This window comes from Capsicum annuum, chromosome 8, assembly GCF_002878395.1.
Source record: "Capsicum annuum cultivar UCD-10X-F1 chromosome 8, UCD10Xv1.1, whole genome shotgun sequence".
NCBI lineage: Eukaryota > Viridiplantae > Streptophyta > Magnoliopsida > Solanales > Solanaceae > Capsicum > Capsicum annuum.
The window spans coordinates 15,026,143-15,098,231 of record NC_061118.1 but is presented as its reverse complement, the minus strand read 5'-3'; the positions used below and the strand labels follow the sequence as shown (position 1 = coordinate 15,098,231).

Sequence of the window (72,089 nt, the reverse complement as noted above, 5' to 3'; positions counted from 1 at the left end):
ATTTAATCTTATAAGAAGTTACTTCAACTACATTTTTAGTTATTAAGACTGACTCACTCATTTTGGTGCAGAGGAAAGAGTTGAGTAAATGATGGTTCACAAATTAGTGAAATATTTGTGTAATTGGTACAGTTTCTTCCATTTTATTAGGAGTTGAAACTGCCTCTTGATGAAATGCAGGGTAAAGCTCTGTACATTAGACCTTTGCAGTCCAGCCCTTCGTTGGACCCACACATAGTGGGAGATTAGTTCACCCTCATTTTTTTAATATTTCTTGCATGTTCTGGAAAATGTGTGTTGTTTTAGATATTTTGATGGAGCCCCAAACAACATTACTAGCGTGATATTGAGATCAATATATAGGATCTTGAATAAGAAACTAAAAATAATAGCCAGCCTATTACGTGTGCAGATCATATCAACTCAGTATACAAGAGCTATTAAGAAGGTGGGGGCAATTTGCATAAATAAGAAACTTTGTGCCATTGTTTAAGTTATGACCCCACTTAAATAAGTCCATCAAACATAGCTCATATTTTGAAGAAGTTTCTGTTGTTTGTGTCAATTCCAATAGAGTTTAGAATACTTTGACCCAGTTCTGGAAACTTGGCTCTTTCTATACCTTAATTGAAAGTGGAACAATGAACTTCATTTGTAGTGTGTCTGTATTTGTAGTGTAGAAATTTGTCTTATTTTCTATTTTTAGTTACAGTAGAGTAAGAAACTTGAATTTTCCTTATTTTTATCCTTCGTTGTTCCTATATTCTCTTTCTCATAGATTGGTGGTTCATATAGTTAACTTTATTTGCTTAGCTTTGACTTTTTAAGTGTGTACTTGTTTATAATATTTCTTATTTTGTGTGATATTACTCTTCGAATTTGTTGAATAGAGATCTCAGCCTCTAGATGTTGGAAAAGTTTGTCGTAGGACTAGTAAAAATGCATATTTTAATAATCATGTAAGGTTGAAAGGATAGACACTAGAATTTTTAAAATTATTCAGATACCAAAATACAGCCGTTTATTTCTTTTTAATATTAATTCTCTTTTTTTCGGTCTTGTTTTGACTAATCTTGCTAGTTATGATAAAGATATGCGAGCTAAGTTTTTTCCGCTCAACTTCATGTCAGCATTTCTCATCCATCCAAGTTCATCTTTAGCTTACACTGTTATTCATCTTTATTACAAATACATTGTGCACACATAGTTGCAAATAAAAAAATTAGACAGGGCATTATCTATTATACTCCTTTACCTCTAATGTTATCCTCAAAGCCTCATCATTTAATGATATTTTACTTCATATTTGAAATTGGATTGAAGCTTGTTGTTCTTTTCAGGAACACTTCAAACTCAACCTTCTTGTTTGAAGGAAGAACATTGAGAACCGTTAATTTTCTATTTTTAAAGATGGATTTAAATCATGATAGGAATCTCTTTTGTTTATGATTTTCTTGAGAAGTGCTCATACAGTAGGTAATAAGTTGTCTAGCTTACATCTTATTATCAATAGGAAGTGGTAAAGGTGAAAATGCATTTGAATGGGAAGATATTCTGCTTGTCTTGTGTTTCACCTTTCCTGATGTTCACCATCTCACCACACTGATTAGGTACTGTTACATTCTTCAATGAGAACTCAAATTCTGGTAAGTAAACTGAATAGTTTCTTATCTTGTGCTATTTATGGTGCTACTTATTGTATTGTTATCTGGATTACTTTTATATTGTTACTGTTTTCCTGTAAGGTATGTGTTACCAATAACATCTTGTTATAGAGAAAATTTTTTAACTTATAGTTCTCATATTCAACAGCCATTTTCTCATATTGTTTGTTTTAATTTTTTTACAGTCTGAACTTCAAAATCATCAAAATGTTAGGAAAACACCAGATGATGCATTCATTATAATGTTTGGAAAGGAAAAGCCTGATCGACTTAGATGTTTTGGTAGATAAGTGATAGAAACTTCTCTATAAAAAGATGAGGAAATAAAAAGGATTAAAAAAACATGCTAATGAAGTATCAAATGAAAAAGATTAAAAATTTTATGCCTGATGCTATTTCTATAAAATGTGGCAAGAACTATGAAATTTGACCCAATATTGCAATAATTTAAAAGTGTGGCTTGTTAATTAAATTGTGGCTTGTATCAAAAACATACTTACACTTTACATGTGTCATAGGCTATGCTTATGAAGAGTTCCCAATAACAAAGTAATTGAAAGACTTGAAAGTGTAACTTTAGTAGCTAGAAATGTTACGAATGAGAAGTTGCAAAGCGTAGCCTTTATACCTTAATGTCCACGGCCACCCCCTAAAAAGTGTTGCCTAAATTCTGAAAGTGTAGCCTTTGATCAAAGGACTCACTTTTTGCTACTTTAGGCTACACTTTACAAGGGTGGCCATACTACTAAAATGTTGTAGTGAAAATCCATAATATAGGCTCATAGAATATCCTCGAGAACCTGAATAGCCCTCTCTGACTGCCCATCTGTCTGATGGTGGAAAGATGTACTAAGATCCACCTAAATATCTAGATACTCCTAAAAATATCTCAAAAATCTTAAAGTGAACAGTAAACCCCAATCCGTAATTATAGATATATGCTCACCATGCAATGGACTATCTCACCAAAATAGATAAGGGTTAACCACTCAGCACTGAAGGTAGAGATATAATGTGCCTATTTATTTAACCAATATAAATAACCCAAATTCCATCAGAACAATGGGATGTGTGAGGCAAACTACTAACAAAGTCCATGGTAATCTACTCTTACTTCTACTCGAGAATGGGCAGTCTCTGAATCAAGCCACCAGATCTCTAATGCTTGTCCTTCATCTGCTGACAACATATGCAATAAATTATGAAGTTCTCTACATCTCTCTTCATCCAATCCACCAATAATGTTGCCTCAAATCTCTATACATATTAGTTTTACTTGGGTAAATAGAATATATAGAGTTGCGAGCCTCATGCATAATAGACTAGATCAAATATCCAACCTTCAAAATAAAAATATGACCATAAAATCCCAAAACACCCTTAGAATCCATGGTTGACCTCATAGAATCACCACCCAACACCTGATCATGAATAATGTAAAGTCTCATATCATAAAAATAACGACTCCAAATATGCTAAAATAAATCATACCTCGCCTCAACACTATAAAGAATACTCTTGGAGTCAAATTGGCTATAGTTTAGATATACCGCGCTAACAAACTCTAAGAAACTAATATATAATCCAAGCTATCCATACTCACTGCTTTCCGACTCAAGGAATCCACTACTTTGTTTGCCTTGCCAAGGTAATACAAAATAGAGATGTCATAAAATATAAGAAACTACATCCATCATGCTACTTAGAATTAATCACTCTCTGGGTCATAAGATGTAGAACACTATAGTGATCTATGAAAATCTCACTATCCAAATGATACAAATAATGCCTCTAAATCTGTAACACCCTGATATGCTGAACCAGAATGCTAAACGATGCTTATGACCCCGAGGGACCACAAGCTAACCCATGACTGATATCTGTACCTGTATACTGCAAATCATAATATAATAATGCGGAATACATGGAACTTTAAGGCCATAAGGTTCAACTGAATAAAATTATGTGGGCAAAAATACCCAAAATAGCTAAATCTGAATGTAAATCTGAACAGTAAATCTGAAAGCCTCTAAACTATCTGAATATGAAGTTGAAGGAACATGCCTCCAACTAACTCTGTAAGACTGAACTAAAGAAATAGATAAATGAATCAAATCATATTATCCTCGAATCACTGAGGACTCACTGTATCTCTGTGATTGAAATGCTACCGCTACTGCTGGGCTGGAGCTCGTGTCTCAGAACCTATGGTGTAACATAAAAAGAAAGAAACATAGCGTAAATGCTTCAGTACAACTAGAGTACTGAGTATACGAGGAAGGTAGGCTGAACATAAAGGGTTTCATGCATGAACAACACTAACTGACTGATATGAACGTGGGAGTGCAAACACACATATATAGAAACTGGGACCATGAATACGTGATAGCATGACTTGCAAGCTAATACATGGTTTACTGATAACTGTCCTGACTGATACTGAAACTGATAACATGGATGACTATATCTGACAGTCCTGTATATACTGAAATCTGAAGAACTATCTGAGTTCTTTTACTGAGACTGTTACTGAAACTGTGGGAAGTAGTGTTTAACCGACAAGCCCCATGTATGCCGTTATGGATAAGATGGGGTCTAATCTCTACCCCGACTGGAGGGGTGTCAATACCATACCACGGGTAAGGACAGCCTGTGAGTGACCCTTATCTGGCGGGTACTCAATGAGAACAGTGGTAACCCTAAATTGAAGGGTTATGCCACATCATCACCCTAATCTGATGGTTTAAGATATCTCAACCTACGCTGGCTACATAGTTCTAGAACACAAAGATTGCTACTAAGAATTACACCATGAACTAGCGGGTGAGTTCCCATCCTTGGGTTCACTCGGTGCTAATCTCTACTCCCATCTGGAGGGACTGGACATGAATAACTGACTGTACATGATGCAATCTTACTGAATTCCATTGACTGGCGGAATGTTACTGATATCTGACAACTGACTAAGATCATGAGGTTTTCCTGAGTCACATGACCGACTGAACTCTATGGAATCATAGCTTGAGTTCAGATATCATGAAACCTGACATGGATCTAGGCACACAGCTATAGTTTTCGGGTACAAGTACCCCCAGGACTCGATGGAAGGAAACTGACACACATGACTGACTTGATCATAAGAGTAGAGTCCATAATATATAATATCATAAGTAGGGATCTCATACTATGCATGGTTATCAACAATGTATTGCATGGAAAGGATTTCATATCACATGGAAGTACTCGCACAATCTTAATATCATGTTCGTTGCATAATCATATTGGCAACATATACTAATAGAATGGAAGTTCATATGGGTTGCATAGCTATCATACATCTTATTCATAAGTAGCATTTGCAAGTAAACATAGCATAATCTCATAATAATAGTTCATGGGTATTCTAACAACATTTACAAGGCACATTAACAACATAGAAGTCATTAGAACGTAAGGGCATATCATGAATCCTTCACTTAGTCACAATTTAGCCATATTGCATACTTTCTAGTTCTTTAGGCATTTTGTCAAACACCTTACATGCACATCTTAAGAATAGGTGAATTCATCAAATTATACATCATGAACAACCAAATTTACATGTATCCAACTCATATGATATCATGAATTCACAAAAACATATAAAGATTCCATCTTGGGAATCACTCAATATCAACACATGATCATCAACACCCAACGATATAGAAATCATACTTTATGATAAAAAAGAGGAAAAAAAACAAGAATCAACATGGGTATGATCATATCACCACAATCAACCAATCTTTTGTATTCTTAAAGATTGATTCTTGAACTCCACGGACAAAAGGAATCCGTGGATGAACACTACACATATCTTAGAAGGTAGATTCTTGATGATTGACAGAGGAATTTCCTTGAAATCGAATCTTCAAGCTTAATTCTGAAACCTTAGTTGTTTTTCTCCTTTAGTGCTCTTGGATGATGAGGTTTGAGATGAAAATAGGGTTGCAATATGTTTAGAAGATATATATTTTGTAGGATTAAGTTTAGGGATGTGTTAGGAGTATTTAAAGACTTAATTACCTTTAAAATAACTCAAGACGGAGTGTTTTTGACACCTGGAATTGACTTAGGCGGCACTCAAGTGATCGTCTATGCTTGGTTTGGGTGGCACCTAACCAATCATCTATGCTTGGGTTAGGCGGCGCCTAACCAATCGCCTATGCTTACTGTCTCTCACAAAAATAGGAATAACTTTTCGCTCAGGTATTGGATTAAGGTAAAATTGGTATTGTTGGAAAGATAATTCGATTCTATACATTTTGGTGGGTCTAAATCAGCCAAAATACCACATTAACATCGAGTTATACTCATTCAAAGATGACCCTTGCAAAATCTAACACTAAAACTTGATGGATTCAAAAACTCTTAGCTTGTATTACCTTGAGTGACTCATATGAACATTCTTAATGCATCATAAGCTTTCCTATCACTAGGATATTAATTGTAAGTCATGTACTCAAGTATGAATCATAGGATTAGAAACATGTGGGGCATTACAAAATCTTAAGTGCAGAAACTACAATTACTAACACTAAGTCATGCATGAGGTATTTATGCTCATTCACCTTTATCTTCCTTAATGCATAAAAAAATCGACATTGATGCATCAACACACAATCTATGCCAACACCAAAAGAATCACATTAGGTAGAGAAAAAATAGGAGATAAAGTGAGAAATCCCTTGAGCTTTCAAAATCATAACTAGCACTCGTTGGACAATAAAAAAGGAACCTTATTCGAGTCAATTTGGTCATCTGTGCAACAGTATTAGTGAAACCCTTGATGAACCATCTATGGTAATTGGCCAAACCAATGAATCTAAGAACTTCAAATGGATATGTAGGCCTTGATCAATCAAAAATAGCCTCAATATTTACTGGATCCACCTTAATCCAATCCTTAGACACCACATATCTAGGGAAAGTCACTGACTCGAGCAAAAATGCACACTTAGAGAATTTGGGAAAAGGCATATTACCTCTCATTGTCTTGTGCATAATCCTCAAACACTACACAGGGTCCTTTCTACTTCTCGAATACACAATGATATCAGCAGGAGACATATGGTAAGGTGCCATAGAAATAGGTCGTGTACCTGACTCAATATCAATAAATACTCAATATCATGTGCAGGAGGAATACCATGTAGATCCGTAGGGAAAATATCAAGAAATTAATAAACTATAGGAATAGAGTGAAGCAATAAACATTCCACATGAACATCAGAAATACATGAAACGTAAGACTCGCAAACCTTCAAAATAAGTCTCCTATCCTGAATATAAGAAATGATCCTTCTCTGCTCACGGTGAATAACTCACTTCCATAAAACTGGGGTACGCTAGGCATCACTAAGGTAATAGGCTTGGTAAAATAGTCGAAGATGACATGATATTAGGATAACTAGTCTATGCCCTAAATATTATCAAAATCCACTATATCTAATACAATAGGATTAGCCTGAGTATCAAATTATTGAATAGTCACAACACATAATTTATAAACCTTATCCACTAATAAAGAATAACCTATGAGAGTAGAATGATATCACCCAAAACTAACCCGCAAGGAAGTATGTTGCAGTCGATGCCAAATATAGTAACCCAAACAATGTTGGGATCAAACCCACAGGGAAAACATTGAACTGTTGCTTAACTTTGATGTAATTTACCAGCAATTCAGAAAAATAAATGGGGGATTTGGAAATCAATCTTAATTAATAATCAAATCTTGCGTTTTTGGAGTTGTTGGCAATAGAAGACAACACTAGGACTGTGTTCCCCCTAGTTTATTAACTTTGTAAGTTTCTCGTGGTCAACCTACCTATTCTGTTGCTCTATATGTAAAGTCAACAAGCTATGTATCATCAAAAATCTAGTAACCGTGATGGTAAATCACACCCTTTACCTTGTGAGTTTCAAGGTGTCACCTTATTTTTCATTTTTTGTTACTTTAATTCAACTCTTATCTTTTGATTCTTGAGTTGATTAGATGAGATGGTGGGATAATAAGATGGAAGTGAATCTCAAATTACTTTATTAACCTTATTTTCCTAATCTCAAACTCTATTGTGAGGATGTTATTGAATACATGCAATCCCTAAGCTTCTGCAGTAGCTATGGGGTCAATTATGATGAAGAATGCACAGATACAAGCAACTAATTTTGAATAAATGGATCTACTTCCCTTATGTGGTTAATACACCAGGGTTCCCACTACCCTAGTAAGGGATGTTAGCTACTCATGTTCACGCAAGAACCCATGATAATCAATCATGAATACATGTAATTATTTGCACAAAGTAAGATGAATAAAATCCCAAGTCTTCAATTGAATAAAAACTCAAAATCTTAAGAACAAAGCAAAGTTAAGTAATAGAGTATAATAGAATTCAAAAAAAATGTTAATAAATATAACATAGTAAAATATAAACCCTAGGTTATTTATAGTATCCAAAATAACCTAGAAATCCTAATAACATACTGAAAAGAAAAAGTTATGTCGGCATATGGCACAACTCGATCATTAACTCAGATGCTCTTCTAATAAGTCTCACTGTGCCTCTCTTATCTACTCCAGTGTTTGATTTGTCGAGGGTTCAACATTTTTTCTTCTTATGATTAATACTCAGGAGTCGTACCTTGACCATAAGACTCATGGCCTTCACTCATATCTACCTGGGACTTTTATCTTTCAAAGCTTGGACACTAGTCTGCTTATGGTTTAATCATAAAAGATGTACTAAGACTTCTGACTGATATTCTTCTTATACATCAATTCTAATTTGCTTCCTTGGGTTTTGTTCTTTGTATGACTTTATGATACAACTCATACCATCATCTTACGGCTTATACCCTTAGTCGTACCTTCTCTACAAATAGTTTTTCTTCCTGGCTTTGGTTTATGTTGTGCTTACAAGTAAGCCTCCGAGTCTTATAAGGTGTTGAAAAGTTGTGTAGTGACTTTTATCATATTCAGATTTTATCTAAATAGGTCTTTTTCTATATCTTTCATCCCAACACTATCATCGACCTATTTCACCTGCAATAGGTAAAAAAGCACATCATATCTCAAAAAATAACCTAAGTCCAGGTATAAATTCATGGTTTTAAGCATCAAAAGAGTCGTGTTTCCATGGCATATCAATAGCCTCAACTTAGAATTTTGAATGTCCTCAGGCAAACAAAAATCAAACTATCACAAAAAATAGCTTAAATAGGAAGATCCTAAGATACTTATGGTAGTGACCTTTCAATTTAGTTTTCAACTATTTTGCTCACCCTCCTAATTTAAACTTTTCAATAACCAACTACTTATACAATATGATATATGGCATGACAAATAAGAATTTGATGATGGAATTACATTTGTAACCAGCAACTAAGCACATCCAAATCAAATTTGTCGAATAGTCTAGCAACCTAACAACATACCCATGTGTGCTCACAATTGAAGAAATCCCATTAACTATTAGCCAAGATAAAGTAATTTATTTAGGGATATAACAAACAATGCACTTGCACACAAAGATGTGTCAACCGGTGCATACAGAATACCATCTGCTTTCCTATATGTAATTTTCCTAGGTTTTCACCTTTATGCCTCCCTTTTTATTTTAAAGCGCATACAACTTGAACTAGGTGCAGTTTTATTTTTCTCACTTTCATTTTCTTTTCATGAAATATTCATCTTCTTATTTTGATTTCTTTTATTTTCACCGCACCTGTCCTTTTTCATTCTTTTCTTGCACATTTCTTTCTTCAGACTCATTTTTTCTATGCACCCCTATAATAGTTACCCTTAGCTTAGGAAATTTGCCTGAGAAGAGATGCACAATTTCTATGGAGGATGCAGGACAAAATAGGTTCATTGTTGAAATGGGCAGGTGAATAGGTGTAAATAACAAAATTGGTCAATTAAAGCTCAAATATTAAGATCAAAGTGATTCATTCATTTGGTTTGGGAATTTAGGCTCGGGTGGACTTACAAAAAAATGGCCTATGATCATCTCTTTTTTGATTATCCTAGACCTAGTTAAAAGAAACTGGGCAAGTTCTATATTCCAATATAACACGTACTCAGTAATAATTCACACATACTTGCACCGAGTTATACTGCTAAACACTACCTATCCAGCTATTATAAAAATTTGCCTTATTTTTCTATTCCTAATCCTAATACCATTATCAGATTCGTAGACATCTCACACACATAAATGATCATACTTTACACAAAAATTTAGGAGGGGAATAAATTTTTCAACACAAAATTTCCAATCATAGTCATTAAAAACACTCAACTGCAATAAATACTTATTCTCCTCTTATTTCAGCTATTTCCAGCATACAATACACAACAAAAATACTAACAACACAAAAACATAAATAAAATATGCCAATTCTTTAAATTTTTTGGATTGTAGCCACGAGCTTTTAAATATGGCAAGTATATCCTGTGGTGTGACATGATAAACTCCCACCCTAACTTAAAACTCAGGCACTGTCCATAGTTCATATAAAATTAAAAGTGTAAGGGTTCGGGAAAATACCTAGGTGCTTAATGATCCAGCTCATACATCATCAACATATGGGCCCTCAGGTTAAGTCACATTAGCATCATCATGTGTCCCTTTAACTGCCAGGACTGAGTGAGTAATAGTAGCACCGGTTGTGGGCGCTGCGCTTAAGGGTCTATCACTTGGAGGGTATACATTACTACCTCCATCAACATCATTACTTGATGGTACTGAACCACTGGTCCTATCATGCATCTCATAAATTCTAACTTACTGTTCTAACCCATTCAGTATTCTATCTACCTTAGCCTTATTCTTAGCGCCTTTCTCCTCATACTTCCTCTTCTTTCTTTCTTTCTTTCTTTCTTTGCATTAATCTTAGGTCCCCTTTATAGGGTCTGGAATAGCTTAAGTATTATAAACATGTACCTCGAGTATGACATTTGCAACCTCGAGCTTTAAGATAACAGGTCTGGCATACAATTTATCCACCATTCTCTTTATCTCAGCCACTTCAGTTTTCACCTCAGTAATATCTAGTGTTTAGACACTACTTAGTTATCGGGCCATCTTTATCTCAAATATATCCAGTCTCGGCTACACCCGTCTATCCTGTTTTTCCAACTAAGTATTAACCCAGTGCTTCACACCCTATTCAATGTTTCGTACCTTATCCTCGAATGTGTGAATCTCTTTATTATCTCGGTCTACTTGGCCTGTGATATCATAATAAGCCTTGATGGAATACCCCTCAGGAAAGGTGGAACCAATTCCACTAGAGGTGTGGTACTATATGTAACTACTGCATTCGAAGTCTGTGCGGTCTTAGTATGTCCACCTTTCTTGGTAGCATTAGTAGTCTCAGACAGATCACTCTGTCTATATATCACTATAAGAATATCTCCTCCTTGCCTTTCCTACTTAGCCAATTGGTTGGTTGCATCTCGGATTAGCCCTAAATCGGTGGTGTTCACAACATCTATCATATCATCAATGTCGGGGACTTTCTGCACCATTGTAGCAAAATATATCTGCATAACCATGTATTGGTATGCCATCAATGACTTCTCACCATATATAACTCGGTCCTTTATCTATGAGGTAAAAACTATCCTCTATTAAACTTATAGTCGGCTATAAATCCGCCTATCAAGCCGCTCAAAGTACACTCAACACGTTGTTCTTAATAGTGGGAAAAAACCAATGTCGGACCAGTGTCCACCATGCCTTGGCCTTAAAGTTGAATATGTTCTTCTATATTTTCTTATAATTGACACCCGACTACCAATTACCCTCACTACACCCTCACTATTAAATGTTATATGCCCAAAAATCCACTTAAATAGACTTATCTTTTCATCCAACCCCATCTGTTTTCAAGTAATATTTTGTATCTTCTCCAGACGGCAATCCATTTCACTCATGTTTTCCAGAGATTTATAGTCCGGTCCATAAAAAATTTCTAGAAATAGTAAGTGGGGAGATGTTGACCCAGACTCCTCAAATTAATAATAAGGCAATATGGTCACCACCTCTCCATTACTGGCCCTGTTCATACTGTCTCTACAACTCTCCCTTGTACGCTGCATAATACTCCTGCACTAGTGTAGGACTACATTTTCTAGGAACTATAGTCATCCATTTAAAATCGTACTATTTGAACTACTTCTCAAACAAGGGTAACTTTGCCATCCCAGTAGTAATCAAGAGTCTCTTGAGGTATAGGTTCCTTTTAATTTATCTATTCCTTAGTCTGCTTAGGGCATCATTATATGTGTTATGCATTTCGGGGTACCCCCACAAATCAATGGTGGGAACCAAAGAAGATGTAAGGGCTAGTGAAGGGTATTGCACATCAATCGGTGGTAAATACACATCTTCTGCAACATTAGCATTTTCTATACTCTCTTATTCAGAGACGGATTCTACAAGTTCTTCCTCTGAATATTAAGGTGAATGTAGAGGTAAGGTACCCAGGTTCATTCTCCTTGGTCCCCATAGAGGTATGTCCTCCGGGTTTGCTATATTCTTTCCCCGAGTGGGTCTTTTGCCCCTTTGGTCAGCAAGTCCTATCACTAGGAATTCAACTACATCACCACTATACTCGATGACTCAGTGGATTAAGAATTTGAGGATGGTGCATATTTCTTTCCCTTCTTGGAAAATTTCTTAGAAGAAGAAACACCTTTTGGAGGCATTATACCTGAAACTACACACATATTAGTAATTAACCAAGGAAAAGAAAGCAAAAGAAAGAAAACAAATATTAGTGTGCATGATCTGTACATGGTACGACTAGGGGGTAAGAGTTGTACCACCTGGGTATGATTCGTATGACCGATTCGTATGCTAAATAGTGTATAGATGATTCTTCACTGGACTACTTATGATTCCTCCTAACGAGTCATACAGACAATGTATGACTTATTACTAACAGTTGTAGGTGGTCAAGAAACAATTCTCTAATATATTATATCTTCAAAACTCCTTATGACATAAGTGTATGAGTCATATGGTTTTGATACGATTCATTTAGGGAAGTCATATTAATACCAGATTCTACACTAAGTTAGACTTTTATGTTTTCAGTGGGTAGGAGTCTCATTATAACCCCGTTACTTTTTTGTATGAGTTGTAAGAAGTCTTGTATCCATTACAACATAAAATTTAAACTTTAGAGTTGACTCTAATTAAAAATATTCCAAACTACCCTCTACTTTATGCATCAATATCACCCAATTTAATCAAAACAACACACAATATCAACACCCAAAATCATGTTTACCCCTAATTTTCATTTTCAACTAAAAACCTGTAAACTAGGTTTACAATTTTCAACATATAAGACAAATAAACACAAACCAATTTCAAACTATCTCACATTTGTATTTTTAACTCAAAAAATAGAGAAATTAAGATTAAACACTTACTTAAGCAGTTGATAGTGTAGGTTTCTCGACGTTTTACTTCTCTTGCCCAAATTAGAGCTTAGTTAGTGTAGAGGAATTCGAGCAAGTTGGTATCTAATTCAAAGTGATTTTGATTGATCTAGTGTGATGGAAGCTCAAGAATCAACCAAAAATAGAGTTTTCTATATTTTTGAATATTGGATACCCGTATCGGGTACCCTTCTAGTTTTCAAATCAAGTTTTGGGTTGGGTTGACCTTTGACCCCTTGCCTAGTAAGCTTGGGTACGAGTTATGTATATGACTCATACCTAGTCTTAGGGGTATTTTTCTCTACTCGTAAAGACCTAAAAACTAACCTATGTTTGACAGTCTATATGACTCAATGTGACGAGTAATAACTTAAGGGTATGACTCATTCTAAGAGTCGTAAAAACTCTAGAAAATTTTACCTGAAATTGCATAATATCCCAGGTCCTTATGAATATTTCTCATGAGTCATACCATTAAGATACGACTCATAAAGATTCAGTATGACGTAACTTATTTATGTTTTTTGAATCCTTTCTATAACCTTTAGCCTTACACATTGAACAAACACATTACCCTATAAATTAATATTTACAAAACATGGGTTGCCTCTCACACAACGCTTGATTTAACATCACAAAAAGACATGGCTAAGTTGGATACTCAGATTTCACCAACTAGACTCATGGGGTTCCTTCCTTGCAACACTTGATTTAACATCATAGAACGACGTCGTTATGTTGGTTACTCCAACTTCATGGATGTCTATCTGAAAAATCATATTTATTTCCTTAGTGTTACTGATGTAATGCTTTACTTTTTATCCATTCACTTTGAACGGGGATTCACCATTGTGCTTAAATTCCAAAGAACTATATGGGAACACTTTAAGAAGAGTACAGGGACCATACTATCTAGATTTGAACTTACCTAGAAACAAGTGAAGCCTTGAGTTTTAGAGTAATACCTGGTCACCTTTTTTGAAGATTCTTTTTGTAATACCCCGATTTTTTGAATCAGAATGCTACACGGTACTCATGACCCTGAAGGATCACAAGCTAATCCATGACTGATATCTGTACCTGTATACTGAATAATATAACAATAAATGCAGAAACATGAACATGAAAGGCCATAAGGTTCAAACTGAATAAACATCTGATAACAAAATGTCTAAAAAAGGTATAACAATACAAAAACAAGTCATAAATACTGAAAATAATGAGATCTAAATATCTAATCTGACATCTAGTCTGAAAGCCTCTAATCGAACTTAATAAGGAGTTGAAGGAATATGTCTCCCACTAACTCCATCTAGCAACTGAATTATAAATATAGCAATAATTATATTGTCCTCAAATGAGAAGGACTCACTGCAAAATCTGAACACTGGAATGCTATTCCTGATATGGAGCTCATGCCTCTAAACCTATGGTGAAACAGAAGAGAAAGCACCATAGCGCAAATGCGTCAGTACGTCTGAATGTACTGAGTATACAAGTGAGGTAGGCTAAATGCAAAGGTTTATATGCATGAACAACGCAAACTAATATGAACGTAAGAATACATACATGCATAAACAACTATAACTGAACTCGTGATGATGCTGACTACTGAGTCTGAATATTGACAACATGACTTTACGATTACTAAGGTACTAAATAGATAATTGACTATTTCTGATAGTTCAAATTATGAAGAACTTGTTTGAATGAATATATCTACCAGTCCTAAAACTGAATCTGGTAGCGTGAGCTATGGCAACTGATATAGCTGATATAACTATAATGATTGGACTAATCGATATAACAAATACTGAGCGACTGTACCTGATACTCTAAGTTTTGGTGGAACTATTTGAGTTTCGTTGTACTTAGAGTAACTAAATCTGAGATCAGTCCTATCTAGCGGGTGATCATGAGTATACTGATAATAAGGATGATTTGACTTAGTCTGAGATTAGTCCTATCTAGCGGGTGATCTATAAATCTAATGATTCTGATACTGATTAATCATAGTTGAGATCAGTCATAGCTAATGGGTGATCTTGATGTCTATTTACAATGACAAGTATTAACAGTATCTAACAGTACTGAATCTGTACTACTAAATTGAGTTGACTGTGTTTGAAAGCCCTAATTCTATAACTGAAACTATGGGACATGTTCATCTAATCGATATGCCCCAAGCTAAGCTAACTGGGGTCCAATCTCTGCTCTACTGGGAAAGGTGTCAGTACCGCGCCACCAGTTAAGAATCTGTTATGGAGTCAATCCTAATCTAGCGGGTGACTCCTGGGATCAGTCCTATACATATAAATGTGCTAACGGGTGCCCCCTGAGTATGTCAGTCCTATCTAATAGGTGACATCTCATATCTACACTAGCTACGTAGTTCTTGAACTTAGGGATTGCTTCTAGGGATCTCAGTCCTATTTTAGTGGGTGAGTCCTCATCCCTAGGCGCACTCGATGCTGAATTCTACTCCCATCTGAAATACACTAAACTGAATAATAGAGATGAACTGAATAACTGAACTGAACTGATTAGCTGAACTGATACTAGTGGTATTGTTTAGCGGAGCTAAACTAAGTTTACTGAATTTCCATTACTAACAAAATGTACTGAGTTCTACGGACTGATTGAGAGTACTGGAGTTACTAACATTGACTGTGAATACTGAAGTTACAGAATGAGTACGGACATCACTGAGATTACTGAACTACTGAGACTACTGAGATTTCTGAGTTCTCTGAGTAACATAACTGACTAAATTCTATAGATCATGGCTTAACTGAGAGTATCATGATAACATATCATGGCTCTAGGCACACAACGATATTTTTTGGGTACGAATACCCTCAGGACTCGATAGAAGAAAACTGATACACATGAGTGACTTGAGTACGTGACCAACATCAACAACCCATAATATCATAACTTGGGGAATTCCATGAAGTGCATGGATATCATACATTTTGTACATAAGTACAATTTGCAAGTAAGCATGGCATAATCTCATAAGACTAGTTCATGAACATCCCAACAACATTTACAAGACACAATATCAACATGAAAATCAATAGAATATGGGGACATATCATGAATCATTTACTTAGTCACAATTTAGGTATAATGCATGATGTCTAGTCTCTTAGGTATTTTATCAAACACCTTACATGCACAACTTAGGCATAGGTGTAAATCATACAATTACTCATCATAAATAATCAAATATAAATATTTTCAACTCATATGATGTCATAGATTCATAATAACACATAAAGATTCTATCTTGGCATCATTCAACAAATAAACATGATCAACAATCCATTCATAACATGAAAACCATAATATAGTTTTAGAAAAGGGTTCTTGAATTTTATGGATGAAAGGAGTCCATAAATGAACACACGCATACCTTAGAAAGGAAACCTTGATGATTTGCTAGAGAGTTCTTGGATTGGGAAACTTAATTCTTGATTATCTTGAAAAAGGCTTGAATCTTGCTTTTGAGAGATGAGTTTGATTGAAACCCTAATCTTGTGGTTTAGAGTATAAGAGAGGGTTTTTGAGATGCTTAACTAAAGAAAAATGGGAAAAATTACACTTTTTTAGGGTTATAAGTCGTGGAAGGTGAAGGAAAAGATCAAAATACCCTTATGAAATAATTTTCCAGTTGCTGAAAAATCATAACTGATGACATTGGTGATAGGGCATCAGACTTGTGATAAGTCGTCAAAAATGTTGTCAGATTTTTGATAAGTTATCACAAATGTCATCACTTAGGAGCTGATTTCTACCTAAGGCTGACGACCTTTGTGATAGGGTGTCACAAATGTGATAAGTTAACAAAAATGTCATCACTTAGGAGCTAGCTTCTACCTAAGGCAGACGACCTTTGGGATAGGGCATCACAAATATGATAAGCTATCACGAATATCGTCACACTATTTCCAGCCTGATATGATAGAGTAAAATAGGCATAGCTCTTTTCTCCGATATTCAATTTACGTAAAATTGGTATCGTTGGAAAGATAATTGAAATAGATTTCATTCGACATATAGTAAACCACCCAGTTCATCATATACAAAGAGTTATGGTTGATTAAAGTTGACCCAAGTTTTGACGCTCACTAAAACTTGAACGATAAGAAAGCTTTCAACTTGTACTTGAGTTAGGGGACCTGTATGATCTAAATTCATGCTCAAATAGATTCCTATACTACATAATTGATTAACACACTAAATTTACATAAGATTTAAGGATTTTGAAACATCCACGCATAGGAATGATGGATTTTCATTCTAGTCCAAAATGTGGGGTATTATAATATCTCCCCCTTGGGAACATTCGTCCTCGAATGATACTAGCTGAGATAAGAGAAAAGACAACTTACACAAATATATAGCATGAATGACTGATCATGATTTCATAGATAACATGACTGAAAACTGAGCATATTATACTGTACATGCATATCTGATGCATGGGTAGCTGATTTATGAATGTAGGACTGAGTGTTCGGATAAACTGATTTTCTCAAACTGAGAATGCATATATGATGCTTAAATGATAAGTTAAATCTGTGCATATCTAATGCATGATTATATGACTGACATGACACATGAATGTACGACTAAAAGTACTGATAAGCTGACCACACATATCTGATGAGTGAATACATAACTGAACTGACTCACGAACATTTGATTGAGCATGCAATAGTAAAGGCACTAAGATTGAACTGAAACATAAGAACATGACTGATTCTGCTACGTGAAATATGGACTGAACATCATGAACTAAACTTAACCTCTGAATACTTGACTTACAGCTGAGGTCTAACTTGAAGGTAAACTTATACCCTCTATTCTAGACTGAATTCGTTATGAAGGGAAAAATTAAAGGATCGAAGGTATGAGAGCATTAAGAGAAAGTGGGGTATCTCCCCCTTGGGACGTTATGTCCCTCTAAGAACCCTTACCTTATGGTGATACTGGGTGATGCACAGGGCATCTACGAACTAAATTATAACTAAACTTTGGGAGTCTAAAACTAATGCATGATGCATGAGATGAACTGAACTTGCAACTACTAGGAGGTTCTACCTTGAAATAGTTACATTCTCTGAGATTTTGTATAGCATGAATAGATGCAAGGATGAGAAAACAAGATATAAAAATCTAACTGCTCGATTGCTAAATTGACTTGCTGTCTTTACTAGCTAACTCATACTAAAACATATGCTCGAATGAGAGAAAGAGATCTAATAATTCATACTATGAACATGAAAGACTGGTAACATACCCGAATCTAAGGTAGGGAAACTTTTAGGATTAGGATGGGTCTGGAGTGCATAAAGTGTATTATGACGCTGACTACTATTGGTCCCTTACTGACGCAACTCCTTACCCCTGACACAAACTTACTCATCTTAGCTCTACCATCTGTAACCACATGAAGGGCATATCTAGCTAATTGAGTAAACTTGAGAGAATACTCCATTACCGTCACACTTCTCTGCCAGAGGTTGATGAATTCTAGTACCTTAGCTTCTTTAAGCTCGAGTAAAAAGAATCTATCAAGGAAAGCAGAGGCAAATTCCTCCCATTTTATAGGGCCTGCATCATCTAAACTTTCTGACTTCAAATGCTTGTACCAAGTATGAAAGACATCCTATAATTAGTATGCAGCTAACTCAGCACTCCAAATAGTAGTAACCCCCATAACATCTGTCACCTTCTAAACCTAATCTAAGAATTCCTGCAAGTCCTCATCTGACTTACACCTTGTGAAGGAAGGAGGATTTATTTGGGTGAAGCCCCAAAATCTAGCTGCAGCTAAATTGGCCATTGGGTTGGCCAGAACGATAGTTGGTCGTTCATTCTATGCAGTGACTGACTGAGCTAGATTGGTGAATGTGCCGTAAACTCCGCATGAGAAACATGATTGCCGAAAGGGTCTTTGGGCTGAGGGGCTGACTGATTTCCGTTTCTTCTTTTAGGAGCCATGTCTGTAGAAGAAAGGGAGAAATGGATTAGGCTGACATTATGATCACTGGCACGACATGAATACTGAAAGAAGCGAAACTGTTCCTAAAACATATCATTTCCTTCTGCACATAAGTGTGGTGCACAACACACACATGTACATGACTCTACTAGATGCGTCATTTAGACTTCCTAGGACTCTATTGAACCTTAGGCTCTGATACCAAGTTTCTAACACCCTAATTTTCTGAACCGAAATGCTACACAAATCTTATGACCCCGAAGGACTACAAGCAAACCCATGACTGATATCTGTACCTGTATACTGCATAATATATCATAAAATGTGGAAACATGAACATGAAAGGCCATAAGGTTCAAACTGAATAAACATCTGATAAAAATTATCTGAAAAATGTATAACAATAAAAAAACAAGTCATAAATACTGAAAATAATTAGATCTAAATATCTAATCTAACATCTAGTCTAAAATCCTCAAGCTGAACTGAATAAGGAGTTGAACGAAAATGGCTCCAACTAACTCCATCTAGTAACTGAATACTAAATATAGAAATAATGATATCTTCCTCGAATGAGAAGAACTCACTACAAACTCTAATCACTAAAATGCTACTGCTGATCTGGAGCTCGTGCCTCTGATCCTATGGTGTAACATAAGAGAAAGCACCATAGTACAAGTGCGTCAGTACGTCTGAATATACTTGGTATACGAGTGAGGTAGGCTAAATGTAAGGGGTTATATACATGAACAATGCTAACTAATATGAACGTGAGAATACATACATGCATAAACAACTATAACTAATCTCGTGATGATGCTGAATATTGAGTCTGAATGCTGACGACATGACTTTATGGTTATTGAGGTACTGAATAGATTATTGACTATTTTTGATAGTTCAAATTATGAAGAACCGGTTTGAATAACTATTTCTAACAATCCTAAAACTAAATACTGGTAACGTGAGCTATGACAACTGATATAGCTCATATAACTGTATTGATCGGACTAATCGATATAACCGATACTAAGAGACTGTATGTGACAGTCTAAGTTCTAATGGAACAATCTAAGTTCCATTCTACTTGGAGTAACTAGATCTTAGATCAGTCCTATCTAGCGGGTGATCATGAGTATACTGATAATAAGGATAATTTGACTTACTCTGAGATTAGTCCTATCTAGCGGGTGATTTTTAATTCTAATGATTCTAATACTGATTAATCATAGTTGAGATCCGTCCTAGCTAATGGGTGATCTTGAAGTCTATTTACAATGATAAGTATTGACTGTATCTAACAGTACTAAATCTGTACTACTAAGATGAGTTGACTGTGTCTGAAAGCCCTGATTCTGTAACTGAAACTATGGGATATGTTCATCTAACTGACATGCCCCAAGCTAACTGGGGTCCAATCTCTTCCCTGACAGGAAGGTTGTCAGTACCGCGCCACCAGTAAAGACATTTGCTGTAGAGTCAGTCCTAATCTAGCGGGTGACTCCTGGGATCAGTCCTATACATATAAATATGCTAATGGGTGACCCGTGAGTATTTCAGTCCTATCTAACAGGTGACATCTCATACCTACACTGGCTACATAGTTCTAAAACTAAGGGATTGCTTCTTGGGATCTCAGTCCTATTCTAGTGGGTGAGTCCCCATCCCTAGGCTCACTCGGTGCTGAATCCTACTACTATCTGAAATACACTAAACTGAACAATAGAGATAAACTAAATAACAGTGAACTGAATAACTGAACAAAACTGATTAGCTGAACTGATACTAGTGGTAATATTTAGCGGAGCTAAACTAAGTTTACTGAATTTCAATGACTAACAAAATGTACTGAGTTCTGCGAACTGATTGAGAGTACTAAAGTTACTGAGATTGACTGTGAATACTGAAGTTACAGACTGATTAATGACATAACTGAGATTTCTGAACTACTGAAACTACTGAGATTTCTGAGTTTTCCTGAGTCACATAACTGATTGAATTCTATAGATCATGGCTTAACTGAGAATATCATGATAACATGACATGGCTCTAGGCACACAACTATATTGTTTGGGTACGAATACCCCCAGGACTCGATGGAAGGAAACTGACACACATGAAAGACTTGAGTACATGACCAATATCAACAACCCATAATATCATAACTTGGGGAATTCCATGAAGTGCATGGATATCATACATTTTGTACATAAGTACAATTTGCAAGTAAGCATGGCATAATCTCATAAGACTAGTTCATTAACATCTCAACAACATTTACAAGACATAATATCAACATGAAAATTATTGGAATATGGGGGCATATCCTGAATCCTTCACTTAGTCACAATTTAGCTATAATGCATCATTTCTAGTCTCTTAGGTATTTTATCAAACACCTTACATGCACAACTTAGGCATAGGTGTAAATCATACAATTACTCATCATAAATAATCAAACTTACAATGTTTTAACTCATATGATGTCAGAGATTCATAATAACACATAAAGATTCTATCTTGGCATCATTCAACACATCAACAGGGTCAACAATCCATTCATAACATGAAAAGCATAATATATAGTTCTAGAAAAGGGTTCTTGAACTTCATGGATGAAAGGATTCCACTAATGAACACACGCATACCTTAGAAAGGAAACCTTGATGATTTGATGAAGAGTTCTTGGATTGGGAAACTTAATTCTTGATTATCTTAGAAAAAGGCTTGAATCTTTCTTTCGAGAGATAAGTTTGATGGAAACCCTAATCATTTGGTTTAGAGTATAACAGAGGGTTTTAGAGATGCTTAACTAAAGAAAAATAGGAAAAATTATGCCTCTTTAGGGTTATAAGTCATGAAAGGTGAAGGAAAAGACCAAAATACCCTTATGAAATAATTAGTGAAAAATCATAGCTGACGACATTGGTGATAGGGCATCATACTTGTGATAAGTCATCAAAAATATTGTCAGATTTGTGATAAGTTATCACAAATGTCGTCACTTGGGAACTGGTTTCTGCCTAAGACTGACGACCTTCGTGATAAGGCGTCATAAATGTGATTAGATATCACAAATGTCATCACTTAGGTGCTGGTTTCTGCCTAAGGTTGACGACCTTCGTGATAGGGCGTAACAAATATGATAAGCTATCACGAATGTCGTCACACTGTTTCCAGCCTGATATGCTGGAGTAAAATAGGCATAACTCTTTGCTCCGATATCGAATTTAGGCGAAATTGGTATCGCTGGAAAGATAATTCAAATAGATTTTTTTTGAAATATATTAAATCACCCAGTTCATCATATAGAATGAGTTATGGTTGATTGAAGTTGACCCAAGTTTTGATGCTCAATAAATCTTGAACGATAGGAAAGCTTTCAACTTGTACTTCAGTTAGGGGACCTCTCTAATCCAAATTCATGCTCAAATAGATTCCACCACAATATTTTTTCCATAAAAGGCATAGGAAAATGGTCCTTCTGAGTCCATGCATTTAACTTTCTATAGACTATGCATGCTCTCCATCCTATAAGTTGCCTCATTAGCACTTGCTCATTCTTATCATTAGGCACGACAATTAAAAAAACTTCCTTAGGAACACATTGTACCAAACTAACCCACTTACTATTAACAATAGGATACACTACACCAATATCCAACCACTTGATTATCTCTTTCTTTACCACCTCCTGCATAGGTGGATTAACTCAACACTAACGTTCTATACTTGGAATATAATTCAGCTCTAGTTGAATGTTATGAGTATAGATACTAGGTAGTATACCCATAATTTTTGCAATGCACAAACTTATGGCACTTTTAAATTATTGTAGCACGGATAATAAAGCTTCTACTTCTATCTCACTCAAGTCAGCTATAATGATTATCGACAACGTATTATTGGCCCCAAAAAATTCATATCACAAATAAGAAGGGAAGGCCTTCAACTCTAAGACGAGTGGCTCCTCAATAGATAGATGATCAGGTAGAGTGGTTCTATTCTTCAGATCCAAATCAAGCTTCTTTGGTGCATAAGTATAAGAATCACTACAGTAGAGTTCACATACATCTCATCATAGTCCTCAATACCTTTAATATCAGAGTTTATAATAATGGCGATTAGAACTTCAACACCCAACCTCTCTTTAATAGGACTACTATCAGAAGTACTTCCCCAAGTAGTTACTGAATTAATATCATGGAAAGTGTCTATATATTAATCAAACACATCAGGCTGTTTTACGATTTGCATACATTGAATATCACCTATTCATAATTGAGTCTCAACATTAGATGTCCTATCTCAAAACCAATCAATGCCCTTCCTGTATGAAAGAGCGGTATTCCTAAAATAATTAGGACTTAAAAGACCACTCTACAGTCTTATATCACAAAATCATTAGGAAAAATGAAAGAAGCCACTTTTACCAACACATCATATAGACTACCAATTGGTTTTTCACTATCTTATCTACCATTACTAGTCCTATGGTGGTTGGTGTAGGATCCCCAAACCCTAACTGCTTAAATACTACTAATGGTAAAAGGTTGATGCTAGTATCCTAATCACATAGTTCCTGAGTGAAGTTGAAAGATCCAATGGTGTAAAGTATGATGAAAGCACAAGGAAGCTCCTTTTTTAGAAGCAATTATCTAGTAGCAATAGAACAGCAATGATAAATACTGTAGAGTAGCTCATAATTGACTGACCTCTTCTTGGTGATTATATCCTTCAAGTATTTTACAAATCTTGGCATTTTCTCCAATGCCTTCACAAGTGGGATGATCGCTGATAGCTTCTTTATTATAGATAAAAAAAATTTCTACTTACCCTCTTCTTATTTTCTTTTTCAAACTTTGAGGAAAAAGACAGGATGTTTTGAAATAGGCTTCAACATAAGGTCCTCAGCCTTATCCTTTTCTTTATTTTGTTTGTAACCTCTTTCCATATCAATAGAATCATCATCATTTTTTGATTGAAAAGAATAGGTACAGGCGGGTTTATAGTAGTGTTACCACTCCGAGTGGTAATAGCATAGCATTGACCATCATTCCTTGGATATGCAATCATGTTACTAGAAAGAGTGTCAGGTTGCCTTTAATTTGATTTGGCCGACATCTAACTATACTGCTACTCTGGTTGCTTGATTGCGGTAGCATGTGACTCGACTTTTTGATTCTACCCTAACAGGTCTGCCTTCATCTCCTTATGTCAGCTCTCTTGACTTTCTTGGCATTTTACTAACTTTGACAACATTTCTTCTAGTCTGGATTTTTAATCAAGACTACCTAGTGGAACATACTTGACACTTTTCTCCTTTTAATCATCTTTTCGCTGCAAAACACCTTCTTATTCTCTACTTCTGTCATTGTATTTGTCATTATAATAGTTTTGACCTTTCTTTCCCAAGCCCTTAGGCTGGGAATACTCCAACCTACAATCAAGATACTTTGCTTCCTCTTCAGATTTAATCTCAAAATTTCTAGAAGTAGAACTTTGTGCCACAACTATACTAACTTTCTCAGCACTTATTATTGTAAACAATTTGGTATGTCTCCCAATATCTATCCTAAGCTATATAACGTCTTATGCTACCATAAAATTACCATTTGTAAATGTATTATCTGCTCCAATAGCATATGTACCAACACAACGCTCAACATCTCTAATATCCTAACCTCTATTAGTAATCGAAAAATCATCAATCATATTCTATGCAGCATCCCACTAAAGATGTATAAATGCACCTCCTAAAATGGTATCTACCATTGATCTAGAATAGTGACCTATACAAGAGTTCCACCTTGTGTTTCTATGATTAAGTACCAAGCTAAACTTCTTCTTGAATTTAAACCATGCCTCATACATGGATTCTATAGGTAATTATCTGAAATTATAGATTTCATCTTTCAATTATAACAGCCTTATAGAAGGAAAAAATCAATGTAGAAACTATCTGCGCAACCCATGCCAAGTAGTGATTGAACCTCTGAGAAGTTCCCCTAAACTTAGTAATGCTTATCTAGTCAAAGAAAATGGTAACAACCATATTCTCAAAGCTTCATGATCTACCCCCAGAATAGCATATGATGAATAGATCCCAGTAAAATTTACAAAATGCATATTTGCATCATCGGTTGCTGACCTATAAAATGTACCATTGAAATTAACAAATAGGACCATAGCACTAGTAATGTCAAATATAACATTGGCGGGTAATGTAGGAGGAATGATGGCTCCTATCTCAGCGGGTTAAACATATCCCATGTCTTTATCTTTATCATATGGTTGATATGCTGATAAGTAGAAATCATCTTAGCACTTGTCTTGTCCTGTCAAGGACTTTATTCTAAGCTAGCCTGGCCTTTTAAACTAATTGTTCTTCCTTGGCCACTCTAGTTTCATCAGTTGTTATTTTTAATATGTTTTCAATTTTGTCTATTAACAACATTTTGTAGATTATTAGGTAGGGGAGGAGTCACAATCTAAGGATCATAAACCTCTATGCGAATACCACCATGAACTTTACCCGACATCCTTCTTGGTGTTTTGAGGATTCTTTAAGGCTCTGGATCAAAAGAGAGTAAGGAATTGCCTTTTCTCCTATTGTTTGAAATACACTGGCATATTCAAAATTAAAAATAGAAAATAACCAGCGAACTTCACCAAATTCAAAAAAAAAAATCACACCGTCTTCCCCTGCAATGATGCCAAAATTTGATGTGGCCCAAAACTAATCTCCAAAGAAGTATGCTTCAGTCGATGGCAAATATAGTTACCCAAACTAGGTTGGGGTTGAACCCATAGGGAAAATGTTGAACTATTGCCTAACTTTGATGTAATTTACGAGTAGTATGGAAAAGTAAATAGGGTATCCAAAAATTAATATTAAGTAGTAACCGAATATTGAGTTCTTTGAGGTTTATACAATAGAATATGAACACTACGACTATGTTCCCCCTGGTTTCTTAACTCTAAAAGCTTCTCGTGTTCAACCCACCTATTTTGCTGCTCCGCTTCTAAATTCAATAAGCTATGTCTTATCAACAGTCTGGTGAACGATCTAGTAAATTTTACCTTTTACCTTGTGAGTTTCAGGGTGTTGCCTTATTGCTCCTTGTCTAGGACTTCAGCTCAACTCTCATCTTTTAAGTCTCGACTTGATTAGATGAGATGGTGGTATAATAAGGTGGAAGTAAATCTGAAATTATTGTCATAACCTACTTTTCGTAATCTAAAACTCCTTTGTGAGGACGTTATCGAATATAGGAAATACTCAAGGTTTTACAGTATCTCTAAGGTAAATTATGATGAAGAAGGTTAAGATACATATACCAACTTTTGAATCGATGGATCTCCCACTTCCGTAACGTGGTTAATCTGCTAGGATCCCCACTACCCTAGTTAGGGAAGTTAGCTGCTCATGTTCATGCAAGAACATACGATAATAAAGAAAGAATAGATATAGTTATTGCACAAAATAAGATGAATAAAATCCAAAGTCTTCAATTGAAGAAAAATCCAAAATCTCAAGAATAATGCAAAACTATGTTGTAGAGTATAATAGACACAAAAAGATGTTAAAGAATGTAACCTAATAAAAGATAAACCCTAGGGTATTTATAGTATCAAAAAATAACCCATAAATCTTAATAAAAACTGAAAAGGAAAAGTTATGTCATCAGATGGTATGACTCGGTCATTCACTCGTATGCTCATCTTACTAGTCGTATTGTGCCTCTCGTATATACTCTAGTGTTTGATATATTGAGGCTTAAACTTTTTGTTATTCTTACAATTGCTTCTCACATGCCGTAGCATGACAATACGACTCGTGGAATTTGCTCGCATACATCTGGGACTTCTGTCTTTCAATGTATGGACACTGGTTTGCTTACTTTGATCATACGAGATATACTCAGACCTCTGACTCGTATTCTTTTGATACTTAAATTCTGATTTGCTTCCTTGGGTTCTGCTCATTGTAAAACTTCATGATATATCTCATACACTCATCATATGGCTCTCAGTCTTAGGCGTATCTCTTATACACTTAGTTTTACTTCCTAGCCTTTGTTTATGTGGTGCTTACAATTCATCCTCTGAGTCATATGAGATATTGAAGACTCGTGTGGTGAGTCATATCATCTTCAAACTTCATCTAAATAGGTCTTTTTATGCATCATTCATCCCAACACTGTCATCGAACGGTTTCACTTGTAATAGGCGAAAAATCACATCATATCGCCTAAAACAACTGAATTCCAGGCATATATTCATGGTTTTAAGCATCCAAATTGCCGTGTTTCCACGACGCATCATAGATACATATAATGTCATAGATAAAGAATCCCAAGATAACTCTAACCATGGGGCATAATAAGAAGACATATAACAATAAGTGGATCTTAAATCAAATGAAGAAAAAGATAGTTGATGGCGCACTAAAATAGTATCTATAATATTAGCATCTAAAGACTTAACCTTGGGTCTAGAAGGTACAGCATACAACTGACTGCTCCTACCACCTTGTTGTGCTCCTAACTAATCTCCTGTCATACCTACCGGAGAACCTCCTGAGCAACTTAGGGACTACCCTAATGACCGTACATACCACCTCTTGTTGGGGGAGAAACTATTCTAATTAGTGGAAAACTCCAAACTGAAGGAACCACTGCTTCACGACTGGGAAATCTCTTGAGAAATAGCCAAATTCCCCATAACCATAACATGTCTCAAGCGTTGCACTGAAACTACAAGATTTTACTGACACGGAATAACCATCACAACTATAAGAAGAAGAAAAAAAATCCTTAAAGGATGACAACTACCTTGGCTAGATTGATCACTAAAACAAGACTTGTCTCTCTTGGTGATCTAAAGAGGGGCATGAATGGGCCTACTGGACTGACCCTAATATTGAGGGGACCTACCCTGAAAACCACTACTTTTGAACTATGATCCACAACGCCTCCCACTGAAACTACGTTGATATTGTGGCCTTTTTTCTTTCCCCCTTGGGCCTCGTGATGCATCTCCTCTATACACTAAGAATGAACAAAAATCATAGAAAAAGCCATACCTATAATAGCCAAACTCTCTGTAGACATACAAAGAGGAAGTCTCAATCCCTGCACCAAGCATTGAACCCTATCATACTCGATAGTCAGGATATATGTGGCATGCCTATCTAACTCGTGAATTAAAGCCTCAAACTCCATAACAACCATGGAGCCATGCGCAAACCTCAAGAATTGATCCCTCAAAGAATTTTAAGGCTACAAGTCATATACTTCTCTATGATGATCTAACATAATTGAGTCCATGCCAAAGGGGGAGATATAGTTGGCCTACAATAAAGATGGACTCTCCACCAACGTACAACTGCTAAGTCAAACTAAAAAAAATGTAATCCAAAAAGTGAGTTATAACTAGGCCCAAATTATAAATCATATCCTCGAAAGTAATCAAGAACTCATAAGCATCTTTGCTTGTTGCACCAGAAAACCTTGACAAAGTAAATCTCAAGAATCTGCCTAGTATCATCTTCTTCTCAATAGACATACAAAGTTGAGGTACCATTGGCTGAGAAACTATGAGCAGAGCAACCGCCGGTCTTGGAGGGACATCAATTCTGTGAGCTGAAGCTATAATCTACGACCCTACATCAATACCATTCTGATCCATAGAATATGCACTATTAGTTGGTGTACCACTAACTGATTGCAATAGCTGAATAAAAGAATACCTAAGCAATGAAGAAGATAGGAACCCTTGTCGAGCCTGGGTTAGTCACTAGTTGACTACTGGCGGGGAAAGAAGAGTCTCTGGCTCGGGAGTTGGAATATGGATTGGTAAAGGCCCTCTATCTAGGTCCATAGATGGAGTGCATCCCTAGTCTATCCTTGACCTCTTGGTCATCCAGTAATAGAGACAAAATCTCTAGGCTCGAACTTAAAATCCTCATCTCGTATAGCAGTAGCTAATTGTCTAACCATATGTAAAAGAGTAAAACCAAAGAGCTCATTAGAAATAAACTAAAAACCTTCGTATAAAATAAGTGAAATTAGTGAGGAAATCCTAAGAATATCCTAAAGCCTCTGAAAAATAAGAATCAGACGCCATAGTTCTAATCTGCGTTGCTGTACTAGATACTTTCTCCGGTACTAACAATACTTGTGAACCTAGCTCTTTAATTCCAATTTGTCGTGACCCAATTGATGAGTTATTATGGCACCTACCAGACGCTGAAGAAGGTTAGTCACATCATAGGCTAGAGCTATAAGCAATGGGCTAAGTTTGTAGTAAAAGGCATAAAAAATCTAGAAATTTGCAAGTAAAGACTTACAACAATAATTTAAGTAATAATAATAATAATATGAAATATAGTTAAAACATCAACAACCATCCTACGACATAGTAATGTCGATAAAAGAGCTACTAACAAAAGGAACATAAGTAATTAAATAGTCAAAGACAACTAGGTCTTGAATGATAAAGATTAGATACAAATAATAGAAGGTAAAGGGAGGATCAAACTCCAAGAGCTCAACCTATCTCCAAACTTAACTCAGCATAATCTCAATAACAAAAGTGGCCACTAGTACTCGAATCTACAGCAAAATGGTATAGAAGTGTAGTATGAGTAGCAAAGCCATAGGTATTCAGTAAGAATCGTCGCCCAACTAAGCTAAATCATGAGATAAGTAAGATATTATGCAAGATAAATAAGTTAATTAAGATAAAGAGGCAAACCTAGAATAGTGCTCTAATACAGTAAATAGTTGATCGGAACAAATATAGTATGAATTTAAGTTTAATTCGTACTAAGAGACTAGACCCCATAATCTAATAAGTATGGAAAAGTAAATGACCCAATATGGGTCCCTATAAGCCCAGAGGGTGCAATAAAGAAAGTAAATAATCGATATTTCATATATTATTAAATATCAAGCAATTATCATGAATCTATCCATGCCATAACATACCATAAATAATCTCTCAATGCTATACTCAAACCAGAACTCATTCACTTCCATCATGATCTTCCAGGCTTGAACCAAAACTCAGGGTGTTATTGTCGGACATGAATCGAAACTTAGTATCTATAAATCACAAGACTTAGTTCAAAACTGGCACAAACTCCTAAGCACCATATAACATAAAAATAAAGAATCTAGACTCTTCAAGATCTATATATGCAACATTAAGTATAAAATACACCCATTAATTATACAAGGAACTATCAAGAGTTTTGGTCTAAGATGGCCTGGAGGGGCCCAATTCCAATCCTCGATAATTTGTATAAAGCCAAATTCTAACCCAGACTAGGCTAAGTTATATAAATATAATACTTAATGTTAAAAGCCATAATTAGCCCTAATGTAGCAATTTTACCCCAAACATTAGTAATTAAGCCAATTACGCTAGATTTTTGGTTCTAAATAGTCTAAAAGGTCCAAATAATGCCATTGATTATTACCTCAAAGACCTAAATCCCATATAATATCTAGAATAATATCATAATTATGATACGAATTAACTTAATCAATGAGGAAGGTAAACCTAGCATACCTGGATTCTAAAAAAGCCCAAAGAAATCAGCTCAACTGTCAAATTCCCATTTCAAAAAGCTTCCATAATATGCCACACTGTCAAAATCACAATCAACTCATCAAAATTAGCATAATAACACCCATATTGCACTTTTGTGCATCGGTTCCAAAATTATTTAATAATCTCATATGGGGCCCATTTGTAGAATCGTACTATTAAAATCAAAATCAAGTCCCTCAATAATCAAGGAATAATTACCCAAAGGAATGGGTAAATTCCGAGTTCAAATGGTGCTACAATCAACCCACTAATATTTTAGATATTTTGAAATATAATAAAGGATTTAATCATTAAATTGATGGAATCTTAACAAGAATACAAAGAAGAAACGTATTTCTCAAGCTAACAAACACTCTAAATCTCACTGATAGTTTTCCTCAGTTTTCATAATATTTAAGGTTGTAAACTCTTGAAAATGGGTGAAAATGAGATATAATGGCTAAGTTGAGAATTATAAGGCTCTAAGGTGTCGCTTAAGAAAACACTAGTTCACTTAAGTAGTCATCATGTAAGAAACAGAGTGTCGCCTTAGCGATACTTTCTAACCCCCTGCACATGTCACTTAAGCCACCATTGGCCACTTAAGTGGCCATTCCTTAAGCTCTAAATAATTGCTTAAGCAATACCTATTGAGAAAACTAGGCTGCTAAAGTGACCGATTGAGACTTAAGTGCCTTTACTTAAGTGACCAAATGGGTACTTAAGCGAGGAACCACCATCAACTGAGACTTGGAAATTTCTAAGTCTCTACTGACCCATCGGGATTCATTTAGGATCCTATATTTGCCAAAGTACTATGATACCCAATTAAGACATTCCAAACTCAATGGAATAGTCTAAATTTCCATCCATGGTTGTTTGTATGAAAAACGGGTCCTACTCCCACATGCCATTTTTCTTAACTTCCAGCCAATTGTTCAAAATGAGTTCAAAAGACTCGAGACTCGAACCAAGGTCCTCCAAGCTTAAAATCGATGTTCTTAAGCTTTTGGAACTATCTTAATATGAATAGAAGGTCGTTTGACTGAGGTTTTCACCCGATAACCAATTTTATCCAATGAAGACATCAAAATAAGAAAATGGCTCAAAAAATTAAATGAACTGCCCAATTACTTAATTGTCAGTTCTGGCAAGTTATAAATGACTTGGGGTAGCTATAGAAAAGATCTAAATGGTGAAAATTAACAAAAATTCCAAAAATAACCTGGAGGGTCATTATATGAAAATACACAACAATCTCCAAGTCATAAATAAAGACAAGTAAGGATAGATGAGGTCTGAATCAGCGTCATACTCAAGAGCAAATCATTAACTCTAAATAAGAATCTCCAAATAAATCAACTATATTGCAGGGCGATCAAATGGTGATCTGCACCAAAGGGAACAATAGGAATGAGTATGGTCCACTTGTAATTAGTAGGTATTATAGGCCGATTGAGTAAAGCAGAAAAAAATATAAATAATGAAAGAATAGAAACATTTTACCTACAAGAAGAAAAGTCCCAAAAGGTAGCTCACACTACATTCACCAACAGTTTAATATTTATTTATATATACATATATATATATATTTACATATATATATATATATACACATATATATATATATATACATAAATAGAAACAACAAAGATATACATGAAAAATATACCGAAACTAACACAAGTAAAGGAAACTAAAAAAATCATAGAAGATAAATATGCAAATGCAATGTGGATATGAAAAATGGTGAAAGTCATCACATGAATTTTTGTATACATTGACCAAGATTGAAGATCCTAAGTAGGAACCATGGGGGTTTGCAACCCATATACTATATCTCATAACTAAAAGCTCAATCCACCTCTACGGCTCATTTTTAGAAAGAGGGTTTTATAAAAAAAGGTTTTTTTTTACAAAATTAGAATTCCTCAATGGTAACATTATCTTATGAATGTATATGTATGAAAGGATGATTTAATGCTCAGAATCAACTCAATATGATGATATCCAATCCATCCAATAGGTATATATGTGTGTACGTGTGCGCATACTCACCACCAAGAAATTAACTTAGTATGTCCACAATTTATGATTATCAACTGATCTTGGGTATATTTATATGCTCAAAGTACCATTATGCACCCATATTTGAACTTAGTTTAAGAACTGTTGTATGAATTCTTAAGTATAATTCAACTTTTATTTCGTCTTGTACCTAATGGATATGATTAGTACTTTTAGGTGCAAAATCATGAAGAATTGTGCATAATTGGATACAACGAGGATATGAAAGTAGTGAAGGAATGTAAGGGACTAAAATTAAGCTGGAAAAAGGAAGTTGAGAAGAAGAAATCCGCATTTGAAGACACTCTGCATCATGAAGAGCAACAAAATAACAGTGTTCGAATTCCAGTGAAGGTTCGCAAAACCCCCCACGCCGCGAAGAAAGTTAGTTTATCAGATTTGGTGACCTGAAGGTTTAGCGCGTCGTGGAGGATGATCATTTCACAATTATTCCAATCCAGTGGCTCATCGCGATAGTGGCGTGTGGCGGTGAGGGTGTATTTTACAATTGTTGGGGAATACTTAAGCTCCATGATTTCCTAGATTTTAATGGAAAATAGCAATCTTAGTCATGGCGCGATGCGCCGGGTGGACAAATCGGGAATATTTTAAGTATTTTATGTCCCAACTATAACAGGAAAAATCCAAGATAATATGGGGGACTTTTTTCAAGTAGAGCAGCGGTGGAAAAATAGAAATTTCTCTCTTTTAGGGTTCATAAACATTCTTTTCAATTTCTGTATTTCAAGGATTGATTTGGGTATGATTTGTTACTTATTTTGGAGGGTTAATTCATACATGAGTAGCTAAACACCCCCTTTCTGGGTTGAGGCTAAGAACACGAGTACTATTTAATATTCTTATTCATAGTTTTTTTTTGGGATTATTACATGGGTTGTTCCTAATTTATTGAGCTTACTATTTTAATGATTGGCCACCATTAGAATAAATTTATATTTCTATGTGAATATGGGAGGAGAATCATAGGATAGAACGAAGAAATTAGGGCGTAAGGTTCTTATTCTTTTATAAAATAAGGGATTTGATTAGCATTTAGGATAGGGATATACCTAGAAGCCTTTCTTAGTTCACTTGCAGGAAGACAACTTCATGAATCTAGAAGATTTGTTGTAATTCTGCGGGATTTGTAGTTACAACATTCAATTGATAGAAGATCTGAGGTTGGGAGACTAAGATTGTGGCATAAACCTTGCGAACCACCAACCCGGTAACCAATTAGACTGTGAATAGAATAGAGAATTGTATGATTGTTCAAAATACCTCAACCCTAGAATCATCCTCATTATTGATTACAACCGTTTCTTACTTTGCTTAAGTCGTCATAAATTATGTCTTGTTTAGTAATTTAAATTTTATTTACAAAAGCATATTAATCTTGATACAATCAAACACTTAATACTCAATTGTCTTAAACTAAAGATTGAATGAATTTCTAGTTTATTGATCCTCGAGGGAATGATATCTGACTGTCTAAGTATTTATTTTAGTTGCACGATCACATACACTTGCATGCACGTAGAGACTCAACAAGTTTTTTGCATCGTTGCTGGGGATCAAATAGAATTAATAAATTACTTTAATTTTTTATTATTGATCATAAGTTTAAGTGTTAAAAACTTGATCTTAGTGGCTGAATTTTTGCAGGTTTAGCTGAATGTTGGACTGGCGAGAGACAAAGAGTTAGTAGAGCCCTTTGCAGAACCAGAAGTGAATTTTCATCAGAGATGAAGAGCTCAATCGATGGAATAAAGACTCGATCCTATAGTTGCTAATCCAAATATTGGAAATGTTCTATCTCCAGCTGTTCCTGTTCAACCAGTCACAAGACCTGTTTGAGAAGTGGAAATCCTACTTACGCTCTTTGTGACTAACAGTATCCTGAAGCCTGAACAAGGAGGTCGATGAGAATTAAAACAAAATATGGTGCAATTGTTGAAATCTATGGGAGAATTTCAAGGACTTTCACATGAGAATCCATAGCAACATTTACAAACCATTCTGGAGATAAAAGACACATATATTCCTGAAGATGTGAGTGTTGATTATGTCAGATTGACACTCTTCCCATTTGCTCTTATGGGGGAAGCAAAAAGATGGTTACTTGCTGAACTATACCAATCCATCACTACATTGGAAGAATGTGCTCAAAGGTTCCTCATTCAATATTTTCCATCTCATAAAGCGGCTCGATTAATGAGTGAGATATTGAGTTTCAGATAGAAAGATGGAGAAAATCTCTACCAAGCTTGGGAGAGATTTAAGGGAATGCTCAAAAGTTGTCCTCATCACCATCAATCGAATGATGTTTTAGTGCATACATTCACAGAAGGCCTTGAGTCTAATACAAAAATTCTCTTAGATTCAGCAGTAGGGGGCCAAGCTATGGAGAAAACATATGAACAATCATATACCTTGCTGAATTAAATTGCACAAGGTAATCCTGATTGGCATGCAGACTCGAGGAATGCTCCCAAGAAAGTTGCAGGGGTTTCAGAGGTTGACCCATTCACTACTTTACAATCAGAGATTACAGCAATACAGAACCATATGACTGCTCAACTTAACAACTTAAAATTGGGTAAAACTCAACCAGCAGCCACAACAAATGTAGTTCAATAGGTATATGCATGGTGTGAAGTTTGTAGAAGTAATGAGTATAAAGTAGATGCATGTTCTGTTAATACAGGTTCAGTCAACTACGTGAGGAATGTAAATCGTCAGGGTTAAAAAATTTTTGGCAATACATATAATCCAAATTGGAGGAACTACCCTAATTTCTCATGGGGTGGAAATCAGGCACAGAATACAAATAAGTATAAGGGACCAGTTCAACCAAGTCCGCAGCTGGTTCAGAATAATCAGATGACTGCCTTGAATAGTAATATAGAGAAGATGCTTAAGTAGTTTATGGCTCAATATGAATAGTTTATAGTGGACATGAAGGCTCAACAGCCACAGTTTGCAGCTGAATTAAAGAGTCAAAATTACTCACAAGAAATATAGAGCTGCAGTTAGGTCAAATCGCAGAATCACAGAAAACAAGGCCACAAGGAGCATTGCCTAGTGACACTGAGGCTAATCCTAAACAAGTGAATGCGGTGACAATAAGGAGTATGCTGTAAATGAAGAAGATGGTTCAGGAGCAGGATAATCCCAAGATCACTATGATAGTTTGCAAGATAGGGTAGAAGTGGAATTAAAAGAAAAAAGTCTACTGAAGAGATTCATGTAGAGAACAAGACTCCCCCCTTGCCCTTTCCTCAAAGGGCAAGAAAGCATCAAGAGGAATCAAGTTTTAAGAAGATTTTAGATCTTTTGAAGCAAGTTCAAGTAAACCTTCCTCTTATTAAAATTCTACAGAGTGTGCCAAAATATGCAAAATAGTTAAAGTATATTGTTTCCAATAAGAATCAGTTGACTGAATATGCTACAGTTGCACTTACTCAGGAGTGCACTTCTAAAATTCATAATAAACTACCCACGAAATTGAAGGATCCAGGGAGTTTCACATTGCAGATTACCCTTGGTCAAACTATTTATGCACAGGGATTGAGTGACTTAGGGGTGAGCATAAATCTCATGCCCACATCATGGTATCGAAAGATGGGTCTTGGAAGTCCCAAACCCATGACTATTGTGTTGCTATTGAAAGACAGGTCACTTGCTAGACCAGATGGTATTAATGAAGATGTACTGGTGCAAGTGGGATCTTTAATCTTTCCTATGGATTTTGTGATTCTTGACTTTAAGGATGATCCAGTTGTTCCATTTATTTTGGGATGACCCTTTTTAGTAACAGGGCAGTTACTCATTGATGTGGCAGCTGGAAAAATGACAATGCGAGCACACAATAAACTTGAGATTTTTGACGTGTACAGGGCTTTGAAATTGCCAGCCATATATGAGGAGTTGTCCTTAATATCGATTATTGATCTTACTTCAGATTGGCAGTTGCTCTTGTCTGATGATCCATTAAAGCGAGAATTAATAGATTATGATCTGTATGGAGATTTGGAAGCATTGGAAATGGTCCAGATTATGAATTTGGCTGTAATTGAGGAAAATAAAGTGTTGATCGAGCCTTTGAATAGACCAATTGGTGCACCACCCAGGACTTCAGTTGAAGAAGCTCCTAACTTGGATCTTAAGGTTCTTTCTCTTTGCTTACAAAATGTTTTTCTTGGTGATCAAGATACCTTGCTTGTTATTTTATCTGTAGGATTATTCGATGTACTGGTAAAGAAATCTATAGTAGTTCTTAAAAAAAAGAAAAGCGATTGGCTGGCAGATGTCTGACATTTTAGGAATCAATCCAGCATTTTGCATGCACAATATTTACATGGAAGAGGGGTACAGACCTAGAGTGCTGCAACAAAGGAGTTAAATCTATTATGAAAGAGGTGGTCCGGAAAGAGGTGATCAAGTGGTTAGACAGTGTTATTATCTTCCTAATTTCTAATAGCAAATGGGTGATTCTGGTGTATCATATACCAAAAAAGGGAGGAATGACAATGGTAACGAATGATGATAATGAGTTGGTTCCCACACGTACATTTACTAGATGGAGAATATGTATAGATTATCGGATGCTGAATGAAGCAACTCGTAAAGATCATTATCCAATTCCTTTCATTAAGCAAATACTGGATAGATTGGCAGGAAAAGAGTATTATTGTTTTCTTGATGGGTACTTTGGCTATAATCAGATAAGAATAGCACCAGAAGATTAAGAAAAGACCACGTTCACTTGTCCATACGATACATATACTTTCAGACGCATGCCCTTCGGATTATGTAATGCACCTGCCACATTTCAAAGGTCTATGATGGCTATATTATTGGATATGGTGGAGGAATTTGTTGAGGTATTCATGGATGATTTCTCTGTGTATGGGAATTCATTTAAAAAAAATTTGCAAAATCTAGACAAAGTTCTAGCTCAGTGTGAAGAAACAAACTTGGTATTGAATTAGGAAAAATGCCATTTTATGGTTAAGGAAGGAAATGTCTTAGTCCATAAAGTGTCATGCAAAGGGATGGAAGTTGACAAAGTAAAGGTTGAAGTAATTGAAAAATTGCTTTATCCAGTGATAGTGAAAGGCGTGCAAAGTTTTTTGGTACATGCTATGTTTTATAGACGATTCATTCAAGATTTCTCAAAGATCGCGAGTCCCATGTGAAAATTGTTAGAGAAAGAAGCCAAGTTTGAGTTTGGAGCTGATTGCTATGAAGCTTTTGAAAAGCTCAAGAGGAAGTTGACGAAAGCACTTATTTTGATCGCACCAGATTGGGCGTCACCTTCTGAGTTAATGTGTGATGCTAGTGATATTGTAGTGGGAGCAGTGTTGATTCAAAGAAAAGAGAATGTATTTTGATTGATTTACTATGCTAGCAAGGTACTAAATGATGCTCAAGTCAATTACACAGTGACAGAGAAAGAAATATTGGATGTGGTATATGCATTTGATAAGATTCAATCTTACTTAATTAGTATGAAGGTTATTTTTCATACAGACCATGCTGCCATTAAGTATTTTGTGAACAAAAATGATGCAAAGCTACGATTAATTAAGTGTATTATGCTATTTTAAGAATTTGATCTTGAGGTGCATGATAGAAAGAGAGCTGAAAATTAGGTTGCTGATCACTTGTCACGGCTGGAAAATAGAGACCATATTGTCGATGACTTTTAGAGTATCAACGAAGACTTTCCTAATGAGAAGTTGTTGTTATTATAAGCAGTTGAGTTTCCATGGTATGCTGACATTGTAAACCTGATAGTTTGTAGGGTGTATCCTCCCAAAATCACCTCACAACAAAGAAAGAAATTACTTTATGAATCTCGTGCTTACATTTGGGATAAACCATACCTTTTTAAGACGGGTCCAGATGGAATGATTCGTTGGTGTATCCCAGAGGATGAATTTGTCAAGGTGTTACAATATTGCCACTCATCTCGATATGGTGGACATCATGGTGGTGAGAGGACTGAAAAGTATTGCAATTAGGTTTTTTCTGGCTAACTCTGTTTAGAGATACCGTGGTTTTGTAAAGAGTTATGATCAATTCCAAAGGTTAGGTACTATTATCAGGCGTCATGAGATACCCCAGAATAATATTTTAGAAGTAGAAGTCTTTGATGTTTGGGGGATTGATTTCATTTGCCCATTCCTACCTTTGAAAGGTAATGTGTACATTCTTGTTGTAGTGGACTATGTCTCTAAATGGGTGGAAGCTATGGCTAGTCCGACTAATGATGCAAGAGTGGTGCTGAAGTTTGTGAAGAAAAACATATTTTCGAGATTTAGTACACCAAGAAAAATAATTAGTAATGGAGGTATGCACTTTATCAACAACTGGTTCAAGAATCTTCTTTCTATATATGGTTTTCGGCACAAGGTGGCCACTGCATACCACCCTCAAAAGAGTGGACAAGTAGAGGTATCCAATCAGGAGATTAAGAAAATACTTCAGAAGACCGTGAATGGAAAGAGAAAAGATTGGGTAGAGAAGTTGGATGATGCACTATGGGCATATCGAACAACGTTAAAATGCCTATTGGGACATCTCCATATCGTTTAGTATATGGTAAGGCTTGTCACCTTCCTGTAGAGCTGGAACACCAAGTATATTGGGCTGTGAAGAAGTTGAATTTTGAGATGACTGCCACAGGAGAATGAAGGTTATTGCAACTGAATGAGCTGGATGAGTTTAGACTCCACGCCTATGAAAATGTCAAGCTTTACAAGTAAAAGACCAAACGATGGCCTGACAAGCATATTCAAGTCAGGGAATTTGAACCCGAATAACTTGTGTTGTTGTCTAATACACGGCTTAAGTTTTTTCCAAATAAATTATGATCGAAATGGTCTAGACCTTTTGAGGTGGTACGAATGACACCCCATGGAGCAGTGGAGTTGTGGAATTAAGAGAAGACAGATAAGTTCCTTGTGAATGGACAACGTGTAAAGCATTATTGGGTGGATCATCCGGACAAGCACATGGAATCTATCACTTTCTCTGAGGAGTAATAATGAGCTGAGTCATGCCCCGACGTAAACTAAGGCGCTATATGGGAGGCAACCCACACATGTATTGTAATAGGTAGTTTAATTTTTGTCTTGCAAAATCAAAAAGAAAAGAAAAATACAAAAAAATGAGTCGTGGCACTGAGCGGGAGGCAACCCACTTTTACTTATAATTTTTAATGTTTTTGTTTTTAAGTGAAGGGAATTTCAAAGTGAAATAAGAAGATTTCCACAATTGAGGAAAGCAATCAGGTTTGAAAAAATGATTTGTGTAAGTGGAGATTTACTTAGGTAAGAAAAGAGTGAAAATTGTAAAAGGAATCTGAGTTTGATGAGTAGCGCGACGCGGAACTAGGTAATTTGACAATTGTCAAATTCGAGTGAGGGTATGAGAAATTCTCCATGATGTGAAGAAAGGTAAATTGAGAAATGTCAAATTCTAGTAGATGTGCATGATTTTCAGTGCAACACAAAACTTGGACAACTGACAATTGTCAATTTACAGTGTGTGGACACAAATTGTAGATCATCGTGGTGTGAAGATAAATGGCAATTGGCCTTATCTAGTAGGTATCCGCGATCATTCTGCGTCGTGGAGAGGGATTAAATCGGGCCTAAAAATGTTATTAACCTAACCCGAATCATCCCTCTATAAATGTAACCTCCTCAACCCTAAACCCTTTGGTTTACAAATCGCACCGCCTTCTCACTCCCTCTCCTAAAAACTTCAAAAGCTTTCACTTTCTATCATTCTTCTCTTAACTATTGAGGTAAGTTCGTATTTATTTATTTATTTATTTATTACCTTTCTTGTTACAATTCGTGAGTAGTGAATGTGTTTTATTGATAATTTTGTTTTCCCTCTCTTACTAGTTGTAAATATTAGCATTGCTTTTGATATTTAGTTCAATTTGTGACATCTTAGCCTAATTCTCATCACTTTGAATCACTAAGATCACACTTGAATGATATTTGTAGTTGGGATTAGGAGGTGAACAATTTTTCATGCTACTTGAGAGGATGGGGAATGAAGGGTATTGTAGTTATAGGAGTAAGGCTAGAATCTTTACAAAGTTAGGAAAAATTTTGTTCCATTGTGAATAAACCCTGGTTGTCTGATGTTGGCTGATTGATTAGAATTATAGAATGTGTGATGTTATAGTAACATGGTTTTATTTATAGTCTTACATTGTGTGATTAGCTGGGTATCGATTACATGATGTTCTGTGCTGCAAAAATAATGAGGGATGATGTGTCTTGTAGAGGAATATATGGTCTGTGAATATGATATTTAGGCCTACGCAAAGGGAAGTCTGAGTAACTTGGTTGTTAATGTAGGTGTATGGCTAACAAACTACGTGTGGGGTGCGAAGGCACTCGTAATGAATGTTCAGTTCAGCTAATCCTAAGTTTAATCTTTTTGCATGATTTGTTGCATTTTCTTAATTAAAGGCATAACTGAAGCACAGTGAAGCAAGGGCAAGGGAAAGGCAGGGCCTTCTGCCCCTGCAAGGAAGAGAAGCCGACCGTCTGAAGGGCAATTAACTTGAGTGCCTAGGGCCCCTCCACTTTAGCGGGGGCAAGTTTGAAAATTTGGTTTCAAGGATGTAAGAAAGGCTGGAAAGCAGAGGTATACTAAGCATACTAATGCATAGTATATTCCGGAGGTCTATATCGATCGAGCTAGCTTGATGAGAGAGTGTCCTTCTATTGTCTGGGGAGTTTAGGTGCTTAATATGAATTTCATTTTTCATCAACCAACGGAGTGCAACCTGCATCTTGCCAGAGAATTTATAAATTGGGACCCCAGCCATCTTGAACATTTATTGAAGGTTCTAGGGAAGGTGATTCAATTCACCGCTGTTGATATTAATGAGTTACTGGCTATCCCCCAGATGAACCCAAATTTCTTGTGATAGTTTATTGTTTCTCCTCCTTATGCACACATCAGGCATTTGTTGTGTGGCCAGCGATCTTCATCCCGTTGGACAATGTATCGAGTTACAGGTTTACATTCTTCTTTCCCCTACTCTCAAATGAATAACAAAGAAAAAATATGGGGATGAATAGTGTATTCATGCTTGATACAAGGCAAACATGTGGATGAGGTGACTCAGGATAGGGTGTGTTTGATTTATGCCCTCATATGTGCTGATGTGGAAATTACTGTGGGAAGTGTCATTTTTCTGCTATGAAGAACGCACGTACCCAGGTGGGTCGTAGCTTTGGTTTTGGTGGTTTGGTAACTAGATTTTTAAGAAGGCTTAGGGTGGATGAAGAGGAGCTTGATTATAAACTTGAGGTGATCACTCGTTCTCTAGATATCACTATAGCTCGAAGCAGAGCTAGGGCATCTGGCCAAATTTTGACAATGATGGAGCGACAGACACAGAATGATGAGGTGCTGGGTAGGTTGTACGGCCTAATGATGATGATGTTGTAGACTAGAGGCAGGACTGCTACACCAGAGGAGCTCCACGTTGTAGATCTTGATTATCCACTTGGTCATCATGCTAGGACAATGTTAAAGATTGGCCCAGATTTTGTTGAGCCTATTGATGATGATATACCCATAGATAAATAACACAGGTGTAGGGATTCTGACATGGAGTCCGGTGAGGAGGAGCAATCTAATGATGATGAAGCTGACGATGATGGCGATGATGGGGATGTGGCTGTGGAGGACATGGACATGTCTTGTATAGTCCCTTTTGATTGATCAGGAAGTATACTGCCACCCCACAATAAGCTTAATTAGAAGCATTGGGAAGCTGCATTATTTTAAGTGTGGGGTGGTGGGTTCGTATTCTCTTGCATTTTTCTATTATTTGACTGAACAATGTTATTTTTCTATTTTGCTGTGTTGGTTTGAAGTATTAGCTATTCGGAACATTGGTCTATAATAGTTAGTAACTTTTATTTTGTGGATTGTAATTTTCCCTCTGTGGCATTTATCGCATATTGTTTTAGTTGAAAGTATTATGTTATTGTTATATTCACTCTTACTGGCAAGATTCATCTTCAAGTAGTTATGTTTTCTTTTGCCCTCTTTGGTAATTACGAATAAACAGTCATAGTTAGTTGCCATCCCCTATGATAGATCGATGACGACCATCTTAAGGGGATTGGTCGTATAAAGTAAAGAAATTTAGGAGAACTTAATCACTATCTTGGAGGAGTGTGTGAAATGGGCCACCTTTGAAATAATTGAAACTAATACTAGCATAAGAGTTTTTAATTTAAGTACTAAGGATTCTATCTCGATAAATGAAATTTGGTGTGTCGGCTTAATTTTGAATTCAATAAAGAACATGATTGGGAACCTGGTTGATTCCATACATATAATGTGATTGTGAGTATTATTATATATTGTACATGAATAGAAATGACTAGAACTTGCCCGGTGTGTTTACAAAGTGAAACAAAGGGTGTTGGGTGCAGGAAGTGATGTTGGCAATTCTATGATCTTTGACAGCCTTGTTTTTAACTTTCAAAGCCCTCCCTTGGTGCATAATCTTAATCATCCCCTTTGAGCCTTAAGCCTATTTCTTTGGTAGCCTGTTATGAAACCTTACCCCTTCTTTGCTGAATCGTAATTTGATCCAAATAAGCTCCTGAGCATTTTTAATATAAGACCAAGAGAAGATTAAAAGCAAAAATGAGAAAGGAAGGTAATCAGTGATGCCTCAAAGTAGTTTTTATTGATGTTTGATGATGTTGGGTTAAGTGGGAGTTAGTAAATAGGAATGTTACAATGAACCTATTTTGGCCCTGGTCTAGTTGGATAATGTTCACCTTGATGAAGGCCTCTAAGCTTAAGATAAGGGTACCTATAATAGGGGTGTGTAACAAGAATATGGAAGAGATGACAAATACTCCCAACCTAGTGTGAGAAAATAAAACTAATTGAAAAAGGTGTTGGCAAATAAAAATATGGGGAGAAATAGAAGGATAAATTGGTGTTGGAAAACAGAGTAAATTGATAGTTGTTGTATTTAAATGCTTAGGATCAATAGTCACTATTCCTGTAAATAGAACCAACCTGTCCCTAAGCCTTTATTACAACCCAGAAAAGACCTAGTTGATCCTTCACCCAAACATCTGACTATTAGTGGAGTAGAACAGTAAGGGCAAGCTTATGGTTCGTTCACTAGCATGTACAAAATTTTTTGGTGAGAGTGAGCAATTTGATTTGATACTCCCCTATTGTTGCATAGTTACCATTGTGAGTTAATATGGGGAAGTTTCCTTAAGTGAGGATGTAGGCGGATGAAAGCCAGATTACTTATTGTGTTTCCTTAATTGAGTTTGCCAACATGTTAGAAATTCTTTATTGAAGAGAAAAGAATTTGTACTAAAATGTTTCTTGAGCTCAACTATTTTGACAAGATAATATAAGAATTCGTTATTACAAAGTGTAAGTGCTCATGGCCACATAACTTTGAGGTTGTGATGAAAAGAGAAAGGAATTATGTTTTTTAATTCACGTGTTTGAGGATGAACAATGTTTTAAGTGTGGGGTGGTGATCTTGGGCATATTTATATGCTCAAAGTACTATTATGCACCCAGATTTGAACTTAGTTTAAGAACTTTTGTATGAATTCTTAAGTATAATTCAACTTTTATTCCATCTTGTGCCTAATGGATATGATTAGTACTTTTAGGTTCAAATTCATGAAGAATTATGCATAATTGGATACAACGAGGATATGAAAGTAGTGAAGGAATGCAAGGGACTGAAATTAAGTGGGAAAAGGGAAGTTAAGAAGAAGAAATTCTCATTTGAAGACACTCTGCGTCGCGATAAGCAACAAAATAGCAATGGTCAAATTCTAGTGAAGGTTCGCAAAACCCCCGCGTCGCGGAGAAAGTTAGTTTATTAGATTTGGTGACCTGAAGGTTTAGTGGATCACGGAGCATGATTATTTCACAATTGTCCCAATCCAGTAGCTCACCGCGATAGTGGCGTGTCGCGGTGAGGGTGCATTTTACAATTGTTGGGGAATACTTGAGCTTCGCGGTTTCCCAAATTTTAATGGAAAATAGCAATCTTAGTCATGGTGCGATGCGCCGGTTGGAAAAATTGGGAATATTTTAAGTATTTTTTGTCCCAACTATAAAAGGAAAAATCCAAGATAATGTGGGGGACTTTTGTCAAGCAGAGCAACGGTGGAAAAATAGAAATTTCTCTCTTTTAAGGTTTATAAACATTCTTTTGAATTTCTCTATTTCAAGGATTAATTTAGGTATGATTTGTTACTTATTTTGGAGGGTTAATTCTTACATGAGTAGCTAAACACCCCCTTTTCTGGGGTTGAGGCTAAGAACATGAGTACTATTTAATATTCTTATTCATAGTTTCTTATTGGATTATCTTATGGGTTGTTCCTAATTTCTTGAGCTTACTATTTTAATGATTGGCCACCATTATAATAAATTTATATTTCTATGTGAATCTGGGAGGAGAATAATAGGATAGAACGAAGAAATTAGGGAGTAAGGTTCTTATTCTTTTATAAAATAAGGGGTTTGAATTAGCATCTAGGATAGGAATATACGTAGAAGCCTTTCTTGGTTCACTTGCAGGAAGACAACTTCATGAATATAGAAGATTTGTTGTAACTCTCTGGGAGTTGTAGTTACAACATTCAATAGATAGAAGATCTGAGGTCGGGAGACTAAAATTGTGGCATAAACCTTGCGAACCATCAACCCGATAACCAATTAGACTGTGAATAGAATAGAGAATTGTATGATTGTTCAAAATACGTCAACCCTGGAGTCGTCCTCATTATTGATTACAACCGTTGGTTACTTTGCTTTAGTCGTAATAAATTATTTCTTGTTTAGTAATTTAAATTTTATTTACAAAAGCATATTAATCTTGATACAATCAAACACTTAATACATAATTGTCTTGAACTAAAAATTGAATAGATTTCGAGTTTATTGATCCTCGAGGGAACGATATCTGACTGTCTAAGTCATTATATTACTTGCACGATCACGTATAGTTGCGTGCATGTAGAGATGCAACATCAACCCCTAAATTATGTATATGTATCATAATAAAGAAAACCAATGCTCAAACAAGGCCTATATTAGCCGTTTAATACCCCACACTGGCATTATATGAGAATGAAGGCATTTAATGCACAGATAAGGCCAGTGATGTCCAATAAATCCCCCACATGGGCAACACACAATATCAAATAATGCAAGTCAACGACAATAGAATATAAGCCCCCATTAAAGCTTACAACATTAATAATATGCACAAAATATAAACCTCATAGTTATTTTCCCCAACTCATAGAATGCTTTACTTAAATATTAACTACTAAGATCAATCTAAAAGAAGTTAATCCACAATCCACCTTGAAACGATGAGCACCCATCCTAAACTGCTTTAATATGAATCTTTTCCCTTACGAATATCCTCAAAATGAACAACCACAGTTAAATATAGTATCTACGCATTAAAGGAAAGATACAGATACCCATATTGCCAATTTTTGGGTTGGTTTTACATGAGTTTGAATAAGGAGTTCAAAAATGAAAGGTTAAAAAAAGAATTTGGTTTTTAAAATACATTCCCCAAGGTTGTAGAAGTCTATAGTTCAAAACACACATGAAAAAAGGGCTTAAAATAAGGTACAAATAGAAGAAAAACCAATTTTAAGAATTCCAAGAAAATCTTCAAAATCTTATTTTCAAATCATAATTAAAAAATGCTCACAAAGATGTAATTAATGGAAAATAATGTGAGTATGAGTTTAGAGGTAATCCATATGAAATCCGATGAAGAAACCCTCGAAAATTTTGAGGTCCAAAAATGGCAGAAAATCAGAATAAGGGTTTATATACTGTCACGACCCAAACTAGGGCCTGGCTATGATGGGTATCTCAAGTACATCGAGGACCAGAGATCACCCACTTTGGCTAGCCAAAAATAATATAATACAACTAAAAATGGATGAATTTTTAATATATAATAAGATAGATCAGAGTTTCGAACATACAACAAGATAGACAACTCAACTTACTCATAAACAAATCTACAAACTTTAACATTTCTCCTAATCCAAAGTAATCGACAAGCCTCTAAGAAACCAACATCAATCTAAATTGGGACATGTCCTTGATGATATCCTAAAATAAAACAAAAGATAATCGATGATATAGTGAAACAAAAACATGAAATGAGGGTCTTTCGAAGAATGAAAGCTCACCACTTCAAGCTGACTCATGATCGATTAAAAATCACCTAATCACTTAACAGGAAAAGCAGGAGTATCTCTAGTTCCTACATCGTAAAGGGCTATAGGGTCCAGAGATGGTTAGCAGGGTGAGCACTAGTATGTAACTTAGGAAAAGGGTAAAATAATTCTAAGTCAAAACCACAGTAAAATCAACATGCACACAGGAAATATATATACATACATATATATATATATATATATATATATATATATATAGTTTACTAGGACATATATATATATATATAGCATACTAGGCCAGAGTGCAGGGTTTAGTATAAAAGAAAAACATCAACCTAGACTCTGTATCTTTACCATCAGAAGTCACCTACAGGCTATATGGGTTTGGCTCCCGCCAATAGAAGGGCCCAGGACGTGTTAGTCGTAGAAATCAGAGGGGTCATGGAAGTCTGGAGAATCCACGACCCTTCTCTAATTCTAGACAAAAAAATATATCAAGTGTGACATAAGTACAAGGTCATCAAGACCAATCCCTCACGCCGGGAAATGTGGGTTTCCAGTAACAGTCCCTTGAGACCTCCACTTTGTTGGCTTAGTTACACCTAGTAACATCACCACCAGTTAAACAACACAACAATAATGCCTAATGACAGTAGTCATCAATAAAATATTCCAACTTTATACAACATCATCATTCATACGAAAATAAATTTACATTCAGAATGCCTAACCATTAGGCAACATTCATCAATAAAATACAGTGCTTAAATTATTTTCCAACACTAAAATGGAATTGTTTTCATGTCAACTGTACTAAGTCAAAATAGTTCTTAAAATACATCAACATCACTACAATTTCAATGGCATCTTGGACTGTGAAGAAGTGCTATATTGACTTAGATGGTGTGAACTACTTCCCACTATCTTCTTTCTTCTATTCTCTTTAAGTTGTTGTAGTTTTCTTGTTGAGATTGTTGATTTGTCATTCCAATATCAGTTCACATTTTGACATAACATTTTGAGATCTCATCACTTTATTATTTTCAGATAACGAAACCTCTCATAAGGTTTTATGAAGTGTTATGTCATAGGCTCTTTAAGAGAACATTCCCTTCTTATTATGGTTATTTGCTCCTTATCCTTTTCAAGGATTATTTCATTTGGAACCGATTGGTCTACCATGCTTCATGAATGGATAGACTTTTTCCTTTATGAATATAAAATAGGAGCACTTGCAACTTAAATATGAGATGCGTTCGGTATTCTACTTGAATAATCTTTTGAATGAGGATCTGATGATAATTCCTAACATATTTTATAGCTACTTATAATCTCCCCCATATGTTAGGAAAACTAACATACATCCTCCATCTTTGTGCATCATGGTATATTCATTAATCCTATACCGCACATCAAAATTATTAGATGGAATAGTTGGTTCCTGACCTTGAACCAATTGAGAGGGAAGAAATAATCAAAATTTTTCGGTGTAATGCATACAAGTGCTATTGTATGCAACATATCATATTTTAAACTATCACATGAAGCTTTGTTCTCATTAGTAATGGTTTAGATATTAATTGAAGGCATTCAATACTAAACCATCATCATCAAGATGAATTATCTTGATTACATAATCTGAAAATTATGCTCAATTTATATTGAACAAGTAACTTTATGAATGTCAAACGTAGGTTGACCATGAATGTGTATGTGATCATCTTATTAATACATCTTTTCAACATATGACATGATAGGTGAATGGGCCCTTATTCACCTTTTATTCTTTTCAGATTTTAAGGGATCCAATACCAACACAAGTTGGTCAACCAACTTATCATGAGAATACATAATATTAAAAATAATGAAGAATTTTCTAATCCTTTAATATATGTTCATACGTCTTTCGGATGTCGAAATTGTTCATGTCGATTTATGAAATTTTATTCTTGCAAACTCCAAATTTACTATGACATGTGCCTTTTTGCTTTAGTAAATTTCAGATTTACTATCAAGTGAATAAATTTTAGACTTACTACTTTAAAAGTAGATTTCAAAATAACTTTTTAGTTATTGTTCCTCATTCGGAGGTTAGTTGTGATACCATCACAATCAATTCTCAGTTATTTTTCCTCATTTGGAGGTGAGTTGTGATGCCATCACAATCAATTCTAAATTATTCTTCTTCATTCGGAGGTGGATTATGATATCTTTAGAATTAAGAATATGTTCGAGTGTATATATAATCATATTCACCCCAAGGTATATATCTGTATTTATAATAATCAAAAATCTCATTCTCAGGAATGAAATATAATCATGCCTTAAGCCTATCAAAATATGATAGCTACTACAAAAGCAAATTAAGGCATACATATAATTTATTGCTACCACATTCAATTCAAGGAATGAAGCATATTTAATGAGACATATTTCACCAATACCCCTTATTTTGCCTTAGCCATCATAATATTATCAATATGGTGCATTGAGATTCAAACTCAACGTTTTATCCATATAAAGACGTCTTAGGCATAAATTGATGGAGCATAAACCCAACATCTATATCATGGTGCATCAAGTCTCTAACACGATGTCTTATTCTTTTGATGAGATAGGACTTGAATCCATTGTGTTACTCACAACTAATGAGATAATATGTCAAAGTACATCGAAATTCACTATCGACCAATAGGGTCTTTTAATGAAAATCATTAAGGCTTCAAATCATTGAAATCCTTTTCCAATAAAGAAATCATTTACCATACAAAACAACGAAAAATTGTTAGAATAATAAATAACATAAATATTTTTATGATCCACGAAGCAGATTTAATATTTGTTTTTCAAGACTTTATTTTAAAAGCAAATTAAATTCAGATTCCTCAACTTGTATGTATCGAACCTATTTGAGAAAGCTTTGACTTGTTAATAGCCAAGAATAGGGAAGTGGATCTGACCAATCTAGTATGATGTCAATCTTCCAATTCATATTTTTTTTTTGTAAACTAGTTTGTTGTCTATGCGAGTTTCTCTCTTTATGCATGTGAACTTGTAAAACAATTAGACAATCGTGCAACATGAAATTTTGAAAACTTTAATATTCTATAAAAGTGGGTTTCATCGTATAACTTAATTGGAGAAAAGAACCTACGACATTATTAACACTTAAGGATGCCAACATTATTAACACTACGACGTTAGAGATTCATGCTGATAACGTGTTATAAACTTATAAAGAATAAAAAAGAAGAGTAAAGAGAATAAAGAGAGAATAGAGAGTAATTTCTATTTCTCTTGAGGGATGAATTACAATGAAGCAAAACCCCTTTATTTTTAGGGGAAAACTAACCTTGGGGTTTGTAAATTTTTCATAAATAGACATACAAAATATATGGTAAAGTAGGTAATCACTATATATGGTAAAGTAGACATTCACTATATATGATAAATTTATAATATGCTTGAAATTTTAGCCAATTTTACCATGCATTTTTGTCATGTATAACTGAGAGCAAACATACATGAAATATTAAAAAGAGGATACTAAATGAGTTTGTTAGATTTGTTATAGTTTCACTAATTGATAATTAGAGATTTAGTCTTTTGATCCATGTAACTTATGTTTCAAATTTGAGTTTATTTGAGTGGATTTGAATGTTGAAAGTTGAAAAATGACATTATTAGTTTTTTACAAAAAATTTTAGACACACATGTTTGAAAATTTAGACAACTTTAACATGTATATCATTCATCTATATCTATAATAGATTAAAAGTGTGAAGACTCTTTGAAAAGTGATTTGAATTTTTTTACCCTTTATTAAAAGAATCCACAATTGACAAAAATTGTCTTTTCACCTATTCTCACTAATTATTACTCCATTTGTTTCAAAAAGAATGACCTACTTTCCTTTTTAGTCTGTTTCAAAAAAAATGACCCCCTTCTTTTTTTGGCAATACTTTAATTTCAACTTTCTACATGGCATATTTATGATCACAAGATTAAAGGACATTTTGGTACATTTGACACTACTTTAATTTAAGGCCACAAGATTCAAAATTTTTTTTATTTTCTTCAACTTTGTACCAAGTCAAAGTAGATTATTCTTTTTAGAACAGAGGGAGTAATTAATTATTTAAAAATAAGAAGTCCTAAAAACCATATACATGTAATAAGAATAAAATATATGATAAATAAATGTAAGTAAATTTTATCTTTTCTTGCCTACATGAAAAAGGATACATGTAATAAGAATAAAATATATGGTAAATTAATGTAGGTAAATTTTATCTTTTCCTGCCTGCATGAAAAATGATGTTGGTTTTTGTAACGTATTTAAGGTTAAAACTAGGATACATTAATTGTTATAACTTATTTAAGACGAGAAAATTGAGAATAGAGAAAAATAAGTTTGTTGATTTCTTTGTTGAGCTCCTAACAAAGGCATGCACTTTTGGTTCTTTGTTTCTTTTCTGCATAAATATTGTTAAGAAGTTGAACTTAATTTTGGCTCTTCACCTTTTTAATAAAACACGCTACTAATTTCCTCTACATGTTGAGCAAAGCTATAACGCGGTCACAACCTACCCCTTTTTGGGGCCGTAAGGACAAATTTAAATTTAGCAGATTGGTTCTCTATTTATTCCTAAGTTTTTCTTTTGAATTATGGATATAGTGAAAATAATAAGGTTTGTGGAGGATAATATATACATAACCTTAGTCCTATCTTGATCTTCTTACTTCTACTACTAGAATGAGATGAAGATTTTCATCCCTGAGATTATTGAATTCAAAGAAGGAAAATCTTTCTTATCAAGGTGGACCAATTAATATAACTAGACAAGGTTTGTTATTTTCATTTTTTTATACTATAAAATTACAACACTTCAAAAAATTGAGTTAGATATGAATCGTTAAACTTTGTGATTCTTTAATTGTATATATTTTGTATTCTATGTAATGTATTAGTTATATCTATTGTCGTATAGTTGTAGTATATATTATCGTATACATTTTGATTTCCAATTGCTTTACTTCTCGTGTTTCGGGTGTCGCTCTATAGCCTTAGTAATTTATTTTAATATATTTTAAAGTTGTTTTTAATGTATTTACATGTATGTTAATGTTCTATTTAAGTGTTTGTCCTAATTAATAAAATCATCAATTTATTTATTAATTCAGACATTTTTTTAAATATCGAAGGGAACTCATTGAAGCGAGATACACGCGCGAGACACGTATTACTAAACTAGTACATTAATAAGAGCAAGCACATGAAAAAATTTTCGATGCACACGACTAAAATTTTAGTTAATTTTCACATATGTATGACTAACATCCAGACATACTTGAAAAACTAAAAGGGTGCTAAATAAATTTATAAAATTGTTGTTGTTTTGATAAATTAATAATTGAGAGTCTCTTGTGATCATGATTTGGGCTTTAAATATTATTATTTGATCATGATTAAAGCCTTAATTAGTATTCCATAAAAACTAAGGAAAAAAATATAAGTTGACTCTTTTTAAAACTAATAGACCATGTTTGGGACATTGGACAAGAGTATCCTGTTGGCCCAAACAAATATCATATTTTGACCATTTCACAATTGGGTCATTCAAGCCCCCTTTTCACTTTTTTTTTAGCTAAAAAACTACTTTAAAAAAAAACCAATTAAATATAGTTCTATAAAATTGTATAATTATTGGACAAAACCTGTACATACATAAGATGGAGAAACTATATAGGATTTATATAAAAATTATATGATTATTGTGTAGAATATGTATATGTATAACATAATATGTATATGTATAAGATGTGTCTAGAAACTATAGAATTGGTATAGAACTTGTTTAAACAATTATTGCAGTGAAAGGTTATATAAATGTGTATAGAAATTGTATAATTGTTATATAGGACATGTATCTGTATAAAAAGTGTATAGAAATTATATAATTATTATATAAAATATGTAGAGAATGTGCACTATATTGCTGAAATTAGCACTCAAGCTACGAATTTCTTTGATCTTCGTGCTATCCTCGAATTGAATGGTGAGAATTATAAGATCCAGAAGGAAAGAATTCTTCTTCACTTAGGATGCATGGACATTTATAATGCTATCAGGAAAGACAAACCACATATTGATGAAATTAGCACTCAAGCTGAGATTGCTCTTCATGAACAATGGGAGCGCTCTAAGCGTTTTAGTGTTATATTCATTAGGACGAAAATCTTTGTTGGTATTCGTGGTTTTATTGAACAACATATAATGTCAAGGCATTACTGAAGGCTATTGATGAATAATTTGACACTTCAAATAAGACACTTTCCTGCACCTTAATTATGAAATTCTCATCAATGAAGCTCACCTGTGTGAGAGGTATGCGTGAGCATATCATAAAAAAAATGAGACTTAGCAGCTCAACTAAAGATTTTTGAAGTTAAACTGTTTAAATATTTTTTTATGTATTATATTTTAAATACTCTGCTTGCACAGTATGATCCCTTTAAGATCTTTTATAATACACATAAGGATAAATGATCTATCCATGAACTTATTGCCATGTGTGTTATTTATAGGAGGGTCGATTGCTAATGAAAATAAAAGAAAGTTCATTAATCACTACTCAAGAGCAGAAGTCTCGTTAAGTCAATAAAAAGTTGAAAGGGAAGGCTCCACTTGATTCTAGCATCAAGAAGGAATTCAAGTATGGCTGTATAGAAAGAAAGGGCACTTAAGGAAGGATTGTGTCAATTTTCAATGGTGTCTTGAGAAGAAAGGTAATTCCATCTCTCTTGTTTGTTATGAAACTAATATAATTAATGTTAATAATAACATGTGGTGGAATAGTTCTGCTTCTACAATTCATATTATGAATTTACTGCACTATTTAATAAACCTGCGAAAGTCAGGGAGAGCTGAGCAAACCAGGGATTTAGAACACCAGATACAGTCATGTGTAGAAGCTATTGAAACATGCACTTTAGTACATCGTAGTGATTTTATTTTAGAGTTGGAAAAGACCTTTTATGTTCCTAAATTTTCTAAAAATTTAATTTCAGTATCAAGACTTATACCGTTTAAATACTCCTTCTTTCTAAAAGGTATTTCTAATCTATTTTATAAATCTAAACTTGTTGGATATATTGTCTAATGATTTTTTTTCACTTGATTTGTAAAATGACCCCACTCATAATGTTATGCATGTTCAATCTGACACTAAATAATGGGTTATGAATGAAGATTTCTCTATTTTATGACATTAAATAATGAGACATATCTCCCTGGATAGAATTAAGATATTAGTAAATGATGAAGTACTTAGTATTTTAGATTTTACTGATTTCGATAGATGTGTTAACTGTATTAAAGGCAAACAGAAAAACAAATCAGGGAAAAGTACCAAGAAGAGCTCAATCGCATTAGAAATAATATATTTAGATATATGTTGTCCAGATATGTATACATATGATCAGAAATACCTTATCACCTTTATATTTGATAACTCATGATATATATATCCCTACATGCTTCATAATAAAATTGAAGCATTAGAAGCCATTAAAGTGTGTTAGGATGAAGTAGAAAAATAACACGAAAAGTAAATTAAGATTGTGAGGACTGATAAAGGTGGTGAGTACTATGGTAAATACAAAGAGGATGGATAAACATAAGGCCATTTTACAAATTTCTTTATGAAAATAGGATTGTTTCTTGATGCACCATGCATGATTCTCCAGATCAAAATGACATAGTAGAAAGAAGAAATCAAACATTATTAGACATAATGTATAGTATGTTAAGTAGTTCTAAGATACCTAAGTCCTTATGGATTAAATCGAGTTCAACTCAAGGTCTTTCCAAAAACACCTTATAAGTTGTTCAAAGATTGAAAATCAAGTTTAACACAACTTCGCGTATGGGGATACCCGTCTGAAGTAAGAATCTACAACCCATAAAAAAAGAAACTTATTTCAAGATCATTAGTGAATATTTTATTGAATATATCAAAATGTATATACAAATTATATTGTCCATCTAACAACAATAGAATTGTGGAATTAAGAAATGAAAAATTTATTGAGAATGATTTAATTAGTGGAAGTTATCCACTTCAAAATACAATTTCTGTAAAAATTTGATCTTTCATTTCAAGTCAATGATTGATTGTCGTACATAACAATCCTAAAGTACGATTGGGTGTTGTACCAAATCAATGAGATTCCACATGCTGCTGAAAATATTCAAGTAGATCAAGTTTAAATAATTTCAAAAATTATTGAGCAACCAGTTAAACAACACTATCTTCAGAAAAATATTGATGCAACATTAAGAAGATCTACTAGAGAAATTAAATCAACAATGTCTAGTGACTTTATCATATATATACAGAAATCTGACATTGAAGTTAAAAATGATCCTGAATATTTTTCACAAGACATGAATTGCAAAGAGTCAGAATTGTAGTGCATTGTCATGAAAAAAAAGATGAATTTCATGAAAGGTAACAAATTCTAAATCTTGTCTAGTCGCTTAATGGTGTAAAATCCATTGGATGTAGATGAGTCTTTAAAACTAAAAAAGACTCATCAGGCAACATTGAAAGATAAAAAGCAAGACTAGTTGCTAAAGAATTCACTCAAAAGAAAGAAATTGACTACACAGAGACATTTTCTCCCATGTCTTAAAATAATTCCTTGTACATTATATTGGCATTAGTAGCACACTTTGAATTAAAATTGCAACAAATAAATGTGAAAATTGCATGTCTCAATAGTGATTAGGAGCAAGATGTTTAATATGAAACAACATAAAGAAATAACCTTAAGGTTTCTTCTCTATTGATGGTGAACACTTAGTATGTAAGTTGAAGAAATTCATATAAGAACTAAAACAAACTTTTCGTTAATGGTATTTGAAATTTCACAATGTTATATCTTTATTCGACTTAGTTGAGAACATTAAAGATCAATGTATATATCAAAAGATTAGTGGAAAGTAAAATATGTTTCCTAATTCAATATGTAGATGATATCTTACTTGCATTCAATGATACAAGAATGAACATAAGGTGAAACAATTTCTCTCTAAAAGTTTTGATATGAAAGACATAGGTGATGCGTCTTGCATTGAGATAGATACCTTAGGTCTATCTCAAGAAGTCTATATCAATAAAATTTTAGAGAGATTTTGAATGAAAGATTGTTAACCAAGTGTAGCTTCTATTGTGAAGTGTGACAAATTCAATTTGAATCAGTGTCCGAATAACGATCTTGAGAAGGAGCAGATGAAAGACATTTTATACACTTCTATTATTGGAAGCTTGATGTATGCTCGGGTTTGTACAAGGCCTGTCATCACATTTAATGTTGAAATTTTAGGAAGATATCAGAGTAATTCAGGTCTTAATCACTAAAGACTTACAAAGAAAGTCTTAATATCTTCAAGGCACAAAAAATAACAAATTTATGTACAAGTGATCAGATGACTTGGAAGTCATTGGCTACTCCGATACAGACATTGCTGGCTATGTTGATTCACAAAAAAAAATTCTAAATATATTTTAACGTTATCTGGTGAAGCTATATCTTATAGGAGTGCTAAACATAATTTGATTACTACTTCCACTATGGAGGATGAATTTCTTCCTTGTTTTGAGGCTACCTTACATGGTGTGTTGAAGAATTTCATATCTGTCTAAGAATTGTCGACTCTATCTCTAAGCCATTAAAGTTATATTATGAAAATTTAGTTGTTGTCTTTTTGGCTAAGAATAACAAAAATGATAGTCGAAGTAAGCATATCGACATCAAGTATCTATCCATAAGACAACATATTAAATATAAGAAAATGGTCATTGAATAGGTTAGCACTGAAGTGACATTAGTTGATCCATTAACCAAAGGCATGCCACCATAAAAATTTAAGGATCATTGTAACGACCCAAAATTATCGCTCGGGATGCTACACGGTGCCTAAGGTCATAAATGACCCAAAGCTAACCCTTCACTTGGCATCACACATAAATAACTGAATAAAATTGCATAAAACCGAAAGAATAAGGCAGAATACAACTCTAATATGAATTTGCTCAATACCAAAACTGGAGTCACAAGGTTACAACTCAACTTTTTACAACAAAATTGAAACCCAATACATCAACTTCTACCCACTATCAATGAAGCCTCTACTAGTACTGACCATGGTTAGTTGGGTATGACTCCCAAGAACCTCGACTCAATACGACAGAAAAAGGAAATACCACTTGTCTCAACCGTATCACTGACTCGAGCCCTTGAATCAAAAGGATTCATCACCTGTCAACTGGAAGATGCGAACTGATCGGACATGGTACATATGCTATAATTTATACCTACATTATGAGATAATATAGCACATACACATATATATGGATCAGCACTTAGGAATGTACTGAGTATATCGGGGTGAATGCATATGTATTAAAACAGTATCAACCTTCTTCAGTCAAATCATAGATACAATATGGGATGACTCACATAGCTTGAACAAGTATCAAATGTAAAGCTCATAAATCATGTAAGATGGGGAAAATAACACAAATCTCGTGAGTCATCATTCTTTAACCTTAAAATCAAAAATCTTCTCTTATTCTCAATACTCAAGACCAAAGGGGCTTTAAATAATACTATCAACTCATGCATATGCATCAAGGAGAGTAAAACCTCATTAGTGCTCAAGATCTCATGACACTTTTTGAACTCAAATACTTGGAATTCAGAATCATATCACTTTGAAACATACTTGAAGGAATTTCATTCACTTTAGGAAAATATCTCATTTCAAGCTTTAGGGAAATCATTCAATCTCAAAAGGAAGATACTCTAGTTTAGTGAAAATAACTCATCTCAAGGTTTCATGATAAAATACCAAATCAAGGGAAAACACTTCCTTTTGAAGAGACAATTCATATCAAGGGAATACTTTTGCTAGGAAACCATTTTACAACCTCATTAGTAGGAAAATAGCTCATAGGAGGGAAAATACTTTAGTTTCCAAAGAAGTTGCTAATCTCAAGTTTGAAAGGCAGGAGAGGTTCTCGTAGCCGACATAAACCATACGAGCTACATGGAGTCCAACGTTTTGTCCACCTAAGGAAGAGACCCCACATTGGGGAGGAGCGTCATACTCTTGCCAGGGAGTATAACCTAGGTCTAGTGATCACTAAATGAAAATCAGTCTCGGGCCCAATATAAACTCAATGTTAGGCCCAATAATCATAAACTCGACCTCAGGCCCAACCTATGATGGCACGTAGTTTTAGGGTAAGAATCATAGTAACTTACCCGCTCAGTGCTAAATACTACTCCTTTTGGATTATTTATGCTCATCTCATTAAAATCCACTATTAGAATAATCTCATGGTTCACCACGGACACAATAATCAAATCAATAATCTCATATAGTGAAATAGATTTCAAAGCTCTGGACCATTAGGTCAATTCATTTCTCAATCATCTCAAAATACTCAAATCATGGGTGCTTATAGCACGAGTTCACAAATTCACAAGTCCCAAATAGGGCTTACTAACCCATAGTTCAATATCAAGTTAAAGCTCATCAAAAGCATAATGTATAGCATATAGATTCATAAATCATGTGGAAATCTAGGAATTTCAGCAATTTATCTCAAAATCTCAATACAGTCATATACTTCAATATCTCAAACATTATAAATATTAGCTTTTCAAGAAGTAAAATCATGGGGTTTATACCCAGCTATAAATTCTCAATAAAACATGCAGAAATCATGTCATTTAACTCTTAATTCATGGGAAATATCAAGATAATGCATTAATAATGGGTGAAAAACTCCAATTCAAATTCATGTAAAACCTCATAGATTTCAAGAAAATCATGATGTAAATAAGCCTTTGCATAAGGGTGAAAGGGTTACCCTTGTCAAAACCTTACATACCTTAGATTATGGCATTGGATGAACAAGCTTTCTCTAAACTCTTCTTTTTATCCTTGAAAGAGAGGGTTCTTGCCACACTTGACGTAGGAAACTTGAATCTCTACTCAATTTGAAGAATCCATGGTGAGTTCTTAGATTCCTTGGAGAAGAATTTTATTTTAATTTGATTTGGAAGAGAAAACCCAAGCTCATTAGTGTTAGAGATGGGAAAATGAGGCAGCTGCTTCGCATAGAATATATAGGAGGGTTTAAAAGAGAGGAGAAGACCAAAATATCCCTTAAAAAATAGGTTAAAAATACTAAACGAGGGCTGCATCGATCGAATCGACGATCCTTTAAAAGATCGACGGTCCGTTGGATCATCTGTCGCAAGCTGGCCAGAAGAAGGGACATACTGCCTCGTTGCGATGGTGTCAGGGATGGTCCATCAAAATTTTGGCAGTCTGCCATTTTGGCCATCGTACGATGGCCAGGATGAGGCCACACTGTCTTAGAGTGACGATCAAAGTGACGTCTGTTGAAAAGTTAGTGGTCACTCATTTTGGCCGTTGCACGATGGCCAGAAAAAGGGGTCACTTCCTTGGTTTCGACAGGATGATTAATGGTCCGTCGTAGACTTGACGGTCCGTCGAATCATCCATCAAACCTGGACGATTTCGACAACATTCAGTAAAATGGCCATAACCTAAGTTGATATTAGGGAAATTCCACATGGTTCAAAATATTTCACACTTGGGAAGACACCTCTCAAACTTTTAAAGTTAGAATGACACTTCACTCAACATGTTCGAAGGCTCAAACTATAAGGGAAATTTGTGGGGTTTTATAATATCTCCCCCTTGGGAACATTCATCCTTGAATGTTTATAGTTAGGCTAGGAAAAATAGAGAGAACTGAGGGCGCACAACTGAAATAATTATCACACTAAATCTATACCTTTTTAAACACAACACACTCAAAGAATGCATTTTTTACGATATGAACAACTGTATACTGAATCTTAGATTAGAGAGAAACTGAATGAATGAAGGGTGTTACCTTCATCCGAATTTGGGCTAACTTGTCTTAGTCTTATAACGAAGAGTTATCTCATGGTTTATTCAAAGCTTGTGATTTTCGACTGACTAAATTTGGGATCACACCTCCCTATCAGATGATCCCTGAACCTACTGTCAATGATAAGAAATGATTATGTCTGAGACCAGACCTATTTAGCGGGGAAATCTCTGAATCTTCCAAAGAAGATAATCAATTAAACTTGAAATTGAGATGAAGCCTATCTAATGGGTGACCGCTGGAGCTGGTAACAAGAATACTCAATTGAATATGATACTGGGATCAAGTCCATCTAGTGGATAATCTTGGAATAATAAGGATACTAAACTCAATCTGAGATCAAGACTATTTGGCAGATGATCTCGGGGTCTGATAACACTGATACTGAATAACTGGACCTCTCGATATAGATAACTAAGTACAGAGGTTGAGATCAGTCCCTTCCAGTGAGTGAACTGAGGAACTGATGGTCCTGAAGCTGATTAATTAAGTCGACTCATATGAATAGCCGAATTCGCTTGGTTCGCTATCTGATGAAATATTACTGAACTCTAAAAAGAGTACTCGAATACTACCGAGGATTTTATTTGAACACATGTATACTACTAGATCTGAACAAAGTATACAACTGAGGCTAGAGTGCTAAAGATACCGAGATTACTCAAGTTCTGTAACTTTTTGAGAGTGCTGAGTTCTATAACTCTTGGAGTTATGAGAATCATGGCTCAACTGAGATCATTGCGAAGACGGATACAGGATCTAGACAACAGCTAAATTATCAGGTACATATACCCCCAAAATTCGATAAGATAAAGGTAAAACATAACCACTCATGACCATGGGCATTCATTCACTATCACAATCACTAAGGCATCACTTCAAGCATTTAGGGATTATAAGCACGCAAAAACTGAGGGAGGGAATGCTATTGGGTCACACTCTATTTAATAAGGTCGTGCATCAAGCACTTAGCATGTATTTGGGGTCTTAGCATGTATCGGAGAACACATAATTGGGGAAACTTTATGTCATGTCACAGCTCATCCATCAAACACCTACCATGTATCAAAGGCTTAGCATGTATGAAAGAGCAGATAATTAGGGGAATTCCAAACTATCGTGTAACAATTCATTCACTGAGGCTTTTCAACAAATATTTGGCATGCATGAGCTTGCACACAAAGGGAGGGGGGTTCCTAGTCAACATATCGTATTGGCTCTAATTCCTTCACATAAATATTTCATCAAACATATGGGGAACATGCATTGCTTTATTCAACAATATCTTCACTCAATTGGCATGAACACATCATTTACCAAGCAACGTGAAAAAGGTTTATTATGGACATCACATGAATATCACCTACAAGGGTCAAAGCTTGATAAACTTGTAAACAAATACGAGTCACAACTCAATCGTAGCATGAACATCAATTTCAACTCACATGAATCATGAAAACTCATAAACATAAGAATCTTTGAACTTCCAAAAAGGGTTCTAGAGTTTCTTGGACAAGAGGGACTCAAGAGTCAACCTATATATATGACTATTTTTTCCAACACGACATATCTACTCTCTTCTATCGGCTCAACTATCCATTATCTCTATCGCAACCTAAGGAAGAGGTCACTGAAAAGTTAGAAAATGAGGACCTGGAGTATGAATGGACATTGCACCTACTTGGCACTCAACTGACTCTTGAGGCCATTAACATCACAAACTTATCAAAGCGGTTTAGCCCAAGAACATGCATAATACAAATTTGGGTTTCACGATTCACTAAAAGCGTTGCTCGAGTACTTAAGTCATGAGTTGCATGATCCGAATTTGGAGTTCAAAACTCATGGGATGTGATCCCAACTGCCAAATACACCAGAACCCCTCATTTTAGGACTAGGAGAGTACATAATTCTCTATCATATGCATGAATATGAATTAGGATAATAGAACAGAAATGTAAAACATGAGCAGGTACTGGGACAATAGAAAGCACTAAAGTGAGATTAGCGTCAAGCATCAATCCTTCTCGAAGCTATTCTACGACTCACTAGTATATCCACTAGAGTCTTAAGGTTCGACCCGGTTATCGTTCCTATCATCTCCCCTTTAAACTTAAGCCATCACTCCAAGGCAGTAAACCACCACATAAACTCTAGTTCGACTGTCATCACCTTACTCTAAAGTCAGGGATATAACAATGCACATAAATAAAAGAACGTGACCCGAATGACTGCACTTCAAAGCCTAAAACAACAACACTACAAACCCAATATATTCCCACATAAGTGGAGTCTGGGAAGGGTAGATTGTATGTAGTCCATACCACTACCCTTAATGAAGTAGAGAGGATATTTCTAATAGACCTCCGACTCAGGACAAAAAGGCAGCATAGAAAAGCAATCAAATCATAGGACACCATAAAACAACATAGGTACAATATTCACAACAAGTTGAAAACTGACAAACCAAGGACATCTTAGTCCACCTAATTACCGACTACGATGCATCCACACCCTTAGACCTCTATCCTAATGCTTTCTCTCCAAATCTTTCTATCTAGGGTCATGTCCCTAGGCAGCTGTAACTAGCCCATGTCACGATCTATCACATCACTCCCCAAAGCATAATGCCAACTCATAAAGCTACCTCCTAAGATATGCATCATCCGTCTATAACCCTAATAGTCTTTATTTACTCCTTAACACGTAGAATGGGTGTCTTCTATTCTCTGATGGACCAACTACTCCTGCCATAGCCTACCACTACATAGACTATAACTTATGTTTCTAAACCATAAGAATCGAAATCACGTATAACACCTTCATTCATAATCTCTCTAGTCCCACCTAGCAACTCAGCGTTACTACTAACTAGATAATATGCAATAATTCTCGAGAACAAAGCAGCCCCATGGCACCTTGGGCGTACTTCTACATCATACATAAAACATCAAACTTGATTACAAATCAAACAAACTTAGGCCCTTGTACACACTGTTCAAGCCTATCAGATCACTTCCCTATAACTAGTACCATTAAATAAGAAATCATCGCCTCCACTTTCATGACCACCAATCATACAAGCTTAGTGCCTAGCGCTAATCTCACTCGGACGTCATGAAACAAAAAATCAAATTCACATGCCCACTCGAACTTCATAACCAATAATAATCGATCATAATCATATGGCCCATCTTATTTGCAATTCATCAACACACCCTTCTTCTACACATCATTACTATCCACCTATTTTACAGCCCAACATAGCTCATAGCCCTATAAGTCTCAACTAAACTCCAACCTACAATCTCAGGGTTGCCTAAATCAACAACACCCATTTACCAAGTACTTTCATCAATAACTTGTACCTTCCAACGCAACAGTTACCATCAATAACTCTTTTTATTCATCAACAAACAATATTTCCCCTTAATTAAAAACTCCATCTCTACCTCACACAAATAACTAAGAAAGGACACAACACTTTATTAATATCCCACACATGTGCAACAAAATTCAACTATACATATATACATATAAGTTCAACAAATGGCCCTTACCGCTTCTTTTTTCACCACCACTCTAAACCCCTAGTTCCAACCAACACAAGAATAACAGGATACACAACAAGTTGCTAGTGAATCAAAATAAGCCTCACACAGCTTCACTACACTTTGGCTTTATGTTTTGAATAAGAAAATGGGATGAATAACAAATAAACTATGCTAGTGGATCGAAAGAACCCCACACAGCTTCACTAAACTTGATTTATTTCTTTTCAAAAAGACAATGATAACAAGATTAGATATTGCAAAAGATAGAAACTTGACACACAATATTCAATGATCTAAGAATACACATCTCATTCTGTTTCACTTGTAAGACTCATAAGAGTGAGGCAATAACTTCCATTACGAGCGACTCCTGACAACCACAAGGCTCTTATCAAGTCACTTTGAGAGACTTATGAAGCTTCTTACTAGCCAATCTGAGAACATTATCTGGGAAGGAATCAGAACATAGGAATAATGATATCTCAAGAGTAATACATGGGTAAGAAAGTATAGCTTCACATCATTGATTCTGAGGAGGAATCTGAAAGCACCTCTAACTTGGGCTTAGTGCCCGACTTTTATGGATCATGAATAAAGTACTTTAATCATTAAAACTCAAAAAGACTGATGGGGTACCTCTAACTCGATTACAATCCCACTACTATTTGTAAAGATTTAAGCTTGACTATTTTTGATACCTTAAAAATAAGGTAGAGATGGCCTGAATAGAGGGAGTTGAGGATCTGTATAAGCACATAGAGAATCTCTCTATAGCATGATCTAAGACTCAAAATAATAGAGACCTTTCCTAAATGCCTTGTAGCCTCTCAAAGAAAAATACAGACTTCTCCATACTATTCCACAAGACTCTACTAGACACGGCTTGATAGACACCCTAGGACACTTGAACCTTGTGCTCTGATACCATCTGTAACGACCCAAAATCACCCCTTGGGATGCTACATGGTGCCTAAGGTCATAAGTGACCCAAAGATAACCCTTCACTTGGCATCACACATAAAATAACTGAATAAAATTGCATAAAACCAAAAGAATAAGGCAGAATATAACTCTAATATTAATTTGCTCAATACCAAAACTGGAGTCACAAGGTTACAACTCAACTTTTTATAATGAATTCAAAACCCTATACATTAACTTCTACCCACTATCTATGAAGCCTCTACTAGTACTAACCATAGGTAGTTGGGTCATGACTCCCAAGCACCCTGGCTTAATGAGACTAAAAAAAGAAATACCACTTGTCTCAACCATATCACTGACTCAAGCCCTTGAATAAAAAGGACTTGTCACCTGTCAACTGGAAGTTGCGAACTAATCGGACATGGTATATATGCTATAATTTATATCTACATTATGAGACAATATATCACATAGATATATATATGGATCAACACTTGGGAATGTAATGAGTATATAGGGGTGAATACATATGTATTAAAATAGTATCAATATTCTTCAGTCAAATCATGGATGTAATATCGGATGACTCGCATAGCTTAAAAAAGTATGAAATGTAAAGCTAATAAATCATGTAAGATGAGGCGCATAACACAAATCTCGTGAGTCATCATTCTTTAACCTTAAAATCAAAAATCTTCTCCTATTCTTAATAATCAAGACCAAAGGGGCTTTAAACAATACTATCAACTCATGCATATTCCTCAAGAAGAGTAAATACTCATTAGTGCTCAAGATCTCATGACACTTTTTGAACTCAAATACTAGGAATTCAGAATCATATTAGTTTGAAACATACTTGAAAGCATTTCATTCACTTTAGGAAAATATCTCATTTCAAGCTTTAGGGAAATCATTCAATCTCAAAAGGAAGATACTCCAGTTCAGTGAAAATAACTCATCTCAAGGTTTCATGGAAAAATACCAAATCAAGGAAAAACACTTCCTTTTGAAGAGACAATTCATATCAAGGGAATACTTTAGCTAGGAAACCATTTTACAACCTCATTAGTAGGAAAATAGCTCATAGGAGGGAAAATACTTTAGTTTCTGAGGAAGTAGCTGATCTCAAGTTTGAAAGGCAAGGGAGGTTCTTGTAACCGACATAAACCATGCAAGCTACATCGTGTCCAACATTTTGACCTCCTAAGAAAAAGACCCCAAGTTAGGGAGGAGCATCATGCTCTATCCAGGGGGTATAACTTGAGTATAGTGATCACTAAACAAAACTCGGCCTTGGGCCCAATATCAAATCAGCCTTAGGCCCAATAATCATAAACTCGGCCTCAGGCCAAGCTATGGTGGCATGTAGTTTTGGGGTAAGCAACCATAGTAACTTACCCGCTCAGTACTAAATACTACTCTATTTGGATTATCTACGCTCATCTCATAAAAATCCACTTTTAGAATAATCTCATGGTTCACCATGAACCCAATAATCAAATAATATCTCATATAGTGAAGCGGATTTCAAAGATCTCGGACCATTAGGTCAATTCATTTCTCAATCATCTCAAAATACTCAAATCATGAGTGCTTATAACACAAAAGTTCACAAATTCACAAGTCCCAAAGAGGGATTACTAACCCATAGCTCAATCTCAAGTTAAAGCTCTTCAAAAGCATAATGTATAGCATATAGATTCATAAATCATGTGGAAATCTGGGAATTTCAGCAATTTATCTCAAAATCTCAATATAGTCATACACTTCAGTATCTCAAACATTATAAATATTAGCTTTTCAAGAAATAAAATCATGGGGTTTATACCCAGCTATAAATTCTCAATAAAACATACAGAAATCATACCATTTGACTCTTAATTCATGGGAAATATCAAGATAACACATTCAATAATAATGGGTGAAAAACCCTAATTCAAATTCTTGTAAGACCCTATAGATTTCAGGAAAATCATGATGTAAATAAGCCTCTAGGAACAAGGGTGAAATATTTACCCTTGTTTAAAACCCCACATACCTTAGATTATGACATTGGATGAACAAGCTTTCTTTAAACTCTTTTTCTTATCCTTGAAAGAGAGGGTTATTGCCACACTTGACTTAGGGAACTTGAATCTCAACTTAATTTGAAGAATCCATGGTGATTTCTTAGATTTCTTGGAGAATAATTTTATTTTGATTTGATTTGGAGGAGAAAACCCTAGCTTATTAGTGTTAGAGATGGGAAAATGAGGCAGGTGCTTTGCATAGAATATATAGAAAGGTTTAAAAGAGGGGAAAAGGCCAAAATATCCCTTTAAAAATGGGTTAAAAATACTGAATAGGGGCTGCAATGGTCAAATCAACGGTCTGTCAAAAGTTCGACAGTCCATCGGATCGTCCGTCGTAAGCTGGCCAGAAGAAGGGACATACTGCCTCGCTGTGATGGTCTTAGTGATAGTCCATCAAAATTTTGGCGGTCTACCATTTTTGCCATCGTACGATGGTCAGGATGAGGCCACACTACCTCATAGCGATGGTCAAAGTGACGGTTCATTAAAAATTTGGTGGTCCATCATTTTGGCCATCGCACAATAGCCAAAAAAAAGGGGTCACTACCTTGGTTTCGATGGGATGATTGATTGTCTATCGCAGACTTGAGGTCCATCGAATCGTCCGTTAAACCTGGGCGATTTTGACAATATTTAGTAAAATGACCATAACTTCCTTGTTCAAAGGACTAACAATTAGTTATAAATGAATTAATTGTTAAGTTTATTATGAGCTATTAAATTACGCTATTGATTTGACTATGATTTGGGCTATCGAATATATTATTGATTAGGCCCTTGATGATCATATTGACTAATCCAGAAATTATGCTATTTATTGATTGAACAAATGAGCTATTAACTACATTAGCGATTATACTTGTTGATAAATTAACATTAACACTTTTGTTCTTACTAGAGCCCGTGCTTATTGACTACATTAGTGATTGAGCCATTCATTATGCTATGAATAAGCTATAGTTTATGCCATAGATTAGGTATTGACCAAGCTAATGATAAGATCTTTATTTTTCTAATAATAAACCCTTAATGAAACTCTTGATAATTTATTGCATATGCTTCTATAATACCCATTGATATGTTATGGATTATGCTAAAGAGCATACTTATTAATTATATTAGCATTATTCCAAAGGTTGTGCTTATATACTACATTGACAAACATGCATTGGGGTATTGACAAACATGCAATGGGGTATGCTAGAACTCATGATTTCAATTACGATTATTGATCATGGTACTATATTATGTTAATAGTTATGCTATTAATTACTATAATGATTATTCTATTGGCAATATTGATAATGATATTAATTATTTTTGCCCAATTAAAATTTGGAGGATGGCTATGATATTGACGATATTGATAATATTGATGATGACATGATGATGATATATATATACCCGACAAGGCCATAGGATAATTATGATAAAATATACCCTGCAAGGCCGAAGGATGATTAAGTTGATACATTAATGCTCGATAAGATCGGAGGATAATTATGTAATTACATTGATAACAAGTTTGATTTCTGAGGATTGTTTTGATGATACATTTATACCTGATAGGCCAGAGGGTAATTATGCCCATCTACCTATGTGTACATCTACAGGTTTGAGTTTGTACATTTAGTATGATATGATTATTATTTATATATATGTATATACAAGTTGGGTATGATGTTGATATTAGGGATGCCAGTCATAGACTTAAAATAATAAATGATTTAAGATGGTATAGTTTAGGATAAGTGATAAATAAGGATTAGTGGTGGATATTTTTTAATTGATTAATCATGACTACTTGATAAATTTGGATTAGTTAGTAAAGGATGATTAGTTAATAAATGATGTTAGTTGATAAATGATGGTTATTTAGTAAATGGTGATTAGTGGATAGATGATGAATAGTTATTAATCGATTACTAGAGGTTATATAAGGACTAATAATTAAATAAATTTGTTAATAAGAGATGGTTAGCTAATAAATAGTTACTGGTGAGTATTAATGACAAAGTTGTTGATTGATGAGAATATTTTTGAATGTAGGTAAATTATGGAATGTTGGTAAATTGTGGAATGTTAGTTAAATAACGAGTTGGTAAATTGTAGGTGATGAATGGTTGCTTTATTCTATCTTTGAGTGTACTCTCCACGCGTATGGGAGTCTCTGAGGAGTTATTTACTTTTCACACCAATTGTCATATGGGAGTAAATTTTGTAGTTTATAATTGGTTTAGTGATGCCTTATGATACGGTATTATTTTGATTTATTTACTTATGTTGCTTGACGATGTTGGAATGTGTTGTTGCATTGTGTTATATTTTTATTCAAATTAAATTACTTTTTATGTACAGTAGTATTGAAGATGATTTAGGTTCCTTTCTATACCTTGACATAGTTATTTTATCTTGCATTTTATCATACTTATATCATGGTTTAGCTCAGTCAGCCAACGATGACTACTAAGTACCCATTGTTTTGGCATGTGTACTATACTTCTGTATCTTTTTAGTGTAGATCTAAGTGCCATTTGTCACTATTGATCATTGATAGTACCATAATGATTTTAAGAGATAGGTGAGATCTTAGAGTTAGAGTCTCTATTTTGTTCCACCTTTTGATATTCAACATTTTTGTTATTGAGACAAATGTTATTGCCTATTCTAGACATTTGAGTTATATTAGTATTAGATTCTCTTATACTGGGTCCACCAGATCATGGGATTGTATTTTGTATGAACTATTTTAATCTATGTTGAATGTTTTACCAATTGTTCAATTTTGTTGTTGACTTTCTCCTAAGTTGTCCATTTTCCACTAAGTTAACCTATTGCATTTAGCTTTAAGTAATGGTTTGTATTACTTAATGGTGGGAAATATTTGGTATCATCATGACTTGTTAATCAGGTCATGACAAATTGGTATTAGATCCTAGACTACACTAGTATTGTTGGTACAAGAGAAAATATCTAGTAGAGTTCTGCGGATCGAAATGATGACATATGATTCCTATCTTCTGGAGGCTATGGGACATTCTTAGGAGTTTTTAAATTCTTTTAGTTATATCATTCTAAGAGTCTTAGTTGATTGATAGAACATTTTTTTTCTTCACTCATTCACAGATAGCTAGGACACGTGTTACTGCTACACGCGACAAAGGGTCCCAAGACCAAGCCTAGAGATCCTTCTCCTATTTGTGGATGACCTAGTGGTTGTTGACATCCTAGTATGTGGCCCAAGCTATTAGCTAGGATAGTATTCTTCCATCAGACCCTATTCCCACTTCTAAGCTAGAGGTTCTTCTACCCTAACCAATAATGGGCTAGGGGCTAGCCCAGGCTCCACCATGGTTTATTTCCTCTTCAGTTCCCAGAGATAATTTAGTTATGCTTTTGGGGTTAGTTGGTAGTGCAATATATGATGGTGCATAATTTATAAATTAGAATGGTACAAAGGTAGAGGCCCGACCTATAGATACGACTCTTTGAGTTGATGTTCCTCTCGCACCGGTAGTTTTTAACTAGTTATTTCTCATCCAGTGGTTGCTCAGCCTAATATGTCTTTTGAGAAGAATAAGATTGTGGGTAGATTCTTGAGATCGGTTCTGTCGATGTTTTCTTATACACTGGGCGAGGATGTATATGATTTCTTGATTGCTTATGTGGATAGGCTTCATAATTTCGGCTTTGTTGAGACTAGTGGTGTGGATTACATCACATTTAAGTTGGACATGGTTGCTTGACATCAGTAGAGAGGTTATATGGATTCTAGACTAGCTAGATCTTCTCCTTTGACATGGGATCAATTCTTGGAGATATTCTTGGAGAAGACATGCCTCACAGCCTTAGGGATAGTTTTAAGGATTAATTATCCATATTAAAGCAGGGCTTCATGATAGTTGCAGAGTATGTGGCTCATTTTCATAAGTTGTCATCACTTGTGAGTTATATTCTTGCTACTGATTATGAGAGAGTTCATGTCATGACCTGAACAAGGGTTTGGCCGTGACAGGTATCACAAGTCCTTTGAAGACCGAAGATCACCCCCTTCATGTTACGTAGTCAACACAACAACCTCAACTGTCGGGAATTCCAAACATATAACAAGATAGTGTATGCTTAGACTAATATTATTTCTTCAAAAGTCTAAACCAACCACCGATAATTGGACAACAGCCCGTCACCGAGCCAATCCACCCAAACAACACAGCCAAGTCCACAGTAATCCAATAAATCCTTCATAGATGGAAATCAATAAACTATCGGGGTATACCCCCGACAGCAGCCAATGAAAAATGTCTAAGACACAAGTAATAAATACCATGAAGTAAATCCCTCCAAAGTATGGAATCTTACCACTTCAATGTCAACTCACGAACTAACTCGAACACCTCATCACTGCGCAGGAAAAGTAGAAAAATATTTGATGCCTTTACCGCATGGCGAAACAATGTTTATAGATGAATGGTGATTTTAGCACTAGCATGTAACTTAGGGATAGAGGAATAAAATAATTCCATTATTCAAACAAAATCAAATAACCACATGCAATCACATATATACTTATATAAATATATATATATATCGCATTGGGTTAGGGAACATGGCTTAGCATGAACTTTGAAAACCTTAACTTGGGCTATTTAGCATAATTTTAATATAACAATGCACCCACCGGCTATATAGGCCCAACTTTTTCTCTAGCTAAAAGGCCCTAGTACGTGCCAAAGAATATCCATATTTGTATTTGCCTTTATGGGGGACTCAAACCTCCCGACATAATCAAGGTGACAGAAGCATCAATGTATATAATATGGGCTACTCGAATCATTAATTCATACATTTATTCAGGAGACTCGAACATCTCGATCATATAGACACCCGCACTGGCTAGCATAGTTTCCAATATTAGTTCTTTTGACTCCACATTCATAGTTTGACTACAAATCCCTGTTTGAATCCTAATTAAATCATTGTAATGACCCTTTAGGTCATTTTCAGTGTTCATAATTATTTTCTCCAATAGAGCATTCCCATAGTTGTCCCAAGACATTTATGACTTGTTGGAACTCATAGTTCAGTTACCTAGTAGTTTATTTGGTTGTTAGAACCATTTCTCTATTTAGAAGTCTTCGTTTAATCCAAACTCTTGGTAGAAGTTAGACTTGTAGAAGAGAATTTAGGGATTATTATAAGTGGAATTTGACCCACCTTAAGCTTGAACTAGGTAACTTCATTAGTGACCTAGATACATCATGAACACCTAGATTATGCTTTTGGTGATATGCTGGCTAAACCCATTAAATGGTCTATGCATGTGGCCGATATGGGATAATATATATACTTGATTGATTATCTTGTTGTCATAATATGTATAGCATTGGATAGTCTTGAGAATT

At 34.9% G+C, this 72,089-nt stretch overlaps 1 non-coding gene across 1 annotated transcript; it reads right to left on the bottom strand.

Moving 5' to 3' along the window:
- Positions 1 to 35,053: 35,053 nt before the first annotated feature.
- Positions 35,054 to 35,160, bottom strand: LOC124886946. The gene has a single exon (XR_007044342.1). It is a non-coding gene; the product is annotated as a small nucleolar RNA R71 (small nucleolar RNA).
- Positions 35,161 to 72,089: the final 36,929 nt, after the last annotated feature.